Consider the following 70,209-nt stretch of genomic DNA (forward strand, 5'->3'; position numbering starts at 1 on the left):
AAAAGATTTGAAGTGGGGAGTGAGAAGACTCATGGGCCATGCATGTCATTAAAGATAAACAATAGTTACAACTTCATCGATTAGTTTGGCAAGGGAAAGTAATATTACGGATTCCAGGTGCTTGCTGTGAAAAGTGAATATACACGTAGAGTAATGCTAGAAATATTAATATTTAGATAAAATTTGTAAATTAAATGATGTGTCGCTAATAAGAATGAGTGCGTTTATTAATGCTTAAGTAATATTCAATCATCAATTTAAATGTTATCTAATTTATAAAATTTTATTTACAATATATATCATCACATGCCGCTAAAAACTGAAATATCACCGACTTCGAGTAATGTTTTCATTCGATAACATCAGTCAAACACGTGTATATATAGTAGTTAAGCTTTCAATCCTTTAAATGTTCAAACGTTTACATTTTACATCAAACACAGTTGGTTGATATACATGCATTATTAGTATCGCTAAAGATCGATCGTATTCGAAAAGTCTTCGTCTACACGTACACACACTGCATACATAATCTAGCCTCTTAATCGATTTGCATTTATGTTGAAAGGGAAATTAAGTATACATACATACATACATACATACATACATACAATATATATATATATATATGAGGAAAGTTAATATATTTTTTTGCCTTTCAAATCTGTTGTGCTGTTTTGAGATAATATAGATACAAAACAGCTCGAAAACTCACCGACTCGACATGCATACTTTTTATGAAAAATATTTTTCTTTTGGTCAAACCTTTTATGCAAAATATAAACCTCCTAATGACATGCATGTAAACCGATTTACATATGTGTGTATATACATGATATGGTGTTAAATAGTACGCAAATGCCTTGTTTGGTAGAGAGTATTAGCTTGGCTATGACTATTATATATTGAAAGCAATTTGAAGGAATAAATCGATGACAATTTTGATATGTTGTCTAAGTTGAAGGCCATTTATGAAGAAACAATATTCGTACTAATCTTCACAAAAAGGTATTGCACTAAAACATTTAACTCTTATTCATAAACCTTTAATTTGGACAAAATAAGAAAAGTTGTCATTGATTTCTTTCTTCAACATGCCTTTAATATAGTAAATAATTCTACCAAACCGGCCAATTCTATCTAACAAATCAGGCCAAACAGTACAGACAAACACAAATTCATACATAGTTTGGCATGCAAGTAAACAAACTTGTCAGTTTCTAATGGATGAGGATGAAGTCTAGTTAACAACCACACACAGTTTATTCATCAGGGTTGACAATTTTTCATTTTAATTAAATTATAATTTTTTTTATAAGATGAATACAGCAAATGTTAGGGCACACACCAATGCACATTGCTTTTGAAATAAGACACCAAACCTATCAGCCATACACATGTCGCAACCAGCTAGCTAGAGTTTTCAGTTCTATATATACCATCAAAATCTATAAAGGAGGAGGATTGTCTGCCCTCCAAGTTACCGTGCCCTCCCATGCCCTCCTGATTGTGTGGTCACGGTTAAACCACGTTAATATTTTATATTATTATTTATTTTTGTTTTATTATCTTTATAAAAAAATAATATAAAATATTAACGTGACTTAACCGTGACCACACAAAACAGGAGGGCATGGAAGGGCACCGAAACTTGGAGGGCAGACAATCCTCCTCCATCTATAAAAACCCGAGAGTTATCTTCGAAGTCCAAATTTGTACATATACAACCTAACTCCACAAATTAAGGGCATCTTCAATGAAAAAAAAATGCAAATTTGAGATACAAAAATTATTACTACACCTCATCTTACATTTTCGACATATATAAATGAAAATTCTACTATAATGTGAGGGATTTAAATTTGAGGTTGCATTTAAGTTTAAGTCTTTTATATATCAATTAATTTTGCGTTGGCGAATTAAAAAACTTTAAAGTTACACAAAGTTATCTTTTGCTAATTAAATTAATTTCAAGCTGAAATCTCATCAAATTCCTTCGTCGATTATTCACGTGTTAGAGTTAAACAATATCTTACATGTGGGGTTCAGGGGACTCTAAACATTAAGAATTAAGGAACCTTATGATAGTTTATAAGAAAGTGATCCTCTTATGTAACGAAATAATTTTAGAATGAAACCTCAACTACTTATGAACATCCTCATTCATTTTTTACTCCACGTGCTTCTGGCTAGCTCTTTTGAGAAGTTTTCCGAATGCACCATGATATCGTGATTGCATCTTCATGTTCTATACTATATAGAGTTGTGGTAAAATCTTGTAAGTCTTTAACACATGTTTGGGACACTGAAAGTGTTTCCATAATCATGACAAGCATATGGGCACACACAAAGTGTGTGAGAAAATTTTTTATTTTTTTTTTGAAATAGAAGGAGAGAGGAAGAGATATATAGCGAAAGTGGGAGTAGGAAGTTTTTTTTTTTTTAATTAGAGATATGTTAGGATTACATATGGGTGAGGTTTTGAAAAAAAAAAACCAGCAAAATTTGGTTGTGTGAAATTACATTTTGCCTCATATTTCTTATTCATGTTATGTTTTAATTAGAATGTTAAACTGGTAATTTCATATGATTTTGGTTGACAATTATTGTTTTATTAATCAGTAGATATTAGAGTTATTATGTCAATCGGCCTGGCTTGCAACTCATGGTGAACCACAAACATCAAAACTCATTCGCGAAAAAGCGCACAAATTTGTTGCAAGTCCACGCAGCCATCATGATAACCTCTCGTCTTAAAAACCTAATAAGTAATTTCATTTAACTTAATTATAGTTTTGTATAAGGGTAATATTAGATAAACCATCTATTTAAACTATGTTAATAATTAAATTATGATCACTTAAGTGTTGATTAACGTAATTATTTTTTAATGACACTCACATAAATTGCAAGTTTGATTTAAAAAATTGATCTAACTAGCATTGCCCATCTCTATAATTGTGTGTTCTAAGTAATGTAAATTATTAAATAAATGATCATATAATTTCAGTTTAATTAATATCCAAGTTCCAACGTTTACGTATTATAGAAAATTACTAGAAGTTCGCCATCATTCTAAAAGATTTAGTCAAATACACGTTATCATAAAAGATGCTGTATGTAGTGAAGTGAGTTCATCAACTAACTGAAAATCATGAATTAATACTTTTTACTTGATAAACCTAGGACGGATAGTCATCAAAATATTATTTTTGTCACTGTGTCATATTACATGGTCCTAAACAAGAACAATTAAGGGGTGGTTTGGGAGTGAGGTGCTTAAAAAAAAAGCACCCATGAAAAAAAACTGTGAGGGTTTTAGGTGTTTGGTAAACTGAAAAAAAAGGGCTTACTTTGGAAGCTGCTGTGAGAATAAGCTGAAATCAAAGGAAAAAGCTGAAGCTGCTATTTGCAGCTTTGGAAAAATGGTTTTTTTTCAGAGCACACGGAGCTACAGTGCTTCTTTAATGAAAAGACCCACTATCAGACTGCTTTTTTTTCCAAAAGCACTTTTACAAAAAAGTTTACCAAACACTCTGCTGATTTATTTCACAGCCGCTTATTTTCACAGCAGTTTTTTTTCAAAGCACAGCAATACCAAACCAGCCCTAAATATAGCAGGCAGACTATTAGAACCTACTTAATTAACATTTTTGTAACGTGGCATGATCTGATTAATCTACGTCAATAAGTTTTGTACAAATAATCTCTGAAAATTGTGTCGTACAAGGACAAACACCATCTTTTGCAAATTTCAAAACTGCAGTTAGGGTGCTAAACAACTCAGCATGTTGGATTAACAATGAGCTTATGGAAAAGCATCATCTTTTTTCTGGGGATCCTAGGGATCCTGCAATTATGACTGTTTATTGTACATCATGCGGTAAAAAATAATTTAAAATTTTAAAATTTAAAATTAAATATAAATAGTACCTAACGATTTCTGATTACATGATGTACGATAAACGATCACGATCATGAAATTCCTATAATCTCTAAGAAAAGGATCCTTGAATACTGAGGAAACAAACAATATCTATTATATGAGTTCCACTTCAATGCTTGTAGTATTAAATGTTACGAGCAATGAATGATTTGAATTTACGAAACTATACTATACAGGGTTTAAATAGAAGCATTACACGCATCGTCTTGTTGTATACTACTATACTCAGTTGTGGTAAAACCTTGTAAGTCTTTAACACATGTTTGGGACATAATCATGATTAGAGTTATTATGTGAATCGGCCTGGCTTGCAATTCACGGTGAACCACAAACATCAAAACTCATTCGCGAAAAAGCGCACAAATTTGTTGCAAGTCCACGCAGCCATCATGATAACCTCTCTTGTCTTAAAACCCTAATAAGTAATTCCATTTAACTTAATTATAGTTTTGTATAAGAGTAATATTAGATAAATCATCTATTTAAACTATGTTAATGATTGGATTATGATCACTTAAGTATTGATTAACGTAATATTTTCTATTAGTGACATTCGCATAAGTTGCAAATTTAGTCTAAACAATTGATCTAACTAGCATTACTCTTTTGAATAATCATGTATTTTAAGTAATGTAAAATATTAAATAAACGATGGATGCATTCATGTCATATAATTTCAGTTTAATTAATCTCCAAGTTCCAACATTTACGATATTATATACTAGAAGTTCGTCATCATTCTAAAAGATTTAGTCAAATACGCTATTGCACGTAGTGAAGTGAGTTGATCAACTAATTGAAAATCATGAATTAATACTTTTTACTTAATAAACCTAGGACGGATAGTCATCAAAATATTATTTTTGTAACTTGCGTCATATTACAAAGTCCTAAACCAGTAGGCAGAATATTAGAACCTACTTAATTAACATTTTTTTGTAACGTGGCATGATCTGATTGATTCACGTCAATAAGTTTCGTACAAATAATCTCTTAAAATTGTGTCGTACAAGGACAAACACTATCTTTTGCAAATTTCAAAACTGCAGTTAGGGTGCTAAACAACTCAGCATGTTGGATTAACAATGAGCTTATAATGAATACTGAGGAAACAAACAATATCTATTACATGAGTTCCACTTCAATGCTTGTGGTATTAAATGTTACGAGCATTGAATGATTTGAATTTACGAAACTACGAATCAATAATCCAAATTAATTTAGATCATCTAACGATGCTTGTAACATGAAAGAATTTTCTCTATTATATATATATGCTGTTCATAAAACATCTGTATAATTGCATAACATGCATGCGTGCGTACGTTGAGTAAATATTATAATATATTATAATATATACAGAATACCCTTTGTCGAAGGGTGTGGCGCTACCGAATTATCAACGAAAAATTTAAAAATAAATTGATTGGAGATATATATAGGAAATGGACAGTAGATCAGATCAGACACAAAGAAAAGTTTATTAGGTGCTGAAAAATACAAGACAAACTATATTATATTATTTAGTTTGATAATTAGGTGAGCCAATTCTTTGTATCTATGCATGGAAGATCATAATCGATAATAAGTTTTTATTGCTGAGCAATGTTTTCAATTTGGAATAAATTTTTTTTCCTACTTTTAGTTAGTTTTTTTTGGTCAAACTAATGTAGTTCGTTACTGTTGTGCATATGAGAGCATGTTTAGCAGGTGAGAGGAAGGAGATAATTTTAGCGTGGCTGGAAAGTACCTTTTGATACAACAAATATTTTAATACAAAGTTGTTGGATATGTTCACCAAAAAAAAAAAACGTTGTTGGATATTTGAAGAAAAAAATTTAACCACTTAAAACATGAATCGGTATAAATAAGTGGGCACTTTTTCACTTTTTCTCTTTTTTCTTGGATAAAATCCAAAACCTAAAGAGTGAGTCATGATTAAAGTAAGAGGTCTTTCATCTCTGGCTCTTTGTTGGTCAGGCACGTGTGGCTGACCTGGTTGCTTTTAGACTCACCAGTCACTTAAGCTGCAGGCTAAAGTAAACAGATTGTGGTTGACTTTGGCCCACTTCTCAAGACCCTCCCATCTCCAACACCAGTACCACCGTCCTCTCACCCACACCACTGATCGTCAGGAGTATTGGACGGCTAGATCAGAAGCATTACAGGCTGATGCAGCTGGCAACACGTATCTTTCCCTATCTATTTGAATCTTGTCGTAAACTCCGACTGAATAGTCGAGCTATATATGCTTATTTACATTACACGATATCACATGATAGAGCGGAATATGATCATTTTATATGTCCGTTTCATGTAACTTGTTCTTATGGTTTGTTTTTGGTTGAATCTAATAATTCAAAGATGTACAAGGAGATACGAAATGTTGAAAAATGACTTCTTTCACCTGTTCTGTTGTTTTCACCCCCAACTCACATGTCTACGTGCCAAGCCTTCCAGTTTTGACCAAAGCTAGGAAAGTTCACAAAACGACGGGGTCGTACCTTTCAGGTTATCGCCGACGGATAGGTCCAACGGAACCCATCCCATCAAAAAGAGCCAATTGGATTTGTGCCCACTGCCCACAGTCAAATCAGCTCCCCACGCTAATTCCAATTTCTCAGTTTCTACCATGAGTTTCTATCGCCAAACGGTGTCCTTATCCTCAACCCTAAATGTGTGGTCCATGACCATTTCGCACAGGATGCTTTGCTTGTGACTCCACCTTCCTTCAAACGCAAAACACCATCCATACACACAAAGAAAAGTTTTGAGTTATTGTCACAAACTTAATGTTGTTCCTTATTCACGCGTTATATCAACCACTTAAAAATGCTTACCATTTACAACAGCAATTGAAAGTGCTTTATTCAATGATTTCTTTCTTAAGGAAACACTTAGAGTCTGTTTGATACTCTACTTGAATCTAATTTTTTTAACTCAAAAATAATTTTCAAGTTTTAGGCCTTAAAAACTTGTTTGGTAGGACTATTTTCAAAAACTGAACTTAAGACTAATTAAAAAATATAGTCTATTATCTAAAAACATAAAAAGTGAGTTTTTAGAGTTTTTAAACTTAAACTCACTCATTTCATTTCTTTCTATTCTCTACTCTCACTCCAAATCTATCTCTTTTCTTCTTTCGCTCCTATCTTTTTTTTACCTTTTTCGTCTCTCCTCCAATCTGCTCTCTTCATTCTTTCGGTTATTTCTTTCACTCATCTTCTTCTCAATCTCGTCCGATCCTCTCTCTTATTTATCTTTCCTTCAATCATTTCTTACTTTCTTTCCTCCTCTCTCTTTTTTCTCTCTCTCATGTGACCCCCTCTTTTTAGATTTTTTTGTCTAATTTAAATTGCAAACCAATCAAGTTTTTGAATCTTAAAGAAAATTGTTTAAGGAAATCTTCTTAAAAAATATTTTGAAAAATGATAAATTTTTTTAAGTAGAATACCAAACAAACATGTTTAGTTTTCATCAAATTTTTACGTGCTTATAACAAACAGGCTAATAATAAAATTCTTAAAAGCATGAAAAGTCATGGCCGACTTATAGAGTGTGGGAGATGTGGGACCGCATATGGCTCAATGAACCTAAGGGCCCCTGATTACAGAAAATTACAGGGGGAGTGGGAGGCTATGCTGGTGCGAGGAAGAAGAAAATGCGTACCTTTGGCCACTTTGTGTTTATTTTTATGCAATTATTTATTTTTTTACAGAAAATTATATGAAGTAAAAATAATAATATGAGGTAAAAAAAATTATATGAAAAAAAAAAAAAAGGTTCCCTGCACACACTACAGACGGTCATATGCAGATGACATATGACAGAGACCCTTGAAAATAAATAAATCCCACCGCCCCTCTTCCATCTTCATCTTCCATCTTCTCTCTCCTCCAGTCTCTCCCAGACTCCCTCCCTCCCAATTCCACTCTCCCACACCATGAATTCATTTACCACTCCACACTTGTCCTAATTCAAAACCCCAAATTCAAAATCCCAACAAAGTTCAAATCACTCTGAAAATTTCTGAAATTTGCTGTAAAGCTCCGAGCTTTGAGAATGGTTTCTCTACAAGATTCCCATTCCGGCTCCAGCCACCACTTCCCGCCTCACACCCGCAACTTCTACTCTCCCTCCTCCACCAAAATCCACCGTCAAACCGGCCGCTCCATGCGCACCATCCGCTCCAACATCTACCAAGACGATCACTCCCGCACCTCCTTCGCCGCCGAAAGATCGACTTTTGTCTCCGAGAACCTGACCGATTCGGTCGTCGACATGCGCCTCGGCGAGCTCGCCCTCCGCACCCACAGCTCCGCCAGCAAGTCCGCGTCTTCCGACGAGGAGTACCTCCAGCTCTCCCAAGCCTTCAGTGATTTCTCCGCCTGCAGCAGCGACATATCGGGAGAATTGCAACGCCTCGCAAGCTTGCCGTCGCCGGAAAACGCGCCGACCTCCGAATTATCCGAGGCTGCGCCGGAACCGGAGCCATGCCAGGGGTTTTTGCAGAGGGAGAAATTCTCGACCGAGATCATCGAGAGCATTTCGCCGGAGGATCTTCAGCCGACGGTCAAGATCTGTGTCGACGGCCTCCAATCGACGTCGCTTGCCGTGAAGCAATCTGCAGCGGCCAAGCTCAGGCTTTTAGCGAAGAATCGGGCTGATAATCGCGCCTTGATTGGGGAGTCCGGCGCCGTTCCCGCTCTAATTCCTCTACTGCGGTGCAGCGATCCATGGACGCAAGAGCACGCCGTCACGGCGCTGTTAAACCTCTCGCTGCACGAATCAAACAAGGCCATAATCACCAATGCCGGAGCTATAAAGTCGTTAGTGTACGTCCTCAAGTCGGGGACGGAAACCTCGAAGCAAAACGCCGCCTGTGCGCTGCTGAGCTTGGCGCTAATAGAAGAGAACAAGAGCTCAATCGGAGCCTGCGGTGCAATTCCCCCGCTGGTTTCGCTGCTAATAAGTGGATCCACGAGGGGCAAAAAGGACGCTTTGACGACTCTGTACAAGCTCTGCTCGATAAAGCCCAACAAAGAGAGGGCGGTGAGCGCGGGAGCTGTGAAGCCGCTGGTGGCACTGGTGGCGGAGCAGGGGACGGGCTTGGCGGAGAAGGCGATGGTGGTGCTGAGTAGCTTGGCGGGAGTCGAGGAAGGGAAGGGGGCTATTGTGGAGGAAGGAGGGCTGGCGGCGCTTGTGGAAGCGATTGAAGATGGGTCGGGGAAAGGAAAGGAGTTTGCGGTGTTGACACTGTTGCAGCTGTGCAGTGAGACTGTGAGGAACAGAGGATTGCTTGTGAGGGAAGGAGGGATTCCGCCATTGGTTGCGCTTTCGCAGACTGGGACTGTTAAAGCTAAGCACAAGGTATCTTGATCATTTCATTAGTTGGGTATTTGGTACTACAATCTTTCTAAGTGTTAAATTGTGTATAATTGTGTAGACAAAATGGTGCTAATATTGTTTAAATTGTAGACCGAAAGCTAGATTAGATTAGAATATCGCTCGGATAAAAAAAGATCGTTCATACTAAATTGGCAGCTGAATCTGTTAGTTGAAGGAAGTATACAATGAAATGCGAATTGTCATGCATTTTGTAATTCCAAGTCTGCATGTGGATGTTGCATGTATGATCATGTTCTTAATGGAGCTCGCTTGGTTGGTTTATAATGGGGGTTTGGTTGTTTTTGCAGGCTGAAACGCTTCTTGGGTACTTGAGAGAACCGAGACAAGAAGCGTCCTCTTCGGCTCTTTAGAGAAGCCAAGGGAGGTACTTTCACAACTTAGAGAGGGAACTATACTATGTGTCTGTGTATGTAGTTTGAGTAGTGTTTGATTGCACTTGTATATAGGAAGTGTTGGAGTTTCATGGTTTGTAACTTTGTACAGTTTGGTTGAGAAGCTAGGAAGAAGAATATGATATGATTGTAAGAAGGGAGAGAGATTATAGGAAGCTAGTGAGCAAGAGACCACTGACTTCTTAGCAGTTTAGATGTATGAATTCAACTAGGTTTTTTGGTTGGGTATTTTCTTTCTTTCTTGCCCTCTTTTTCTATCATTGACTTGGTTTTTTGTAGGGGTGGAAAACTATTACTTGTTTGCCTTGTGGTTGTTTTGGGTCAATTGGATCCTTGTGTTTTGTATGCGTAAACCCGAATTTTGCTGTAAGGGTTTTACCGATTATCTGGTTTTAGTTATCTGCTTGCAAAAGTATCGTCTCTGTTCCTTCGTTATTGATTGTGTTCTAATTTCCTGTATGATGGAAAATTGGAAATTCATATGTTGTTGGAGATACTGTGGGAGGGAGGCTGAACAAAATGTTCTCTCCTCCTTCAAAGCTCTGTGTTTAGTTTCTGTTGGTGGTACCCAAATTGGGATCTTGAACTCCGACGCCAAGGTGACAGTTTTTCAAACCAATCGTGAGGCGCCATATGGGAAACTTAAAGAACGTAGTGACTCGAGATAGGTTAGGCGTTTCTATTTCATACAACTCTCCCTCCAACTTGTGGTGGTGTGTTCTGGACCCTTTATTCGTTGTCCGGTTATTCATTGCTTATTAGAGAATGCAAACTTTAAAGCTTTATTCTCCACGTCTTTTGTCAATTTTCTCGGCTACCAAACAGCAAGTGATACTACACCGTTTGGGAGCATTATAAAGTAGAGCAGGTGAGCTGCCGTGGGCTACCCCATCACCTCTCTCTCTCTCCCACCCCCGTACCACGCAATTCATCCAAGGCAAAGCCAGAGGCCACCGGAGATGGATCATCTCCGGATCCAATTGTCCTAATCCTAGATCAATGAATTTGGACCATTGAAATTTGATCCAATAGTTACAAATAAGAACTTAATATAAAAATTATAATAATTTTAATTGTTGAATCAAATTTCAATGGTCCGGATTCATTGATCTCTAGGATTAGGATAATAGGATCCGAAGAGGATCCATGTCCAAGGCCACCAACCAAAAAGATTTTTCAAAAAATTGTCCCGCTGCTGCTGGTGCAGTGCACTGCACAGTGTGTACATATATTATCTTTAATTCTTTATTCAAATTGATGATATTATGTGGTTTGTCGGTACGTAGTAAAAGAAATGATGCATTAGCTGGCGGAGGAGGGAGGAGGAGCAGGTATTGTTTTGTCCCCCTGTTCGTTTGGATTGGATGGTTGCAATTTGCATTTCTTACTCAATTGCAATGTCTGTCGGTGCGCCCTTTTCTGACAACTTTTTTTTGAGCCTCACAAGTGCACACGCGTCCAAAATGTGTATGTTATTATTTTGCATGGCTCACCAATTGCAATATCGAATCGTACATTGTTATGTATTCTAATTTTCTCGTACAACTATGCTTGATTTGTCTGGAATATTGCCACCTTATGGGGTAAGATGAAAGGAGGGGGTGGGAATGCTTCTATAGAAAGCCCTTTGTGCTCATAACGTACTCGTTTTAAAAAGCAGTTTCAAATGCTTCGTTAATTCAGAAATACGCAACTTTTTATGTCAAAACATTGTTAAAACTTTAAGTTATTCTTGAAACACTTTAAACATGCTCAATAAATAGAACCTAATAGAAAACTGATATATAATAGACCATATTATGATGACATGACATGTATATATTAATTGTTTCGTGATATTAAAGCACAAGCTGTGATAGTATGGTCATCAAAATATGGTAATTCCTCACAAAACATTGGTCCCTATTCGACTGTACTATTCCTCAACTTTGGCTTTACCTTTGGTGTCCTTGGGAGCAAATAGCTTAGGTCTGAAGCCTTTGTGCAGCAACTTCTCAACCTCTTCAAATTGCATTCCTTTGGTTTCAGGAACTAGCAAGTAAATGAATATGAGTCCAATAAGAGAAAACCCAGCAAAGAGGAGAAACGTTCCCGCCGAACCCAGCGCTTTCGTCAGAGTCAAGTATGTCTCGCTCACTATGAGATTGGCCGTCCAGTTTGAAACTGCAGCGATTCCTCCACCCGTCCCTCTGTATCTCAGCGGGTATATTTCCGAGTTCACGATCCATGGCACTGTTCCCATTCCGGGTGCATACATTATAATGTACAATCCCAATAGTATCACTGCAAATATTCCGATTTTACTAGGGCAGCCTTTACTGTACCATGTCCTGTGTTCTCCACGACATAAGTCCCTGATATTATCACTGGCGGCCAAGCAAGCTCCCGGAGCGAGCTGACAACAATCAAGGGGAAAAACAGATTACTTAAGGTTACATGTTTAATTTCTAATGATTAAAGACTCATTAGTGAGTTATTTTGTACACTTACATCCTTGATTTCACTAGCACAGAAGCCACATTCTTGTTTCAAACACGTCATGCAGTTCCATGCTGTAGGATTGACAGCCGATACATAAGTCGGACATGTTGAAGAGTTGCCGAATTTAGTAGATTCCAAATTACTAATCTTCGGAGAATGTTCCGCGGCATAGAAAAAAACCCCGGCTAACACCACAAGGCAAGCGATAATACCAAACATAGAAATGATCATCAGCCTTCTCCTTCCGTATCTATCTACAAAGCACATGCTGATTAGGGTTCCAACAACGTTGAGACCGGATGTGATGAGTGAGAGTGCCATAGCGGTCTGGTTGGATGCAAAACCAGCGAATTGAACAATGGTCGGGCTGTAATACATCACGGTATTAATACCGACAAATTGCTGAGCTACTTGGACAGTGATGCCTGCGTAGAGTCCTCTTCGAACCACGGTGTTGCTCAAGGCACCTTTTAGTTTTTGGATCATGCCATTCCCAGCTGCTGAGTCCTCGGCCTTTTCAAATTCGACAGATTCATGCAAGGCCTTCAATTCATCTTCCACCTCTTCTTCAGGATAGATTTTCTGCAAAATTGCCCTAGCTTCATCCACCTTGTTCTGTTTAATATAAACGACATCAATACCAAGTTATATGTGACATGTTCCCTCATAAAATCTTATGTTAGACTGTGAATTTGAATGGTTGATTGGTCGTGTCTATGACATGCGCCCTCAAATACACAGTCTGACAACATAAGCATTTACGTCACGTATAGAAATTACGTGACAGATATCTAGCTACTATGATAATCTCACCGCTCTGTAGAGCCATCTTGGAGACTCTGGAAGCGACAACATCAATATGAACTGAACAAGGGCTGGAAGTCCCGCGACTCCAAGCATCCAACGCCAGGTTCCCGGAGCTTTGGTGAAGGCGAGATTGATGAGGTATGACAAGAATTGTCCTCCTGTAATTAACATACCGTTGCAGCTAACCAGAGCTCCTCTGATTCTATGAGGAGAAGCTTCTGAGATGTAGAGGGGTGCGGTCATAGAAGCCATTCCAACTCCCAAACCAACTACAATTCTCCCAATTATGATCACCCATGGAGCTGGAGCCGCGCCCATAACTATTGCACCAACGAAGAACACCACGTCCGCGATTAGAATTGATTTTTTCCGGCCAAGTGCGTCATTCATCCATCCACCAACAGCAGCCCCAATGATGGCGCCAGCAACTGCCATGCTCACTATGGTCTCCTGCAGCCATGTTTTTTTGTCAACTTCACGAAAGTCCTCCCGAATGTATAGCAATGCCCCGGAGATCACACCTGCAGCACCACACCACCAACAACAACACATACAACTAATTAGCACAAAGAAAAATTGTCATATGAAGTAATTAATTGTTCGTGTTAAGATATTGTTTGGAACTCAATTTGCAGATGTTTTTTTAGAACAATGTGCAGCTATTGGTTACCTGTATCATATCCAAAAAGGAGGCCTCCGATGCCAGCTGAGAGCGCAAGGCGCATAATGTACGGTGTCCTCCATGTTGTCCTCCAACACTCCGTGAACTCAGTTTTGCTAGAAGGTGGGGCTCCCCCCTCCACCATTTTCTTCTTCTTCGTCTTCGTCCAAGCAACTCTACTTTCGCTGAGAACGAAATCAATGTATGCATGCACTCATTTACTTGCCAACGCACTCTTAGTTACATAACGGTTCAAAATGAATGGCCTCAGACATGCATGTTCTTATTTGTCTTCAGTTTTTTACCTCACAAAAATAACTATTCAATCTCCGTAACCCTAATTTCTATTTGCTTCGAAAATGAAAGTAATACATAACATTAGCTTTCGAATGTTCCACCATATAACAAAGTATATATATGCATGAATATATAAACCAGAAATTTTCTATGCAATACGTTCATTAAGAACACGCGTAAATCCATAGTGTAACAACAAAACGTGCCTTCCTAGCTAAGTGGCTAAGTTTTTGGTGTCATTATGTGCTATCCTACGGTCTCCAACAGCTTTGTGTAGAAGTAACACATAGTAAGTTGTTTCTTCGACAATTACTGAAGTTCAATTTTGCCAACGAGATTGCTGATGTTGAAAGGTTTATAACAACGTCAGTAACGGTTGGACACGGAAGAAAAGGGGTTTGAAGGATGTTGCTAATCTTTATATACTCTTGACCTAGTTTTCTAAAAATGTGGAATTCTCTAGGCTCTACACTTTTGTCTCCATCGCCTCGCTCTTTGTTTTCTTACACGTCCTAAAACGTAGCTGATTACTGACCACTATATATACTGCTTTGACCGGTTTATACGTTTTTTATTCTCTATATGCATGCCAGATGTTATATAAAATGGCAATGTAGTTTTGATAAATATACAGACGCATGCATGCGCAGCAAACCCTATATCATACAGACAGATATAAATTAGTTCTTTATAAACTCACCACTCCCTATCGTCAAATTTTAAGGATGAATTGCATTCCACCAGACTATAACATGTATTTTTGTTTATGCAGTAAGCATGCTCGTTTTGTAAATGTTTAAGCTCATCACAATTAGAAATACTGATTTCTCATTCTGGTTAAATAGGTAGACGCTAAAGAACGAACCTTCGGAATTTGCAAAAACAAGCCCAAAGAATAGCAGCTAAAATAAAAAAAACAGAAAACATATGTCAAGAATGGGATTCGAACCCATGCCCTTTCGGACCAGTACCTGAAACTGGCGCCTTAGACCAACTCGGCCATCTTGACTTTATGTGATTCTTAAACCAATGCAATTTTCAAGGCTTAAATCTCAAACCAATACGTTATAGTATACTTTCTGGCAAGTAAATTCGCGGAAGTTAGTTTCCGATTGTTTCATGTTTTAGTAAAAATTATAGACGTATGACATACATTATTCAATTTAACGGATAGAAAAATTGGTTAGAATTAAGCTTAAATAAAAAATTTGATTAAAAACATAACTTTGAGTTTTATTGGTAAAAAAAAAAAACAGGAAATATAAATAAGCTCCCCTCTAACATGGTGGGATAATTAAAAAAAAAAAAAAAGCAGCAATTGTGCAATCATGAATTATATGGATTACTTGGAGCTGATCAGTTAAAAAATAAATAAATAAAACAACAATTATTTACCAAAGACTCTGTATAGACTGACCTTATTAAGAAAGAGAACTAAAAATGTCTCTTCAGAACACCCACGAGTTTCAAAATTTATACAAGGAACTCAGGAAAGTTCAACATTTTTGCCGACTTGCTTGCTCTTTGAAGCAAATGGCTTGGGCCTAAACCCTTTCTGAAGCAACTTCTCAACCTCCTCAAACTGCATTCCTTTCGTTTCAGGAACTAGCATGTATATCGCTATGAGTCCAATGACAGAAAACCCGGCAAAGAGGAGGAACGTGCCGGCGGAACCTAGAGCATGAGTCAAGGTCAAAAATGTCTCACTCACAATGAGATTGGCACTCCAATTTGCAACTGCAGCCATTCCTCCACATGTTCCTCTATACCTGAGAGGGTATATCTCCGAGTTCACGATCCACGGCACAGTTCCCATTCCAGGTGCATAGATAATGATGTACAATCCCAACAGGATCACTGCGAAGAATCCGACTTTGCTTGGACAACCTTTGGTGTACCACACACGATGTTCTCCCCGACATGAACTCCTGATATTGTCATTGTAAGCCAAACAAGCGCCCGGGGCAAACTGGCAGTTGCAACAATAGAAAAACAAGTAAATTTGTAACGTCACTCTTACAATTATATGTCAAGCAAATCGGGAAGAGACGGGGAAGTGATTTCTGCACATCTCTTGTCTTCCCCTGCAATTCTGACATACATAAATAAACATGTGTGAAACGGAAAAGGTGTGTGTGGATATCATTTCCCCAAAGTAAATGAGGTGAGCTTACATTGACTTTATTAGCACAGAATCCACACTCTGCCTTCAAACACGTCATGCAGTTCCACGATCCTGGATTAGGAGCAGAAACATAAGCAGAACATGTAGAATTGCCACCGAAATGTGTGGATTCCAAGTTACTGATGCGTGGAGCATGAGATGCTGCCTGGAAAAACACCCCGGATAACACCACCAAGCAAGTGATGATTCCAATCATGGAGATAATCATCAGCCTTCTCCTTCCGTATCTATCTATGAAGCACATGCTGATGACAGTGCCAACCACGTTGAGTCCAGAAGTGACCAGAGAGAGTGCCAACGCCGTCTGGTTGGATGCAAACCCGGCAAACTGAACAATAGTTGGGCTGTAGTACATGACAGTGTTGATACCGACAAATTGCTGAGCCACTTGGACAGTAATGCCTGCATAGAGTCCTCTTCGGACAACGGGGTTGCTGAAGGCACCCTTTAATCTTGCTAGCACACCTTCTCCAGCAGCTCCTCCCTCGGCCTTTTCAGCTTGGACGGATTCATGCAAGGCTTGTATTTCACGCTCAACTTCTTCGGCAGGATAAATTTTCTCTAAGATGGCTCTAGCCTCATCTGCCTTATTCTGTTTAGCAGCAAATTATATGCTAAAGTGTGGTATTATATATGTCATGGAAATTGAATGATCATACAAAAATCTAATGGATGTAAAATTTCAACATGTTGGAATAACTACGACCATGATCATACAAAAAACAGGACACAAGACTTCGATTATAGAACACCTCTCTGTAGAGCCATCTGGGAGACTCTGGGAGCGACAACATCAATACAAATTGTACCAAAGCCGGAACTCCTGCTACGCCAAGCATCCAACGCCATGTTCCTGGAGCCTGAAGCAAAGTAATTTACAACAACTAATTACGTCGAAATTTGGAGATAAGGAAATTGAAACCATGAAAATGCTATTGGACTAAAGCCTCAAATCTATTAGTTGGTACCTTGGTGAAAGCAAGATTTATAAGGTATGACAAGAACTGTCCTCCAGTGATTAGAAAACCATTTGTACTGACCAGGGCACCTCGGATTCTTGCGGGAGAGGCTTCTGAGATGTAGAGCGGCGAGGTCATGGAAGCCATTCCAACTCCAAAACCGACCAGAATTCTCCCGATTATGATCACCCACGGAGCTGGTGCAACAGCCATTACTATTGCTCCAATGAAGAACACAAAGTCTGCTGCTAGGATTGATTTTTTCCGGCCTAGGGCATCGTTCATCCATCCGCCAATTGCAGCACCAATGATTGCTCCTGCAACTGCCATACTCACTATGGTTTCCTGCACATCAATGTCAATGAAAAATACCACAAATTTAGCTGACATAAACATAAATATGAGCTTAATTATCCAGACTAATTAGTAATTAACATGAGGAGAGCAATGTAGATTAACTCACTTGCAACCATGTTTTCTTGTCAACATCGCGAAAGTCCTCGCGAATGTAGAGTAATGCACCAGAAATCACACCTAAAGTACTCCAACAACAGACAGAAGAAAATTAACAAAATTAATCATGCATGGGAATTGTCCTTTGAATTAATCAAACTAACTTCTGGGTTTTAACCGTGATATGTATGATTTTATGTACCTGTATCGTATCCGAAAAGGAGGCCTCCAATGCCAGCAGAGAGAGCAAGGCGCATAATGTAAGGCGTCTTCCATGTTGTCCTCCAACACTCTGTGAACTCTGTCTTGCTAGCAGGCGGGTGTCCTCCCTCCATATCATTCACTATTTCTTCCTACTAACTCTAACCCTGAAACGCTCAGGTTCGAAACCCCATCTCAGCAAATTAGAGCAGTTTAAAATATATCACTTAATTACATTTTCAATCACTAGCCAATCCTCTATCTCTAAAATCCTCCAAATTTTCTTGCAACGAGTTAATACCGTAAAACAAATAAAACATGTTTAATCCTTTCAAATTCTTTGGTAGTTCTTCAACACACAAGCAAAACAACCACAGATTAAGAAGAATAGCAGTGTTGAAAAAGCCATTACCTTGTTAGTATGCCTAATGGTGGAGCTCTTCCTGCTGTACTTCAGCCGCCTACTTTTGGATTTTGGATGCTGCTTTTCTTATCTGTATTTTGAATTTTGGTGATGGAAATTAAATAAATTTGATTTTGTATTGAAATAAAACAATTTTGTAACAGATTCCTTTATTGTTTCAATTTTTGAGAGTTTCAATGCAAATAGAACACGGACATTTAAGGAAGACTGAGAGAAATCCAAATGGATAAAAGAAAAAAAAAAGCATTGACAAATCAGATTTTTCTGCAATTAATATATTTCCTGCACAAAGTCAGCAGAAAAAGGCTGACTCAAAATTTAGAATAATATTTGACTACTCAAAATGAGTAGTAATTCCTACTCAAAATTTCTTAAAATTATTTGTTGTCAATGTATAGAACTTCGTTTGTATGATCAAAACCGTTTATATTATAAATCACCCTATAAAGATCACCTCTGCAAAAAATCAATTAAAATTAAAGTCGTTTAGTCATCAAACTGTTTAAAAACAATTGAACGGTATTGATAAAAGCATTACGAACCGGCTATGTATTTGTTACAATACATTGACTAAACGACCTTAGTTTTAATTTATTTTTTGCATAAATGATCTTTACAGTGTGATTCATAGTACGAACGATTATAATCATAAGTACAAAGCTCTGCGATTAAAATACTATGAATTTTGAGTAAGAATTCCTATTCATCTTTAAGTAGCCAAGTATTATTCCAAAATTGAAAGCCATTTTCTCGCTAGTTTTTTTGGTTTTCTCGTTTCTTTTTTCAGTACAATCAATGACTCAGTACGACCTCAAAATTTCAAAGCTGCAATCTTTGGTACCCCATTGAGAATGCGACATAGGTATATGATATTTGATTCGATTTGGAAGATGATCTGACTTTTTTCAGTTTGTTTCCTTGTGTCACTATTTCCACAAGTAGTAAAGACGCTTCAAAGTTGTGACGAGTCTTTAGTTTTCGCACAACTATGTATTTTTATGTTTAATGTTTTTTGGACGGTTCCCAACTATTTTGTTCCAGGTGACTTTGCAGTGACAAGGCACAAGGATAAGGATGCTTGTACATGGAATGATGGAAATAAGATTTGTTTGTACCATACTTGACCAATCCCGAAACTACCGAGCACCGGCCAACGCTATACTGTCAAGGACCCAGAAGAGTTCCCCTCCGACCAGGAGGCCAATCACTACTCGACACGTGTCAAGATTAGAAGCCAATTAGAGCGCAGCACGTGTCAACATCAAGAACCAATCATAACATGACACATGTCAATGTGACAAAGCTACAAGTTTTTCTATAAATAGGGGTCATTCCCCCACAATATTGCCTAATGCCATTTTGTGTTAAATCATTCACAAGAACTCACTAAATTGAGAGCTTGATCCTTTGTACTTGTGTAAGCCCTTCACTACTAATAAGAACTCCTCTACTCCGTGGACGTAGCCAATCTGGGTGAACCACGTACATCCTGTGTTTGCTTCTCTGTCTCTATTCATTTACGTACTTATCCTCACTAGTGACTGAAGCAACCAAGCAACCAAGCGAAGGTCACAAAACCTGACACTTTCTGTTGTACCAAAGTCTTCGCTGATTTTGTGCATCAACATTTGGCGCCGTCTGTGGGAAACGACACTTATTCCTACTCTCTTCAGCTGTGTCAAGCTGGTTTCTATCATTCGTACACTTTCTTTTGATCAGGCATCCCTCTCCAGCATGGGAAGCGAAGGAAGCCACAGCACACAGAATGACACCCCCCTTGCACATAGTGCGAAACAACGAAAGAAGGAAGGAAAACGAGTTCTTCTTCAAGCTAAAGTCGATGAGTTGGAAGCTCAGAACAACAAGATAGCAATAAGGAATTAGGTCCTCCAGGAGCAATATGAGAAGCTCTTCGAGACACTCCACGAAGCTAGGCAAGCTCAGACACGCGAGCTTGTTGCCCCCGTGGAAGTCAACCATCAACTGGGTGCCCTCCAACATGGAGGGTCACATGCATTCGACATAGATATCCCTGATAGGGAACAGATTACCCCTCGACTTGATAATCAACATGAGGCTTCTCTTAACCCAGTTGCTTCGACCCGAACCATGAGAAGTGGAGGGAGACACCTCTTTGCTGAAGGGGCAGAAGGATTGAAAGCCGTCTTTCGCGATTGTCGGGATTTCCTGAAGCAACGTCGAGAGAATTTCATCCATATAAGCTCAAAGATTAATGACCCAAGGATTTCTGAGAGACTCGGTCCCCTGCCACGGCCCAAGCCGGCCACCAATTTGGGGAAGGGGCAACAAGTCCCAGAGAGACATGAGGGTACAGGGGACTCAGAGGTGTTCCGACAGACATACCCTGGAAGCCAGTACAGCGAGTCCAGGGAAAAATCACATGCCCTTGATCAAACCTTCCTAATTCCAATAGGAGATGGAGATTTACGAAAGAAAGCTCCAGTGACACATAACTCCGCTCAGGACCCCCTTGTCCTACAACTTCTTGAGGAAGTAAACAAGTTGAAGGCTGAACGTCAGGCTGAAATACCTGACTGGAACCAACCCAGGCCTGGCCCTCTTACAAGGAGGATCCTCAACACCCCCCTTCAAGCAAAGACAAAGCAAAAGCTTGGCTTGCAACTTTATACTGGAAAAGAGGACCCGATTGAGCACCTTAACCTCTTTGAATCCACCATGGCATACCGGATGCACACCGACGAAGAGCGATGTCTTCTCTTCCCCTCCACCCTCTCTAGTGGAGCTCTAAATTGGTATTGTCGTCTTACACCTGAGACGGTAGACTCATTTGAGGAATTGAGGAAACTATTTGTTTCCCAACACATTTTCCAAACCGATCGCTTGCACTCTGCAGATGACTTGTACACTATCCGCCAGAAGCCAGACGAGTCATTACGTATGTATGTTGGCCGCTTCAGCCATGAATACTCCCGGTGTGCCGAGGCAGACGACAAGACTGCCCTCAAAGCCTTCACGGCAGGCCTACGTGATTGTTTCTTTAAATACATGATCAATGCCAATACTTGGAAGACTTACTCTGAGGTGATGGCGCAGGCTTATAACCATGCCTCCGCCGAGGCAAAGACATATCAGGAGAAACCCCCTACAACCATCCTTTATCAACAAGTGGGAGGTGGAAGCCAGACTCACCTAAATGAGAAGACCTCGACTTTCCAAACAGCAGTGGCACCTCCCCATGCCTTGCATAATGCTTCACCGAATCAACAGACATATCAATTTCAAGGCAAGAGGAAGGATTTCCATCCTCACCACTCTCCTTTCAGTAAAAAGAGTAAGGGACACTATCCCGATAACCAAGGGTATCGCCACAATAGCGCTCGCCCCCAGGCAGTCAATGCAGTGGGTCAAACCCGCGTCAAGGGTATCGCCACAATAGCGAGGTTTTAGCCTGCCATACTTAAGGTGTCTTACGCCTGCCGAGGCGGAAATCGTCCTTCGGGAAATACATGAGGGAGTCTGTGGAGATCATGCTGGATCTCGGTCCCTAGCACACAAGACTTTTCGCCAAGGATATTACTGGCCAACACTCCACCAGGATGCCATCAAAGTATCCCGCTCATGTGACAAATGTCAACGATATGCAACTATTCCTCATTCCCCTCCAGAGCCTCTTACTCCTATGATCAGCCCTTGGCCCTTCGCCCAGTGGGGACTTGATTTGATCGGCCCAATGCCGGCAGGGAAGGGCAAAGTCTGTTACGCAGTCGTTGCAGTGGACTACTTCACAAAGTGGGCCGAAGTAGAACCCTTGGCAACCATTACTGAGGCAAAGATAGAAGACTTCGTGTGGAAGAACATCCTTTGTAGATTCGGCATTCCCAATGCGATAGTCACTGACAATGGGCGACAGTTTGACAACAAGAAGTTCAGGTTGTTCTGCTCTAAGTTCAACATCAACTTATGCTTTGCCTCTCCAGCTCATCCCCAGTCTAATGCACAAGTTGAGGCCATCAACAAAATAATCAAGCGCACTTTGAAAACCAGCTTGGACAAAGCTAAAGGCTGTTGGCCAGAATTTGTACCCCAAGTTCTTTGGTCATATCGCACTTCATATCGGACTTCAACAGGAGAAACTCCATTCTCACTTGCCTTTGGCACAGAGGCGGTTGTCCCTGTTGAGCTCGAGCAAGCAACATTCCGAGTCCAGAACTACATTCAAAGTGAAAATGACAAACAACTCACCCTCAACTTGGATTTAGTCGAGGAACACAGAAACCAAGCTCACTTGAGGAATGTCGCCTACAAGCAGCGCATCTCCAACTATTATGACTCTAGGGTCAAGCCTCGTTCTTTCAAAATAGGAGACTGGGTCTTAAAGAAAAGATTACTCTGCGACAGAGTCCCGAGTGAAGGCACACTTAGTCCAAACTGGGATGGACCGTATGAAGTCATTGGCATCAGTCGCCCTGGCTCTTACACACTTAGAAGCTCTGATGGCAAGACCCTTGGCCATCCATGGAACGCTGATCACTTGAAGTACTACTACAAATAGACTCACGATGTACAAGTGTTGAGCTATAGCCGTTCGGCATCCTATGTAATGAAGGCCATTTGGCAATGAATTCAATAAAGAGGTAATTTAGCCCACTCAGCCCTCACTCTTTTACATTCATAGCAAGCGATGCCAGAACCCTTCTCAATCAGAAAGCAATCCGTCTTCCACAGTCACTACAAAACAAGCAAATGAAGACCGTGTCAAGCGCCAAAAAAAAAAAAAAAAAAAAAAAAAAAAAAACAGCTTCATCCAAAAAGCTTCACCCGAAAAGCTTCACCTCCAAAGCTTCACCCACAAAGCTTCACCTAAAAAGCTTCACCCAAAAAGCTTCATCCGAAAAGCTTCACCTCCAAAGCTTCACCCACAAAGCTTCACCTAAAAAGCTTCACCCACAAAGCTTCACCTAAAAAGCTTCACCCAACAAGCTTCACCCGAAAAGCTTCACCTCCAAAGCTTCACCCACAAAGCTTCACCTAAAAAGCTTCACCCACAAAGCTTCACCAAAAAAAAAAACTTCACCCGAAAAGCTTCACTTAAAAAAGCTTCACCTACAAAGCTTCACCTAAAAAATCTTCACCTAGAAAGCTCCCTCTACATACTTTCACCATCAAAGCTTCACCATCAAAGCTTCACCTAGAAAGCTTCATCTACAAAGCTTCATCTACAAAGCTTCACCATCAAAGCTTCACCTAGAAAGCTTCAACACCAAAGCTTCACCTACAAAGCTTCAACACAAAACCTTGCTCCAAATAAACAAATTTTGTTCACAAAACCCAAGATGCCCTTGAACTTGTACAAAAACACTTGGGTAAACATAAACATTTTTTGTTTTACACCCACAAGGGCCCAAAATTTTCCTTCTTATTTATTCACTTATATATGTTCCCAAACATATTATAATAGATCCAACAACAAGCCAAAGTCCCAAGTTTCATAATGGACAAAAGTACAAGCAATTCATCAATAATGAAGGTGCTACAAAAATTAGAATCTGCCCCAAAATAGAAATCCAACCCAAGAGACTTTTTCTCTCTCTCTCCCTCTTCCGCCTCCTTTCATCTATCAAATTTCTGCAACCTCTGCTCTTCTCCAATGGAGCTGAATTTTGGACACCCTATAGTTCTTGAGCATATGAACAACTTTCAAGAAGGAACCATTTCTGTTTGAGCGACGGAAATTAAAGTGTTGAAGCTCCAAACATGATAGTCGGCTTCTTGCAGATTTCGAAGCTGTTGTGATGTTTCGAAGATCTGGAAATATTTAACCGTTAGTTCATCCTGAATTTTTGATATGTTATGAAAGAGTCGATGAGGAACAACTTCAATGAAGAAAGCATACCGATCTGAACAAGAGAAAATGGAGTTTCGAAGCTCACAACAAATCTGACGGGTTGACAGAAAAATAATAACCAGTCATTCATCATACCTGGATTTCTGGAGTTATACTGCTCCGAGGGATCTCAAATTTGGATATGTTGTAGTTCACGAGCTGAGGAACAACTTCAATGAAGAAAGCATACCGATCTGAACAAGAGAAAATGGAGTTTCGAAGCTCACAACAAATCTGACGGGTTGACAGAAAAATAATAACCAGTCATTCATCATACCTGGATTTCTGGAGTCATACTGCTCCGAGGGATCTCAAATTTGGATATGTTGTAGTTCACAAGCTGAGGAACAACTTCAATGAAGAAAGCATGCTGATCTGAGCAAGAGAAAATAGAGTTTCAAAGCTCACAACAAATCTGACGGGTTGACAGACAAATGATAAACAGTCACTCATCATACCTGGATTTCTGGAGTTATACTGCTCCGAGGGACCTCAAATTTGGATATGTTGTAGTTCACAAGTTAGGGAACAACTTCGATGAAGAAAGTATGTTGATCTGAACAAGAGAAAATGGAGTTTCGAAGCTCACAACAAGTCTGACGGATTAACAGAACATTGATGAACAGTTACTCATCATACTTGAATTTCTGAAGTTGTACTACTCCGATGGATCTCAAATTTGGATATGTTGTAGTTCACAAGATAAGGAAAAACTTTCATGAAGACGACTTTGCAATCTGAGCTATAGAGAAAGGTGTTATCTTGCATCCACTCAGGCTGATTAGTGGAAACGAAAAGCAATTCCACCAAAGAAAAGATGAAAAAGAGAGAAAAGCTACTAATTGCACTTGATCTTGTCTAGTCAATAGCATGCAGCATCAAACACACAAAAGTTGGAAATATTTTTAGATAAAGCATATACGAATGTGTGACATCGAAACAAGAATTCGTTACTTTGACAAATTAGTAACACGCGAGACACCTCATTCGGCAACTCTCTTCGCCTGAAGACTTGGGGGACTCCCACCATATGCTACTGCACCTTGATACTCGGCAGTCTCACAACCACTCAGTGACTTGGATTTTTCAAGTCTCCAACCGAGAAGTTTTCCTCACTCGGGAAATTAAGGGAACACTACCTCAAACTACATGCTTCACTCACAAAGCTTCAACAATACAGGTTTCAACAAAAGCAAAAATTCAAAGAACTTTATGAAGAAGGCTTTGGTGTATTTAACACAATATGTTGAAATGAAGCAAAGCTTATTTATTAATATTTTCGATAAGCCACAAATATGTACATATACATGAGTCAAAATAAACAAACAAAAGGGAGCCTTCACAAAGGTTGCTTAGGGGAAGTCTCAGCAGTCGGTAGAGCCCCAGAAAGAGAAAGCACCGGAGGGTGGTTATCCGGAGCCTCAGTACTTGACAAAACCCCAGAAGGAGGAGGCATTGGAGGTTCATCATTTGAAGCTTCATTACCAGGTACAACCCTAGAGGACGAAGGCAATAAATGCCTTTGGAACAAACCCACAAACCGCTGATGATCAAGTAAAACCTTACCATCAGATTCCTTCATCTGGTCAAGCTTCCTCTTCATGTTTGTAGCATAGTCATGGGCGAGCCGGTGCAACTGCTTATTCTCATGCTTGAGCCCTCTAATCTCCTGTTTGAGACTCATCACTTCAGCAGCCAATGATTCAACTTGGCGGGTTTTAGCAAATAGGCGTTGGGCCATATTAGACACAGAACCTGCACACTGAACACTAAGAGCCAGAGAGTCCTTAACAGCCAACTCATTAGACCGTTTGGAAAGTAGTCTATTATCTTTGGGAGTGAGAAGGTTCCTGGCCACCACTGCAGCGGTCATATCATTCTTCATCACAGAATCCCCAACGGTAAGAGGACCAGTAGGGGATATGAAGGATGGGCGCCATATGTTGTCTGGAGAAGGCGTGGCTGTCTCTTCTCAAATGTGTTGAAGAAGGAAGAGGTCAGACAAATCAAGATCTTAGAAGTGCAAGAAATGAGCTTCTACTGGTAGAGATTCAAGTGTGCTGTGGAACTTAATGCCAGCCTCTATAAAAATCTGCACTCGACGGAGCTTCAGAAATCGAAGAGGCGTTTGCTTTCTCAAAAGCTGGGCTGCTCAGAGACCACGAGGGCCGATCTCAGAAATCGAAGAGGCGTTTGCTTTCTCAAAAGCTGGGCTGCTCAGAGACCACGAGGGCCGATCTCAGAAATCGAAGAAGCACCTGCTTTTTCAGCCTCGTCAGCACCTGTCACATGCACACTCAGCTTTGCGGAAATTACGGGCAATCTGTCGAAGATTTCTGGTGAAGTAGAAAGCACGTGAATCTTACTGTTCAATCACCGCTCTCCATATGCACCATCAACTCCTCGGGTACCACATATAACTTTGTCAAAGATCTCTGACAAAGTTTAGGCACGAGAATTTCGAAGTTCCAGCTACCCTACTATTACCCATAAGGGTAAAGGAACAGCACCACTGCTTGACAACTGGAAAGTCCCTATGTGTGTCGACCTCCGGGTTTTGCGGCAAGACAGGTTGGCAAGAACGTCCAACCTTTACTCACATTCGAGAAAAGACTCCCAACATAATTACTTTCTAAAAAACCGGAGTAGCACCGCTTTCCGAATCTCGAGAGTCAGATCCTCGACGGGATTGCTTGTTCGAAAACCGAAGAGGCACAACTCTCAGAACTTCGAGAGCCAGATTTCCTTAGATAAAGCTTGTCTGTAATCTTCACACGTAACATCAGCTTTCCAGATACCACATACCACTTTTTCAAAGTGCTCTGACAAAATTAAAACACGTGAAGCTGGCAGCTCCCACTACATTGCTGTGACCAAGAAGGGTAAAGGAATAGCATTACTACTTGTTATTGGGAAATCCCTATATACATTGACCTCCCTCCTCAACGGACAGGCAAACCTGCAAAAATGCTCAACCCTTTCTCGCATTCGAAAAGGCACCCTCAACATAACCTCTCGAAATACTCAGCTTTATTTCCCCCCGATAATATCTCAGCAAATAAGCCACACCAAGAACAAGAGTATCTCATATCATCAGGGTCGAAAGCAAGAGTATCCCATATCATGCTTTCTCCCTATCTTTGTCTTTGTCCTTGTCCACACCTGCAGGACAAGGAGAAAGAGAGCAGTCAGTTGGAACCTGAAATCAAACCTCCAATTTGGAACTGACTGCCTGGAGCCTTTGCCTGGTTGCTTACTTAGCATTGCTCTCGAGTACTCATCCTCAACTGCTGTCAAGGTCACGAATTCCACCGGCAAATACCTCATGACAGTTGATCAGATATTGGCTCTTTACACTGAAGCTGCCAAGCGTGGATGAGTCACTATGAAGGAATGTTCTGAAGGACCATTTAAATGCAAAGGTTGCACACCACTTCTGCCATGCAAAAGATTGAAGCAGAAGGTTCAACGGTGAGCTGATACAGATCACTACAGCACGACACCTTTCCATACCACATTCATTATTCCGTCAACAGCAAAAGTATCCCATATCATCAAGGTCGAACGTACTCTAGATTTGATGGACTTGTTTTGACCCTCAAATTTTTGAGTCGGCCTTATACTCTGAAGGGCACCAGAAAACCCTCCAGCACAGTTCAAGAATAAGCCTGTGGAAAGTTACTTCTTCAAAAGCAAAAGTATCTCATATCATCTCTTATCCATTTGCTTCTCCTTATCCTGGCAGTTGAATGAGAGACAAGGAGAATGAGAACAATCAACCGGAAGCCGAAGTCAAACCTCTGATCCTGGGTTGCTTACTTGGAAGTTTGACTGCTTACCTTGTCTGTCACCTCTTTCGGCAGATCTCCTAGCTCGGCGAGTTGGGGGACTCCTACTATAGGGTTTGTATCACACTTGACTAAGCCCGAAACTACAACTAAGCTTCAAGTGAAATTGATACATTACCTTGTGCGTCAACATCAGCTAAATACACCATTCCCGGATGGAGGAAAAGTACTTCCAGAGAAGGGCAGATGAAGATCAGACCACACTTCGGTACTTAGAAGTTTCGTGATTACTCAAGGGATTGGATCTTGCAAGTCCCCAACCGAGGAGTTTCCCTCACTCGGGAACTTAGGGGAGCACTGTTTGTACCATACTTGACCAATCCCGAAACTACCGAGCACCGGCCAACGCTATACTGTCAAGGACCCAGAAGAGTTCCCCTCCGACCAGGAGGCCAATCACTACTCGACACGTGTCAAGATTAGAAGCCAATCAGAGCGCAGCACGTGTCAACATCAAGAACCAATCATAACATGACACATGTCAATGTGACAAAGCTACAAGTTTTTCTATAAATAGGGGTCATTCCCCCACAATATTGCCTAATGCCATTTTGTGTTAAATCATTCACAAGAACTCACTAAATTGAGAGCTTGATCCTTTGTACTTGTGTAAGCCCTTCACTACTAATAAGAACTCCTCTACTCCGTGGACGTAGCCAATCTGGGTGAACCACGTACATCCTGTGTTTGCTTCTCTGTCTCTATTCATTTACGTACTTATCCTCACTAGTGACTGAAGCAACCAAGCAACCAAGCGAAGGTCACAAAACCTGACACTTTCTGTTGTACCAAAGTCTTCGCTGATTTTGTGCATCAACAAGATTAACATGGCAAGAAAAGAAAAAACCGAATGAAATTATTTCATCATATATGGTAGCGAGAGCTAATATCATAGGAATTCGATGTGAAGAATAAAGTGTCGGTTGTCGACTACCTTACCTATTCTCCCCTCATCTTTATTCGGACTTGAGACCGATAGTCTAAGATAAACATACACATGCGGAATTATTATAAATATTGTTATTATTTGTGAAAAAGGTACGTAATAGTATGAACATAAAAAAATGTCTATCTTACCATGCATCTAGTACGCACAAGAAATGAAAATAGGGCATGAGTAGACTATCAACTCGGTACATTCCATAAATTTGTAAAAACATCTGTAAATTTGATTGCTACATACGTTGAAATCACATCTATAAATTTAACAATCCGTAAATATAACAAATAAGTTTTCTTTCCTAGAGGTGACGAGCTAGCTAGCCTAAATTCAGCATGAATCCGTCCCGTTTAAAAAATTAAAAACTAAAAATAATTAAGTCAAAATAACACGTGTCACTCATATAAATAGGGCGTAGAAAGGCTGCATAGAGTTTTTGAGTTAGAAGATTTGAACTCCTCTAATTCAGTCTGCGGATTGGGCCTCTCTCAAAATTTAACTTTATGCGCAATGCCTTTTTTATCTTGGCCCAGCATTGAACCTTATAACTGTTTTACCGTTACTGTTTTCACGTTGAACTCAAACGCTTAGACGAAAAAGCCCTCATGTGTTTTATCATATTCCGAAATTACCTTAGATGTCGTCCTCCTCATCCCCCTCTCATTTGTCCGATGTGTGCTTCTGACGCTTTCTCTGTGCCCTTTCATCCTCTCACCTCTCTCTCTGCTGGCCCTCCCCCCTCCTATCACCGCCCTTCACCGCCGGTATCCACGGCTGATTGCCATCCGTCTCATCATCCACGGTCACTCCCTCTCTCTCTCTCTCTCTCTCTCTCTCTCTCTCTCTCTCAACCTTGTACATTTTAGAATTGTATTCCTTACGAGTTACGGCTCGTTTGGATCTCCAAATTCCGATTTCGTGTATTTGTGAAACTTTCGATTGATTGTATATCATTTGGTTTGTTTTGCGTATTGGGTTGATATTGAAAAGTGTTTTTATGGATCGGATTGTTGCAGGTTTGGACACGTCCAAGCTATTGATCCGTTGTTGACCCCGCAATCTGGTAATTTCTGGATTTTAATTTCATTATTTCTTTGTGTCGTACATATTATTGCCAATAAATGTACTAATTTACTGTACAAGTTATTATCTTTCAATAGGATTTCGGGCCTGGTGGATATGACCAGTGATTGTTACTGGGTTTGGTTTTTAGGCGTCCACAGTATGATATTCAATTGGGTATATTTTTAATAGAGATTCAATCAGTCAAAGCTATGAAATTTTTTTTTTCCCTCCTTTGACTTTTCAGCTATATTCGAGAATTGGGTCTGAGTTATACAGTGATCATGCTGTTTTCTTGAATAGTGCGAATTTATTTTTACTCCCAAAAGGAAAAACTTAAGTAAATTGCCCCTCTGATTTTAGGATTGTTTTGGAGCGAATGGGGATCATTCGGTTTAGCTCTTGCTCGGGAAGTAGTTGATCAATGTGGTTTGTGATTGGAGTCCCCCTTTTTTTTAATTGACTTTGAAGATTAGCATAATGGTACTAAGTGGTTTACTTCGTGAGTTTGGTCTTTCAGTGTTTAATGGCAATTATTACAGTATAAAGTTGATATTCTGAATAGTGCAGCTATGTGGACCTTTATGTTATATCATGCGATAATGTTTCGCATTGGGAACTTTCTTGAAATCTCAAATTTCATGTTGTTTCATCATCATTTCTTTGCCTCTGCCTCATAGTGCATTCTATTACAAGAATAACTGAATGAGGTAAATCGTTGTCATTATTTCTAGGTTTCAGAGGGAAAGATGGAGTGAGAGGAGGCCAAAATTAAGGCAAAGAAGGCATTGAGGTATTTCTTATAGCCTGTGTGACGGTAAACTTTTTGGAGAATACGTACTTATGTAGATTGCAATCACAAAGACATTTGCTTGCTGATTGGTTAAATTGTTTTTCTTTTACATCTTATGCTCTCGTTCGAGTCCCTTTATTAAAATAATAGTTGTAAAAATCTCTACGGTGGAATAACTTGCCTTTAACATTTCAAATCCAGTTAATTGTTAGAAGTCTGTAATTCCTGATGCTTTCTTGATGCTGCAGGATTTGGCACTTTTTCTGTACGGCTAGATTGTAATTTGAAAAGGAGAAAGCTTCCCAGATAGATTTACATATGTAGAAAGCATCTAAGAGAAGGCATAGGGGCCACAATCTGTAATCCTACCTTAGCTTTGTAAGGAAGTCTCGGATTCTGTAATTGCTGAAAAGCCTTTTTCCCATTATATACCTTTCCTGCCTTACACGGTTCATCTGACAACTGTTTTTTCTTTTTGTCCAGAGAATCATTTGAAGGGGGAAAAGTAGATATTTTGTAGGTTATTAGTTTCTTAAAGATCCACCCTGGCTACTCATTATTAATATGGTTCATTAGCTTAAAAAATCTGTGGAGTTTGGGCAATGGCTTTTTATTCCGAAGAGGAAAAGACCGAGGATTATCTGTTCAAGATTGTTTTAATTGGTGATTCAGCCGTTGGAAAATCCAATTTGCTTGCAAGATTTGCTAGAGATGAGTTCTACCCTAATTCGAAGTCAACTATAGGAGTAGAGTTCCAAACCCAAAAGGTGGATATCAATGGTAAAGAAGTCAAAGCACAGATCTGGGACACAGCTGGTCAAGAGCGGTTCAGGGCTGTCACATCTGCATATTACAGAGGTGCCGTTGGTGCTCTTTTGGTATATGATATCAGTAGACACCAGACGTTTGATAGCATTGGCAGATGGCTTAACGAACTCCACAGTAAGTTCTTAGACAGTATTCCTAGAGTTTTTACTTATAATTTTCTTTTCAAGTACGTTTTTCTTCTGGGGCTGTTTGTTTGGTCAAGTGGAGACTTTTGTCAACATTATACATTATTTGGCTTACTTTCTAAGTAATCTCAATGAAGAATTCTCAATATTTGGCTTGTTTAGTGGACTATCTTAAATGAAGTAATGGCTTTTAAATATTGATTCAATAGTCAATCTGTTCTTCCTATACCCCTGTGGATTCAAAAGATTTCTTGCATTTGTCCTTAATTAATGTGATGAACTGAGGATTGATCAGGTGGATATACTGTTTAACAGCTCATTCTGACATGAACGTAGTTACGATACTTGTTGGCAACAAGTCCGATCTCAAGGATGCCAGGGAGGTACCCACTTCTGAGGGCAAAGCCTTGGCAGAAGCACAGGGTTTGTTTTTTATGGAAACGTCTGCTCTTGATTCGTCCAATGTCTCTGCCGCTTTTCAGATGGTTGTGAAAGAGATCTATAACATACTAAGCCGCAAAGTTATGATATCTCAGGAGCTCAAGAAACAGGACCCCAGTTGGGTAGGGAGTGGAAAGACGGTGGTTTTGCAAGACGGGAGCCAAGAAGCAGCAGTTGCAGAGCCTAAAAAAGGTGGGTGCTGTTCATCTTAGGGATACACAACACAAGAGGTGTGGACGGATCATTTTGGCGGGTCCCAACAACCCTCTTCTTCTTTTTTTGTTTTGTTCCCACTAATGTTCCTTGCATTCCTTTTCCATGTGATCTAATTTCTTGAATTTGTTTAAATGTTCATTCAAGAAACATGTTTTCACTCAGTCGGTTGAAGATAAGAAATTGAGGTAGAAGATGTAAATGACCTGAAAGGTGGATTAGAAAAGCTTATACAATGTTCAAAATCCAGTTATCAAAATGCACTGTACTTCTTAGCCAGTTTGTGTTTTTTCATTTATTGGTTCCTTATTCTTAATGCAAGATATGATGGTGTTTCCCTCCATTTTGCTTTTGTTTTCTTGACCTTAATGACTCATTTGGTGCCTAGAATTGGATCAGGTTGGATAATTCACTATATTCAAGGTACGTTGTTGCCTTAAAATGCAAAATCATTCGCTACCTTAACATTCCTTTACTGTAATGATGACTAACGAGTTAATCAATCCAATCCTAGTCACCAATTGACCCCTAAACCTAAATGTTTGCTTTTTGTTGTGACTTAATGTTGATATAAGATCAACAATTGATCAAAGGGTGTATTGCTTTTTCATCTTTTGGTCTGAACAAGTACATATTGCAGTCAAATAAGGTCGTTGACGTTAGTATGTTTGAGTGTATTTTATACATGAAAATTTTAGCCGTCATATCTTGTCATTAAATTATCTTAACCAAGAATCTAAAGGCCGAAAACCCTGCATACTAGCAAATCCGGTGGTGGTACTTCAAATCGATGACATAATTGGTAAGGAATACTAGCACCATGGTCCGTCCGAATTGCAGGCAAAAATGTTACCAGTCGATGATATCAGTTGAAATGATGTTTTGGTGGACTAAAAATAATTTGGACTGGAGGAAACCATCCCATCCCGTGATCCCAGGCCCCACAGCCGCTACTCTTTACTCATCGCTCAGTTTTTGAAAACTAATAATTAAAAAATAATTTATGAGAAAAAAAGGTTCGATGACAGAAATGCCCCTATAGTACGACGTGGTGATATTTTATTGCCTCAGATCATACGTACCCTGTAGATCCAGTTTCCACTTCCGACCCCCACAAACACCATTTTACTCATTTTCTCAGACAGAAGCGGATCAAATATAATCCCTGTGGGTTTTGTTTGTTCAAATTTCTCGCCTCTCCTCTCTTGATAAAATATCTAAAAAAAATTTATAAAAAAAAAAAAAATGAATCTCCGGAATTGTTATTCTATGAAGAAAACGGCAACTCCATCCTCTCAACTCATGCGATGCAACAAGGTAAATACAGTCTCTTATTCTTCTTAAGTTGCTAAATGTTTATGTTTACCTGAGGCTGACTGTGACTGACTGGTATGGTGGTCTGATTTGTATGAAGATGCCGTCTTTCTTTTTTCCCAGATATCAAATTAGCATCAAAATTGCACCTTTTTCTCGTTTCCTTCATAAAAATCGCGGCTTTATGTTTTTCCCCGGATCTTTCTTTCTTGTACAAATTACAGTTGCCCCGTTTTCTATCCATGATGTAAAACTGCTTTGTTTTGGTTGATTTCCTTACTGTTAGCAGCCATTGTTCATATTTGTTGATAGTGCTTTTTGTAAACCAAGTGATTTTTTTTTTCTTTTGGATCAACTTAAATGACGCTAATTGTATAATCGTATCATGAAATTGAACAGAGATGAAGTTCGATTCTCACTTTTTGTGCTAAAGGGAGCAGCAGCCCTTACTAGGAGCCCTTATAGTTTATAGGCAAAGGAGACGCTTGCCAAAAAGAATGATGAATAGTAAGGGCGGCGAGTGCAACTTGGTGGACAGAATTAGCAAGTTGCCAGAAGAAATTCTCTTTACTATTGTGTCTCTCTTGCCACTAAAAGAAGCAGGAGCTACCAGTATTCTTTCCAAGCGATGGCAATATGTGTGGGCGTCTACCGTGACTCTCGATTTTGATCCTAAACATGAGCTGGGTGAACATTATTGCCGCCTGCTGCGTGTAGAACCAGAACAAAAAGACCTGCTAAGACAGAGATATGTCGATTGGGTAAACACTGTGGTGGAACAACATAGAGGCCCTGTTATCGAACAATTCCGGGCTTACTTTGATATAGATGGTCATTTTACAAGTTCCATTGATAAGTGGATTCAGTTTGCAATGAATAAGAGAGTTCAAATACTTGAGCTGGTGTTTTGCAATGAATTGAGATCTAACTATAAAGATGTCTATCCCTTTCCCGTCCAACTTTTAGGTCTCCAAAATGATTGTACCTTGAAGCTCAATCCCACCCATTCTGACATTTCAAGTCTACATTCTTCTGGATACAATGTTGGATTTAAGTTCCTCAGAGTTCTTTATTTCAATTATGTTGACGTGTCTGGAAAAGTTCTTGAATACTTACTGTCAAATTGTCCAGTTCTTGAAAGATTAAAAGTGGACAGTGCTAACAATAAGTTGGTTAATTTAAGAGTAGTTGGTTCGTCGATGGCATTGAAATATTTAGATATTCAATTTTGTTTTGCCCTCAGAAGCATTGAGATTCGTGATGCAAACCTTGTTTCATTCATGTATGTGGGACGTCAGGTAAACTTGCTTCTCAGTAACGTACCTTTACTTGTAGAGGTATGCGTTAATGAGCGTATTAAACCTTTCTTGTTTGAGGGTCGTATCTACTATCGATCCATACAGCTTCCCTTCACCCAACTGTCATGCTGTCTTTCTCAGCTAGAGGTCCTCATGCTGCCCATCGATGGAGCGGTTAGTATATGCAATTATAATTTGCTGGTTTTCTTTTCTTCTGTTTTCGTTATGTAGTTTACTTAATCCTTGTTCGGCTTGCAGATGTACGATCAGAACGATGTATTTCCTATATTATCAAATCTCAAGCATTTGGAATTAAGGGTTTGTGTAAATGATTGTTGGGTTCTTTGTCATTTAATTGAGTTCATCAAGGCATCTCCTTACCTGGAGAGACTTGTGTTAAAGGTATGTAGTCGTACTTGGGAGATTACATTATAAAAATTAGGTGCCGTTTAGTAAGCAATCCATTCTCACTTTTTTTTTAAATGAAAACTGAAAACTGAAACGAAACGGTTATCAAACAACCCCTTAGTAGATAACTGTGCACTTTTGTTGATTCCAGTACCAGTACTTAAGCAAGAAAAGTGTGAACAGATAATATTTCCATAGCATTTACAGAAGATGATATAATTAATAGACTTGATGGTCTTGGTGTGTACAATGATAGTTTTCATTTTGCAGTTGGATTTTCCATCCTCTGAATTAGGAGAAGATAAAGGGAGAGCTGCCAAATGCTCCCCCCATCCTAACCTCAAGGTGGTGGAAGTAGTAGGGTATCGTGCTCATCCACGTGTTGGTGAACATGTCATGCACCTTATAAAGAACGTTGCTGCACTGGAGAAAATAATTATCGATCCTGTCCGGCGTTGGGTGTATCCTATTGGATCACATTCTAACGAAAGGGTTAGGGGAGTTCAAGAGGTCAAAGAGGAAGTGCAAGGAAGAGCTCATGCTCTGCAGCACCTAAAAGAAATTGTGCCTTCAACTATTGAATTCGTATGCCTCTAGTATCAGCAAGTGCAGTGCTGAAATTATACAGACATTGTATTCGGTTGGAATTCTCAAAGACTAGCTAGGCTCGGATTAATGGTGGTTAAGTGTGGTGTGAGCAAACAAACTTGAACCAAGACTTGGTTTGCCATTCTTTGCTTATATTTATTAATCTTTTTCCATTCTATGTTTCTGATAAATAGAGTCAAAAGTCGCTCTGAATAAGCAGTAGCTTGTGTTATACCATAGATTGAGCCTCAATATTTGAGCCTCATTACTTAGCCCATAAATTACGTAAGAGGAGAGAAAAACCCCATAGATTGAGCCTCAATATTTGAGGCTCATTACTTAGCCCATAAAGTACGTAAGAGGGGAGAAAAACCCTTAGCAACAAGTAATATGGCAAACCCTAACCTCTCTAGCAACAAGTCTCTGTGTATAAATGTAACTCTCATATATTGTTGTATTCTTGTGTACGTGTGATTTACGATTAGATTTAAGTTTATATTCCAAAAACTAAAATTAATTGTAAACATTCAGAATAAAAAACAAATGTTGGTCTCATGGCCCGCCAAAACGGTGGAGGCAGTGATACCGCATCACCACAAGGCAACAGGATATGACACCACCGTCGACGGAGGAGCTCCCAAGCCGAAGCCGGAAGGACCATCAACGTCGACGATAATCTTTATGCGACGTTAACTTTTGGAATGTACAGGCACCGATTTTGCCTGCTCCTTTCAGTTGGAGACGGATCAATGTCCCCCGTCACAACACAACAAACAAAAAAGCATCAAAATTTTGAACAGAAAAGGGAAAATCTAAGTGGAAGATCGAAAAGCACTAAATAAATTGAAAGAAAGTCGACCCAGACTTCGCAGATAAACCCTAAAAACCCAGAACAGGGCCGCAGACTGGAACCCTAGCACTAGCATATGAAAATAAGAGAGTGATTAATTAAGCACATGGACAGGAGGCTTTATAATGTCAGCACATTACGTCAATACCGTCCGATGTGCATCGCGTGGCTAGGAATGAGTGATAGTTAATACGGCCGCCCCCAAACAAAATTAGGGTTTGACTCTATTCTGTTTTGGGCCCAAGGGTCTTTGGTACGTAGGCCCCGCAATTGAGCATATGTAAAACTTTGCATAAACAAGTGCAATAGCAATATGAATCAACAAAGACGAGTAATTTTTTTTTTCTTAAACAAACGATATTATATACACTCAAGTGTTAAGTAAAACAACATTAAACCTCATCCCACACATGCAGGAGACATCAAACAGACTACCATTCTGCCTGCAGTTTATAGTGGAGTCGATGATCGAGTCCTTGTAATTCAACAACTTCTTGTCATAATTTGTATATAAAACTGGAAAACTATCAATCAAGAGAAACATTAACAAATCTTATTAATATTTTGAGGTACAGCCATTACACGCACAGTTCCGAAACCTACCAGACTCAAACGACATACATTGCTGCAGATGCAGTAGTATCAGAAGAACACCAACTTAGTAGACACAATACATGAGCAGCCAGCCCTCCTATATTTTCCACTCTGATTCAGTGTACAAATTATATTATACTGGATCCACTCATCCCCTCTTTGAGTTCAATTCGCGGCTTTTCAACAGAATAACAAACAAAATATATGCAAATGTTCAACAACATCATCGTCAACCGGCTGTTAGATCAACCATTCACAATTACTATTCTAGGGGGATCCCTTTGTCAATGACGCTCAGCACTTTCCTTCCAAACCCAACCATGAGTTCACTTCGATCTTTGTTGAGCTTTTCTAGAAGCATTTGATGAAGGGGGCTATTTTCGCGCTTTGTGGCCTTCAATGCTGTTTGGATCACGTAGTTTCCATACTGATCTCGCGCAACTTGCCAGAGTTTGTCATACTTTAGAAAAACATTCACTACAACTTCCATTCCCAAAGAGTTTAAGCACATCTCTACAACGTGACTCCCGCCTTTTTGCAATGAGAGTTGTATGTAAAGATTTCGAAGCTCAAAGCATATCTTTGCAGAGAAGACTGGGTTATATAGCGTGAAGATGTGCTGGACAACAAAGTTCCTGAAAGATAACAAAGTTGCTGAACAGTTAACCCGAGAAAAGAAATGATGACATTATACAAAATGTAAACAATAAGATGAAAGAGGGATTTTCTGTACCCCGAAGGATCCTGAGAAAGGAATTTTGAGTTGCTCGAGACTTTGTCCATGAGTTTCTCTCTGTATGGAGTTTTACTGTTGGTGATGAACTCATTCAAGTGTATGCATCCCCTTTCGTGCTGAGCCAATCGGACGCAAAGCCTCACAACAGCTTCATATATTTTCTGTAATCAAATCAACCAAATGTTGAAGTTTTCAGAAAAGCGCTTAAAATATGTGTCCAAAACAGAAACATAAAGTAACCCTAGCTACCTTATTTTTCTCAATGTCAAGTTGGTTTAAGCACTTCAAGATGACATAGGATCCTGTACGATTGGTCATCAGTTCTTCGACAACACTAGATAGAGCTGATGTCAAAGTGTAAATCAGGGGCGATTTCTCGAGCACCTTGATCAGCATTTGAATTGATTTTGAGCTGCAGAAACAAGTTAAGCAACCAGTCCATCACAACTATGAAGCATAAAACGCAGATATATTTCTCCAAAGCAAACTGTTTTCTTGAGGGTTAAGGAATAAGGATTAGATGGATACCCATAATTGCAGACTGATATGTTGATGAGTGGTTTAGAATTCAAAGTTATCTTAGCCACAATGAGTCTCAACTGACTGTGATTGCATGATTCAACAAGCTTCCGAAAAACATAGTGTCCATGAAAGTCACACATCACCTCGAATAAGGAACCAAAAACCCCTTCGAGTAACATACTCTTTGCTAATGGGTCGCTGGGAGTTATCATTCTCTGTACCAAGGCCTGCGATCCGAGTTGAGTCATAGCGAGTCGAGCTATCTCACTAGGTATTCCTGAACTTTGTGCCCAATTATTACCATTGAAATAATATAATCCAGTCCTTTCAACATTGCCTCTGTAATTTTGTCCTCCATAATTTTGGTCACAATCGCTATTACCAAAAGGGCTGAGCTGGTGTGCCCAATTGCCCAAAGATGTAGATGTTGCTCCAACACTCCAATTTGCTCTTGTCCTTTCTTCTGTCGCCGGATTGCCAATAAGTTGATGGACATTCAGATTGTTTGAACCCATAAAGTTTCCTAGAAAATCAAGAACATAAATTACATAGACTATTAACCTATACACACATAAAATTAAGGTAACATTTATATACAGGACGAGAGATTCTCTGTATTTCTACTCGGCCTTCAACACTTGATATCAGTATTATTTAGGGTATAAAATAATCTGTCTTCGACTTTATGGTTTAAGCGTAGAAAATAATCTGTCTTCGACTTTATGGTTTAAGCGTAGAAAGGACCATAAAGTCGAAGGCTAAAAAGATGTACTGTAAGAAAGTATCAAATTTTGAAGACAATCGAGACTAAAACCCTCAAGTTTAATCCCTAAGCAAGGTTCTACCCTTGGAAGATCAAGGTCGAAAAAATAGAACAGTCAATAAATCCTATCATGTTAAAGAAAATTCTGCAGTTAAAAGTTTTCCAAACGCATCATGTCTTTAAGAAAGACGGTTAAAGTCTTGCATACGAAACTATATATACATTACACATGAATTGGGAGAGTGGATACGAAGATTACCTCCAGCGCTCACACTATTGCCTCCCCATATACTCTGTGAATACAATGCCATTGGAGCTCTCGGACAATTTCTGAACCCGCTTTCGTATCTCGGATAAAAATCAGATTGTGCTTGTTGGATTTTGGTGGGAGTAGCATATGAAGACGAACCCGGAGAACTAGTGCTGCTTTTGTCCACTGTTACCCGAACGTTGCCGAAATAATGGCAGAGGTCGGTTTCTTGTTGTCGTCGAAGAGAGTAAGAAGGAGGCACGCAAGGAGTCTCTGGATTGGGAGGGTCGGAAGCAGAGTAACATGAAGTCGCCATTGTTACAGAGAGAGCAAGAACTTCAAGAACTTCAAGAACTTCAAGAACCTCAAGAACCAGAAGACGAGAAAGAAATCAGAATTCAAAAACAATAAAAAGAAGCAGAAGGCTATTTAGCATAAAAACAGGTTCGAGTCTTGGTTAAATATAGAGTGCGGTGATCCCAGTTTATGTAGGATTCTAGTCCTTGGTTGATTAGGGTTTTTATTACACTTATGATTAGTTTTTTTTTTTTTTTAAGATAATATGATTAGGAATTACCGTTAATATTAATTAGAAAAGTGTTGGAGGTAAAATAACAAGAGGAATTATTGTTAATTCAAGTAGGATTTGTGTAAAGGATGGACGAAACCTGGGAGGTTTATAGGGAAGCTTGCAGATAAAGTTTTGCGAAAACAAATCGGTGACTTGGAAAACAAGTTCAAAAAGTACACAATATTTCTCATCCATCCGGTTTGGTCTAGTCCGGTTCAATACGGTATGGCCGATTGACATTTTTAGAAAATTATTGTAGTCAATGCGGTTTGAACTAATAACTGAAACAAAATAAAGGGCATGCAATTTTCATACATAGATATCTCACACATTGCAAAGTGTGTTTTCAAGACCACACCCCACAGGAGAAATTCTTGGGTATAAAAAATGGGTGTGAGAGGCAAGGTGGGGCAAAGTGGGGTAAAGTTAACATGACAAATCAAGGGGTGCCATATGTGGTTTTTATGTGTTGGGGCCGTATTGACACGTGGTCTGAGTGTTGGGTCTCACAATTTATTTATCATATATAGTTAAGTACTATTAACCAAATGAAAATGATAAACACATTAATTTTCTCCTCCTGTACATCGTGTTAATCTTGTCCAGTTTAATATGATGGCCAAAAATATTGAGGGATGTGTGAGGGTCTAAAAAAATGGGGTGTAAAACCTGCTCCGTTAACTGAATTGAGCACCAATTTTGAAGAAAAACTTCTAGTGCCTAGGAGGATATTGTGCAGTATACAAAGTCAATTATGCAGTGGAATATGGGGAACATAAAGCCGGTTGTAGTGTATGATTGACTTTAGATACCACCAAGAATGAAATATGCAGTGCAATATGAGAAATCCTTGTTTTATACTTGACCCAACGAGAAAATGTGACAAGTGGGCAATATATATGATGCAGAGAAAACAAATTGTGGAGTGTAACCTGAAACAGAAAAAACACAATGAACAGTAAAACATGACCAAAATTTCAACAAGAAGCTAGAATTCATTGACAATATAGACCTAGACTGCTAATTCAAGGCCTTCATGAATATTTTCTCTTTCCCTAATCAAAATCTGCCAGCAGCAGCGCAGCAAAACGTAACTCCAGCTCCTGGATTTTCCGACTGCGAGTAATTGTTTGAAGAAATAGGCGAGTCTTGCCAACAAGTTTTCTGAATCCAACAAGCTTTCGTCATCTGTTAGCTTCCTCTGTCATACAATCTTGAAATATAAACGAGAAGTTATAACAAACGATCAGCACTACATAAAGATTTCCTAACACTAATTTTTCTTGTTTTACTTCCAAAGCATGTTAGATGAAACAAGAGACAAAACTATAAGCTAGGAAGCCTACAAATAATGTAGCTTCGAAACTCTCATAAGTTCGTTGCAGTGGACATGGTGCTTCCTAAAGAACTCTAAATAGCTATACCGTGGGTGGCGAAGGCGTTACAATGGGATGATAAGGTGAAAACTCGAATTAAGTTGCTTGGAAACGACAATCAGCCATTACTATAAACCATCAATCAACTACAATAAAGGCTCAATTTCTATCGACTTCATTATTTAATGTGTTGATCATCAATGGCTCGCTCCCGGCAAGTCCACTGCCTAGTTATCTCATGTTGACTGAGACAAATGTGTGTGTGGTCTATATGCCTTAAATTTTACATCTTCGACTAAAAAAGTGGTAATCAATCTTAATGCCACACTTCAACTGACCCTTTGTTTTTAAGTAACAAGAGGAGATAATAACAACTTGACGATGAAGTAACATATCCTGCAGATGTGCACCAATAATAACAGACACAGAATACATACACCCGTGTTCTTGTTGTGTGATAATTAATGTCAATTTCATCTTCTAAAGTTAAAAGTTAATCTTTTATCAATGACAAATAGACGTGAATCCAAGAAAAAACAGATGAACAGTTCCCAACTTACTGGTCTTCAGTGAAGAACCTGTAGAGAAGAGCTGCATAAAGTCCATTTCTTGTGCATGATTAAAGTTCACGTCCTGACATTAGTACACGAGGGAGTGTTTATCCTGAAACGGGACACCAACATCTCATGGGGCACATCAATGAGGAATTCTCTGGTACACAATAAATAATAATAAAAAAAAAAGCATACGAAAACACCAACCATTGCTTTACGCACATGGAAAATGCAGCTGAGAATTACCATCGACGTCAGCTCCTTCTACTTCTCCTCTAACATCAATAGTTTGTCCAAATTTAGGCTTATCATCACTGATCACTCGAATCTCTTCCACAGACAGATTCTGCTCGACTGGACCAGAGGTGCAATCCTCAGTAACAAGTACATGGACAAAGCAAACGTTGCGTGTTCCTAACATGCATTAGGCTACTAAAAATGAATGACTAATAGACTTTCATCTACTTGTTCTTTAGTACCTTTCGGGCCATTAACAGAAGCCTCATTTGTAGAAGTATTTATTGTTGGAAGTTTGAGTAGAAATTTCTTTGTCCCACATTGACCATTCCCAAAAGAGTTTATCACTTTATAAGGCTTTATCCTTTAAAGAAAGTAATTGGAGTAATAGGCCTGGAGACTAAAATTGGGCTCATCCATGGGGTTGGGTTTTGGGGTGTATTAATTATTTGGTAATTAATATATAATTAATATATATTTAAGGATATGTCCTTACACAATCCCATTATGCAGAAAAAAATATTACGAAAAAAATATTACGAAGGTTTGGTCAATTTGACTGCAAACCTGCTGCGACTCCTTTTGATGCTGGATGCAAGTTGGAGAAAAATAAAGGCGATGCCAAATCTCAACTTGAATATTCTCAAGTAATTGGAAGTCTAATGTACTTGATGAATTCAACTAGGCCCGACTTAGCTTATGCAGTAAGTAGGCTTAGTAGATATACAAGTAATCCGGCACAAGAGCATTGGGATGCTTTAGTAAGAGTGTTAAGGTATTTGAAAAATACACTTGACTACGGATTACACTACACAAAATATCCACATGTTGTAGAAGGCTTCAGTGATGCCAATTGGATTTCTGACACTACAGAATCCAAGTCGACAAGTGGATATGTTTTTACCTTGGGAGGTGCAGCAATATCTTGGAAATCCTCTAAACAGAAATGTATAGCTCGGTCCACCATGGAGTCCGAGTTTATAGCTTTAGACTTGGCTGGCGAAGAAGCCGAGTGGCTCAAACATTTTCTGGAGGATATTCCAATGTGGCCAAAGCCGGTAACGGCTATATGTATACATTGTGATAGTATGGCCGCCCAATCAAGGGCCAAAAGTCATGTATACAATGGGAAGTCACGTCACATCAGACGTCGACACAATACTCTTAAGAAGATGCTCTCCAATGGAATAATATCCATTGATTATGTGAAGTCAAAGGAAAATATAGCTGATCCTTTGACAAAAGGCCTACCAAGAGAGCAAATATTATTTACATCGAGGGGAATGTGTCTTAAGCCAATTCAATGAATCGAACTGGGCGGAAACCTAACCTAGCTGATTGAAGATCCCATGGTCTAGGTTCAATAGGCAAACTGGTTGAGTTTGATTCAAAAGTTGAACACACAACTTACCCATTCTTATGATAAAATGTGTGTTGTCTGTTGACGTTTCAGGGGTTATGTTTTATACATTTAATGACATTAATATCTTGTTATCAAGAGGAATATGGCAGATTATTCTTAATTAATGTCACCTATATAGGAGTAAATGGGGCCACATTTATGAGAATTGACATGGCTAAATTCTCTAAAGCTCCTACGAAATCCGGAATCTGTTCAGGGCCAAAATGAACACAACCGTATGAATTGACGTGTGGCAGCCATGATATGTGTGTAGCATATTGTCTTGGTTTACTACTGCGGTGAACAGTTCAAGATCTTCCACATCCACTGCGTCACCAAGTAAACCCGATATGTTTTCACTAGGGTAAGTTCAAGTCCAAAAGACACTTCACCCGATGCATATTATGACTATTCTCTCTCAGTTTTAGGCAGCCTAGTCACACATTTGCATTCAAATGTGGGGTCATTATTGGAGTTTTGAATGAAATTTCAACTCAAATGTGGGGTATTGTTGGAAGTTTAAGTAGAAATTTCCTTGTCCCACATTGGCCATTCCCAAAAAAGTTTATTACTTTATAAGGCTTTGTTCTTTAAAGAAAGTAATTTGAGTAATAGGCCTGGAGACTAAAATTGGGCTCACCCTTGGGGTTGGGTTTTGGGGTGTATTAATTATTTGGTAATTAATATATAATTAATTATAATTAATATATAATTAATATATATTTAATTGTCAAAAGATGGGCCTTGGGCCTTGGGGCTCTAATAATTAAATTAATTAATTATTTTCGGAATTAATTAATTATTTTTAATTTCGAATTTAAATTAGTTAATTATTTATTTTTTCCAACAGACTCATCTTTTCAGATGAAGTCTGAAGTGTGAAAACGCAGAAACAAAAACACCCATTTCAGCAGATGTCTCCCAACAGTTGCATCCCTTCCTTATACCTGTTGCGAACAGGTACAATCACATTATATATACATCCATCTGCATGGCATTTACAATATAGAAAAATCGTAAATCTCCTCCTGCAATCTTAAACATCCTTACTGAGAGAACCACATTAATATTCGCCAGAAGTCTATTTTCCGGTGTTGGAATTTCTGACTTAGATCGTTGAATCCTGGTGGAACAGACGTCCGTAGAACTACAAGCACAGAGTAGGGACGAAATTTCTGTTGCAAGGACATTGCGGTACGCAAGCCTCGATCTTCAAGTTGTCTGTTTTATAATTCATATTCTAGTTTATATTCTGTTAGTTTCTATTGCATTTATTATTTATTAGCATATATAAATTATCACAGATTGTTGACTTAAATCCAACATTTATTGACCGCGCAAGACGTTTAACACAACTGAAACGCAGTCCATTTGGAAGTCTCCCAGATTTAAAATCTCCAATTCGGAAACCTATTTGATATAAAAATTAAAGATCATAAACAATTAAGTTCCTGCTTAACTAGATTCATAGATTATATTTAACACCATCAAACTTACAAGAAGCATTACTAGCACCACCCTTTGGAGCCACCTGTGCTACGATTTGGTGATTACCAATAACCTCGCCACCTAAATTATTCAACGAACGCGCAAGCCGCCTTATATGACTCAAACGCAACCACTTTGGGAAATTAGCCGATTTAGAAGCTACAGCCTCCAAACCTGTAACACATTTCACACAGCGTGACAAACTTTTCAGTCTCCAACAACTTTGGACATGCGAAATGACAATGCAGTTATACAAACACGCTTACATTCGGAGTGCTGCAGAGCAGACGTTCCGCGGTTGTTTTTTCGAGCTGAGTAACTTCCCAAACGTCACTGTTCCCTCCTGATGCTCCCGCTTCATGTTCATTGCTAATTTGCTGTGATGGGAAATCCCCTGCTTTAGCATTTTCAACTCTCAGTCGTCCCTTACGCGACGTCGTTGCCGCTCTTGTTCTGAAATCCACAAGAAAACCAAATCTTCACGATTCATTTTTACCCCTCAATTATTTTCCATAATTTTTCTCCGTTTAATATGAATGACAATTAAACTATAAACCTAAAGTTCTACCTTGAGTGAAACTGATATGTGTGCGAGAAAAGCGTTGTGAGGGAGTACCCGGAGTTTCATCGTGATCAGAATTCAGAAAGCAGCAATTCATGCATTTGATTTTATCAGGCATGGAGTTCGAATCACAGTGCGGGTGATTTTATCATATAGCTTTTGTGGTTACGGAATGGTTACTCATTTTCGGGAATTCAGTGTTCAAAATCCCTCTAGCCTAAAACAATTGACAATGCATGGAGTAGCTTAACTACATCACATAATCTCGATTCTCAGGTGTGACGACGAGACTCAAGTCAAACACATTGAGTGACGTCCAGCTCCTAATAAGCACGTGGATCAACTTTTCGATGTGCTATACAGACAAGCAGCTTCGTCCTTTCCAAGTTTTAAAAGCCTTGTAGGGAATTACCTAACATCTCACTTGAGGTCAGCACTGCTCCTGAGTTTAACTACTGAGATATTGAACTACAACTCAAGATAAAGGTACTTTTTGTTTGGTGAAAAGCCGAAGACAAAAAGGGTAAAACTGCAGTAAAAGTGAGAGCTATTCTCTTTCTTTGCAAGGCCGACATTTTTACATCACCGAATTTCGAGATTCAGGTTTGGGACTACAACTAGGAACTCTTCCTACCAAAATTTACACAATCAGTCTTTCATGCTCTAAGCGTCATAAAACAACACGAAATTAGAAATTTTACAGGTTTTGCAGTCACCCTCTGGTTCACCTCCATGCAGAAGACGTTGCCATAGCTCTTTGCATCCAACTAAGGTAGAGAGCCCCATTTGCCTCTTGAACTCTAAAATTCCCGTGATATTCCTTCAACAGAACCCTGATAGCCTCCGTCACTTTAGGACTCAGCGGGTATGGAGTAAATCCATCCATCGTTAGCCTTGACCTCCACTTCCCGAAAGGTTCATGGCGTTCCACCCTCTCGGCTCCTTCACAAGCAACCATGTTCACGATGTCTCTAGCCACACAGTGCATCTCTGCGCTGATCCGCTGTTTGTCATCTCTTGGGCAAGCTACGTCAATTGATTCAAACATTGCTGTATAATAATCTACCATTTCAACAAACCTTGAGAAGAATGGGGAAGTGTTGGTGTTGGATTCTTGTTCCACAAGTGTCATAACTTTGGGCGATAAACTCTTAACCAGCCTTAACAAACGATCTCTGTGATTTTCAGTGCTCACACTCTCATCTGGCATGTGGTGCAACACGTATGGAAAATTAACGGCTATGGCTTCACCAGGTAGAATCCTGAGATTATGAAGTTCAACCTCAGAACCACACATGGCGGCAGCATTAAACTCAAATGGCACGTTGCATGATGCAGCAAGCTCTGAAAGCCTATTACCCACGATATGAAGTCCCCCACCACGAGCATGCTCTGATTGGGTATCATCAACGCCTGTGATTCGGATACGTGGTGGGCCACCAGGCTGACGAGCTAGATCTTGGATGAGGGGAATCCACTGGCTGCCCTGTGCAATCTGAAAATCAATTATGTGGATTCTTGGCTCATTCTCCAACGCTTCCCGAATGACAACGTTTGCAGACATGTAAGCAAACCTCCAATATGGGCAGATCTTATAGAGGACAGACATGTATGACATAAGTTGCGAGCTCGTTGGAACTTCACATTTTAGGGTTTTGTAGATCGAACTCCCTGATCTTTCCAACCTTGCTCTGAGACCTTCCAACATGTAAGCCCCCAGTCTTTGCATTGGCTCCCCAGAGACTGACACCATTTGCCCCAAAACTTCCATCAAGCATATTGCATTGTCTAATTCGTTTTCGGATATCGCACGTGCACAGTCAATGAGAACATCTTTTAGGTTTAACTTAGGTATCGTTTCGGCTATTTGACTCTGGCTCCACCTTGCCATACCACTCCTGTGAGAACAAAAGTGGCTGTCAACAATATCCGAATCAGGTCCTAGCAATGAAACTTCCATTTCCCTGAGCTTGTACTTGAAGTCATCATCCACAATTATGGAGCACCCACTTATTGGTGATCCATAATTGTTGCCAGAGGAATGGTGCTGATCAGAAAAGCACGAGTGAGAACCTTGCGGTGAAAATGGACTCCTGTTAGACAAGCCACTAATAGCAGATGGGGAATCGCAGGGTAGAAAGTCAGTGGATGGAGATGATTCCAGGGTAAAGAACTGCTCCTTGTCATCCTTGTCGGTTTGAAAGGAAAGATTGTTTCCTTGGCTACCAGTATCCGGATACATGCTGTTTTCCAAAATTTGGAAACCACAGCGATCAATCTGCTGCACAGGCTGGTGATACAACGCTATACCTCGGTGTTGCTGAGATGTTTTCATATAAAGAAATGAAATGTTGGACCAATCCAGAGAAGGATTCTCACCTAATATATGTTCCTAAAACTTTACTCGATCGCCCGTCTAATAGATCTTAAACTGAATCTCAATAAAAGTGACAAACTGCTTCAACTGTGGAAGAAAAATCACAAGAGAACCACCAAATCTGCACATAGGAAACAAGTTTATGTTAACCAAACAACCAATAAAAGCGACCTTTACATCAGAAGCTTGATCACAATAAATTTTTATTCTTAGATGAAAGATTAACTTCACGAGAAGCGAGATTGATCACCAATCAGAACCTCACAACAACATAATTGAGTACGCTACAAGCAAAATATGATCCCTTCAAACCACTAAAACAATAAAATTCGCCCCTCTATTTAGAAACTCGGAAAGTCAGAACCTGAAAAGTGAAAACTCACCTACCAAACACGTAACTCCGCCATAGGTAACTTGGGATTCTATATCTTTTATCTACCCAAAGAAGAAAAAGCACTCAGCAGGTGAAACCTAACCAGCACAGCCCCCACTACTCTAATTACCTACTAATTTCTCCTCCAACATCCCCAGACAATAACAGCAAAACGTGTACTTTTTTTAGGAACACGATTGTTGAAACGCGTTTTTCTGTCTAATTATTATTTAATTCCACCTCTCCATCTTTTCTTATGAATTGTAATAAAAGTAACTAATTAATTACCCTAAAAAAAAGGTACTTTAACATAAAAAAAAGTGGCTAAATTCCGGAATTGTTTGATTTCTTCAAATAAGTTGGTCTCAGATCAACAAAAAAATGGCATTAAAACAACATAATTTCACAAATTATTGAACATAAAACAATTCAGACAGACAATAGCGATAAAAACATGGCAAAAAAATATTAATTCCCATATGCAGACGCCAAATTAGAATTCAAATCAGTGAAAACAATCAACCTTTAAAAAAATCCTACAGAAACTCATGTTCCCAGTTCACGAAATCATCCAAAAAAAACAAGGTTAAATCTTTACCTTAAAATCCTCAAAACAACAAGCACCCAAGTCATAACAAACCTTCTTAATCCGAACCCAGGATTAAAAACAAGATATTAATCGAAATTAACGAAAGCTTACCTTAATCGCAGAGCAGACAAGTCAGCTGAATTAGTGAGCTCAGGTCAGCTGGGAATGGTGGGTCGGCAAAACCTTAACTTTCAGATTCCTCTTCTTCAGGAGTCAGGAGTCAGGAGCCAGAGAGCAATCCTTCTGTCATGTCTAGAACTAGAACTATGTGTTGCGACGTAGTAGGTTTTTATAGTTGCACCTGATAAAATGCCACCGCTGTTAGGAGAGAATTACAATGTCGCCCCCTTTGTAATCCCTTTTTGGAAGACAGTAGACACGCATAGGGTTGTGGTCCGAAATGACGAAATTAACCTTATTCCAATGAACGACGTCACGACGTGTGATCAGCAGTCATGACTACTGTCCTTTGTAGACTTTTGGTTAAGAGTCAAAGCGTATTTTAGAGAGGATTTGGGAGAACAACTCCGCGCTTCATTTATTCAATGTGTTGTTGTTGTTCTTCTTCTTTGGTTGGTCTCCATATATAATCCTTGTATACGCGCTTCACCAATTTCATATCGTCATGGGTCAATTATTATGAATGGATTACTCTAGTCCCATCTTATTCTTTCTTTATTTGATAAACTTAAATCATTGATCGAACAAGCGATTGAATCATCTTAAAAATGAGCTTAAGGAAATGATTGTATATAATTTGGTCTCCTTCGTTTGGTCTTGTTGTTAATTATGAATCAACTATATCAACAATTGGAAATTAAACATCTCAAAGACTTAACTTGATTTCAACTATATATGTCAAAAATATAAATGTAAATTAATATGAAGCAAGAAAAATAATTAAGCAAGGGTTTTAGTCCGTCATGCAAGTTGAAGGAAGACAAGAGAGAGAGTATTTTGGATTTTTTTGCTATGTACCAAAGCATAATATGCATTAAAATTTTAAACAGTTAAATTCTTCGTAGCATGGAATGAATAAATTTAGTTATTGCCTTTTTGGCAAACTAAAAACATACATATAACCAAAGGTTAATTAAGAAATAGTTTGTTGTAGTCAAGCATCGGTTAAATCAAAATTCAACCAGCTTAAGTGTTTGACCCTCTCATATAAGGAGGTAGATTGTCTGCCTTCCTATTTGGGTGTCCTTCCCATCCCCTTCTATTTGTGCGGTCACAGTTAAGCCACGTCAACATTTTATATTCTTATTACTTTTTGTCTTATTATCTCTATAAAAAAATAATATAAAATATTGACGTGACTTGACCGTGACCGTACAAAATATGAAGGGATAAGAAGGGCACCCAAATAGGAGGGTAGAAAATCTGCTTCCCTCATATAAAGGGTCACTACTCGGTTCTTTTGTCTATATTAATTGAGACAAGTGGGCTTTATTATTCAAAGAAATAACATATAGGCTGTTTGAGTCCGATATTTGTCTAATATTTGTTTATGTGTGTAAGACGTTTGTGCAAGCTAAGCTTAATTAAAATAACATATATCGCTTAAGGGGAGGGATCCCCATTTTTTGTGAAAAAAATGGAGATTAGGTGTGGGGCCCACTTCACATCAAATTTCAACGATCCGAACCGTCTATTTTGTTAGTCTCGATTCATAGATCATCCTTGCAAAAATTCAATTCAATCGGAAACCATTTGCCTATTTAATTATCAATATCAAATTTCATATTTTCTTATATAACAAAGTATTCGTTCATTTCCTTGAACCCAATTAGATGTCTTAAACATTTCCAATTTAGCTAATATTTTGCAAGGATGATCTATGAATCGAGACTAACAAAATAGACGGTTCGGATCGTTGAAATTAGATGTGAAGTGGGCCCCACACCTAATCCCCATTTTTTTCAAAAAATGGGGATCCCTCCCCTTAAGCCCTCTGTGTGTATATATATATATATATAGTTGGAAAATAAATTCACTGTTGGCACAGTTTAGTAAAGATAGATTAACAATGACCACATTAGTAGCTAAATCTAACAAAATTCATCATTTGATAAAAAAATAAAAAAAAATAAACAATTAACACTTAAATAAATCAGATTGAGCAACAAATATACTCATCATTTAAATGTTTGATAATAACATGCACACAGCTCATTTTCATGCTACATAAAATATCAAAATAAATTATTGTGCGGTACTCAAAAAGTATTAGTGTGATATTTTATAGAAGCTTGTGCGAGTAATGAAGCAAAAACAATGTGTATTTAGTTGCGAGTAATGTTAAGAAGACTAAAATTTTAAATTAAATTTTGTAAATCAAATGGTTTGATAGTTGATGATTAAATTATTACTCGGTACCTATTAACATACTTATTTTATATTGATGATACATTATTTAATTTGCAAATTTAATTTACTTAGTATTACTCTTCGATCACCGAGCTACTGATCACTCGCTCTCAAACTACAAACGGTCAGTCGTTTTGCCGTTGAGTGATACAAAAACCATGTGCGTTTCCAGTTGATTCGCTTAGAGCAACTCCACCCATGGAGCCTTCCCCCCTGACAATGCACTATTGAATCCACCCTTTTGAACAGTAACTGCCTTAAATGAATAGTAACTGACATTAATGAACAGTAATTGCCATTTGCATCTCCACCCTTGGAGCCCTCTCCCCAGGCAATAGGCAATAAAATATTAGTTTTTTTGTTTGTTTAAATAATACAAAATAAAATTATTTGTAAATTCGAATAAGATTTTTTAAATTGTTCTCGTTGCGCCACGTGTCATTTTATAAAAACAAACAATTATTTAGCGATGGATTTCGATAAGATTTTTATCCAATGTCATCGTGTCACGTGTCGTTATTTTTTGAAAATCTTTGACGATAGATTTTAATCAGATTTTAACTCGTTCAAAATTGCGTCACGTGTCATTATCCGAAAAGATAATTATTGGAGATCGATTTCGATAAGATTTTTATCCAATGTCATCGTGCCACGTGTCGTTATCTTTTGAGAATCTTTGATGATAGATTTTGATCAGATTTTAACTTGTTCAAAATTGCGCCACGTGTCATTATCCGAAAATATAATTATTGGAGATCGATTTCGATAAGATTTTTATCCAATACGATCGTGCCACGTGTCATTATCTTTTAAGAATCTATGAGGATAGATTTCGATTAGAGTTTTAACGAATGACGGCATGCCACGTGGCCTCATCTACAATCCGATCCTTTTCTGAATCGTCCATATAATCCACCATCCATTCTCACAAATCTCACACCAATTTTCTCAACATCTCTATCTCATTATTCATAATTTCTGCTTCTTCTTCACCATCGATCCTTACAATGTCTTCTTCTTCTTCATCAAGGATGATGTGGGAAATCGATCAGCAAGAGGAGGAATTGTTTAACCAATCTGAAGGAATGTTCAACCTTCAGATAGCCGAAAATGAGATGGAAGAGGATAAGGAGCGTAGAATGAGAGATGATGAAACAAGAATGGCCCGAGCCTCACATTCCCATCGAGTCATCCAGACTGTTGCTCAGATATGCAGGCCTAACCGTTCAAGAAACATTGATAGAAGCAGGCAACGACGGGGTGAAGAGCTGTTGGACGATTACTTTATCCATAACAGTGCATTTCCTGATACGTACTTCAGACGCCGTTTTAGAATGGAACGACATTTGTTCAACAGAATCATGACTGATGTTTGCAACCATGATTCTTACTTTGTGCAAAAGAAGGATGCTTGTGGTGTTATGGGTCTCCTGCCTGAGCAAAAAATCACTGCTGCGTTGCGGATGCTTGCGTATGGAGCATCTGCAGACCAAGTGGATGAGATAACGAGGATGGGGAAATTAACCATTCTTGAGGCCCTGATGAGGTTTTGCGGAGCAGTCGAATCTTTGTACACCGCAGAGTACCTCCGAAAACCTACTCGCTGGGACTTGCAAAGGCTTCTGAAGAAGGGCGAGATGTGAGGTTTTCCTGGGATGATAGGAAGCATCGATTGTATGCACTGGACGTGGAAAAACTGTCCAAGTGCATGGCAAGGCGCATATGGGGACAGAAAAGGATCAAAATCTATCATTTTGTCAGCCTCATATTTCGCCAATTCCCGCGCCAACGTCAATTCACCTTGACGAGCAAGTTCTTGCATGTACTTTCCATAATCATTCTTGGAAGCACTCCCTTTCCTATTTGAAGCCTTCTTACCTAGAGGCCTAATTGGATAATGGGTCGACCCCGACGCTTGTTCAGGAATGGGCGTTTCAGGCACTTCTTCTCCATCTTCTTCATCAACATGGGAGCCATGATCGGGTGTAGAGTGTGGAGGGGTGCTGTGTACAAAGGTGCTGTGTAGAGGGATGTTGTTCATGCATACTTCTGGACCAACATGTACAACTTTGAATTTAGGACAATCTTTAACAATATTCCAACATTCCCACCGGGTGAATGATTTGTTTCTTGATTTGATTTTGGCACCATACCATGCTTGTGCTTGAAGTTGCTACAAATGAATAATAATGAAATTATTAGGTAACAAATAAATAATACAAACAAATGAATAATAATGAAATTATTAGGTAACAAATAAATAATACAAACAAATAATAATAATGAAATTATTAGGTAACAAATAAATAATACAAATAAATAATAATAATGAAATTATTAGGTCACAAATAAATAATACAAACAAATAATAAAAATGAAATTATTAGGTCACAAATAAATAATACAAACAAATGAATAATAATGAAATTATTAGGTAACAAATAAATAATACAAACAAATAATAATAATGAAATTATTAGGTTACAAATAAATAATACAAACAAATAATAAAAATGAAATTATTAGGTCACAAATAAATAATACAAACAAATGAATAATAATGAAATTATTAGGTAACAAATAAATAATACAAACAAATAATAATAATGAAATTATTAGGTAACAAATAAATAATACAAACAAATAATAATAATGAAATTATTAGGTCACAAATAAATAATACAAACAAATAATAAAAATGAAATTATTAGGTCACAAATAAATAATACAAACAAATGAATAATAATGAAATTATTAGGTAACAAATAAATAATACAAACAAATAATAATAATGAAATTATTAGGTAACAAATAAATAATACAAACAAATAATAATAATGAAATTATTAGGTAACAAATAAATAATACAAACAAATAATAATAATGAAATTATTAGGTCACAAATAAATAATACAAACAAATAATAAAAATGAAATTATTAGGTCACAAATAAATAATACAAACAAATGAATAATAATGAAATTATTAGGTAACAAATAAATAATACAAACAAATAATAATAATGAAATTATTAGGTTACAAATAAATAATACAAACAAATAATAATAATGAAATTATTAGGTCACAAACAAATAATAAAAATGAAACAAAAAAATTAGGTAACAAATAAATGAAACAAAAAAATAATTATAATCAAATTAGGTAACAAAATAATAATACAAACAAATAATTATAATATATTCTTACCTCATCCGCATAATTTGCCCCACTTCGAACATTATTACTAGCTTGTGTCAAGGCATCTCTCCACGTAGTAAAGGAATGACTAAGTATTTTCCAACGACTGGATATCGATTCTTTGGTTCTTTTCCCACCCATTTGCTCAAGAAATTTACCATGAATTAAACTCCACATTTCTCGCAATTGCATCTCATTACCCGTAAGGGAATTATGAGTAACTTCAACCCAGCTAGTGCACAACGCAACATCTTCAAGAAGCGACCAATTCGAACCTGCATCAGTAGTCATTTTGTGGAAAAAAATTGGATTGAAACTTTGAGAGAAAGATAGGAATTTGATTGAAAGTAGTTGAGAAAATATGAAATTGTGGTGTAAGGTAGATGGAGAAGAAGTGGTATTTATAGAAAAGTGAAAACAATTTTTTACAAATTTTTTTTCAGATTTTTTACAATTTTTTTCGGATTTTTTTAAAATTTTTATTTAAATAATTAATCTCTGCCGTTGGATTTAAAAAAATTTGAATTCCAACACACCAGATTGTGCCACGTGTCACAACGGTAATTTTTCTAAATTTTAAAACCATTTTTTTTATTTTATAAAGCATATTAATATCAATCGTTGATCTCAGATCGAACGGTTGATATAAAATCAACTTTTTTTTTTTATTACCGTTGCAAATCGGACGGCTCTTATGAAATAGCCGTTGGGATCGAACGGACCGTGGGAAGCCACGTGGCTTCCCAACGGTCACTGACGCCTCCCACTTACGCCTGTTAACCTGTCGGGCGACGCGCCCCCACTCGCGAGTGAGGGGCACGCGCCTGACACAAAAAAAATAAATAAAAGGGCCGGACCCAGCCCTTGCGTCACGCTGATGTCACTGGGCTCGGGCCACAGGCCTGTCGATTTTCCACGGACCTTGAGCTCGGGCTCCCACCCTCACTCGGACCCTTCAACGCTGGACTTGGATCGACCGGCCCTCGGGCTCCCACATGGGGCCTGTTCCCCGTGCAACTCCAATGGCTGGACTTGCTCTTAAACTTGCATGGTACGGATTGGAAAAATTTTGGACTCGAGAACCTCGGGACAGAAGTGGAAAATGGTATTCTCGTAATATAGTGGGCGGAGAAGGGTCTTCTTGTAAGCACGGTTTTGCCTGGAGGCTGCCACGCGGCCACGCCTCACGTTCGTGGAACTTCCCCCATACGGTACCTTCACTCATTATTATATTTCTGTTTAAAGCCTTCAACCAACGTTTTTCAAACTCCAAAATTTGAAATTATAAAAATGCGATGACATGGAAATCAGCGCCTTCTTCGTTCCAACGAACGAAAGATGTGGTTCTAAATGTGGGAAAAGATGCTCGCCGGATCATATTTCTAGAGATTCTAAATATTTTGTGACATACATTTTAGGATCAGTTTTCTTTAAATATTATTTATATTTAATTTTTAAATTTTAATTTTAAAATGATTTCTGATAGCACGATGTACGATGAATGGTTCGGATCACGGAATCTCTAAGATCTTCAGGTAAAAGATTCGGTGGGAATCCTTTTCCCTAAATGTGAAGCCTCCAAAACCCTAATTATAATTTTTCAAGAAAAACAAATTAAATACACAATTAGGCTTGGATTTTCTTAATGCTTGCAAGTCTTGACTCTTGTATATATAAATAATTCAAATTTAATTAATTTGGAACACAAAAATAACCCTAGACAGGGCTGAAACTAGCCAATTAGACATATGCAGCAGCAAAAAAAAAAAAAGTGATTAAATCAAACTAATTAAGAAAAAACAAAAGCAAGTATACTCGTCAAGATAATGGTTTAATTTTTATCGAACCCAGTTGATGAACCTATATGATTAGGAATATTTATATAAGAATACCTAATTATGGGAGTTGCATAAAATATTCACAACTTGCATTCTTCATGAAATAATATGAGAATATATATAGGTACATGGTATTGGTAGTTTAAAAAATCCATTATGCATGGCTTTTAAGCGCATTTTTATTTTTAATTATTTAAAGTTTGGAATGCACACTATTTTTTTTTTTAATTCTCAATAACATATATATCCCTATGTAAATGTCGTCTATACATAACTTTTCAAACTTCTCAATGAATAATCATTTCAAGCTTAATCAACTACCTTTATGTGAGAATATGTGAATGCTAAAAATACGTCAATGTTACAAATCCACTTATGTTATCACACTTAATATTTTTGCAGAATATAATTCTATTATATCCTCATATATACTAGGATAATACGTAGATCCTGAACGTTCAAAGTCCAGTATATTGATTGTTCTATGCGGCCCAACTAGATAATTAATTAACGACACTTATTCATCATTTAACTCTCTAACCAAATGTCTTATTCTCTCCCCCATCAACCACTTGCACCACCGTCCACTCCCACCAGCCAAACGTCCTTCATTGGAGTTCTTCTCAAACCTTGAATCGGACCATTCATACCTAATTAATTACAAATTATCCGTTGACAACATCCACGTCTCTTCCTCTTGTCTCTCTCTTCCGTCGACCCCGTCCTCAATCTACCCTCTTTTTGGTGACGCAACCATGGCAACAAGGAGAGGAAGGTGGCGCGAGTTGTGGCCAGTGACAGTGAGTGGGTAGGTGCAAAGGTCCTTCCATGGCGGAGGAATTTTGTTCTACATAAATAATAACATGTGCTTCGATAACTTTTCCAAACTAGTACATAATTCGCATGGTAATGAACATCATATACTCCAATGAAATCTTAGACAAAATTTTTGTGGCGCTCCAAATAGGGTAATGCTAGGCAGACCAAAAGTTTAAACTAAATTTATAAAATAAATGATGTGTCCACAATATAAAATAAATACGTGAATCAACACTTAAGTAATGATTAAATTATTTAGTGTCCATAATATAAACTAAACACGTGAATTAATACTTAAGTAATGATTCAATTATCAACAATCACATTATTTGATTTGCAAATTTAATTTAAATTTTTTGATCTCCTTAACGTTATCCCTCCAAATATCATATAGAAGAGTTGACAGTTTTACTCCATTTGTGTAAATGATTATAATCAGGGGGGACCAATCATTACATCACGTCAAGATTCAAAATTTGGATTTTGAGTCGTAAGAATTAGGATGTGCCAATGACTATGGCCTTCTTTACCCTACCATGTGAATGTGATGATATGCATGCGTACGTACCTACGTGTAACGCGTTTTAAGACAATTGACATAACTGTTTTTTTTTTAATTTTTTTTTTAAAACTATTCTGTTTGTCTAAAAATGTTCATGGTCATTGACAGTACTAGTAGTAGCCAATGCCATATAGAAAAATATCGGCAAATATTCTTTCCTCGTTTGCAAGCTGCTGTTTATATCTGTTCATTATTATTATTTTTTGGTTTATTTAAATTTAATTTAAGATTAAAAAATAAACAACGTTGTGTAAGTTACATACGGAGATAACATAATTGACGAGATTCATTTTAGCTGATAGAAATCATATGCAAGGATTAACATACTAGAATTAATGTGCCATTTAAGATAATCCCACTCAGCTAGCTAACTCTTGCCTTCACTAATAATATAAGAACTGTGTTACCATTCATCGCATAACTCTTCCGGATAAATACTTAAATACAACACATAATTATTCAATCCACAAAAAAAGCACCCAAACTCTAACTTGTTTTGGTCACTCAACGCTCATACAGTCCCGCCCCTAATATTAGTGCTTTATATGAACGTCGGAAGTCGGAACACACAAGACTTCCTCCCTCGCCCCTTATATCTAGTGCTTTATATGAACGTCGGAATACACACAAGACTTTCTCCTTATATAATAATTAAGACCCACACAATTGATAATATTAATATGATAAATGATAAGAATATTCTCTAAAAAAAAAAACTCTTCGTGAACTTTTTATCATCTCAAAATTTAGCATCTATTTCCGTGCCAAAATTATGAGACGTTTATAGAGAGTCTTGCTTTTCAAAGAATTCTCCTTAGCACTTTGATATTCTAATAGTAGAGCTGATGTTGCAAATAAGATGACATAAAGAGCATCAAGGATCTAATTAGCGCTTTAATGTTGTTCACACGAGGTGGTACATCTAGGAGTGGTTCGGTATGGGATACCGATTCCCAAACCGAAATTTTCGGTATTCCTAATTTCAATACCGATCCCAAACCAAAATTTCGGGAATCCCAAAATAGTTTCGGTATTTTGGGACAATCGAGAATTCTGAAATATTTTTGGGCTTTTGGTGATTCTGTATTACCAATTCCCATAGCTGTTATATTTTCACTGAAATAATCAGGTACATACTTCAAACATTATTGTGCTTCTTGTTTTCCTTCGTTTCGTGATTGTTCTTCCATTACTAGTTTCAACTTCATACTCCCGATGAGTTACCTAGCATGAAGTTGAGGGGGTAGAAGGAATAATGCATGAATTGATCAAACGATATCGGTAGGCAACATTAAACTCTTAAACAACCACCAGTGCAACCGCGGATAAGCTTTATATGATATTTGTTTATGCACAAAATCGGTGAGGACTTTGGTACAACAGAAAGTGTTAAGTTTGTGACCTTCGCTAGCTTGCTCCGGTCACTAGTGTGGATAAATATGTAAATGGATAACAGGGAAGCAAACACAAGATGTACGTAGTTCACCCAGATTGGCTACGTCCACGGAGTAGAGGAGTTCTCATTAATTGTGAAGGGTTTACATAAGTACATAGGTTCAAGCTCTCCTTAGTGAGTACAAGTGAATGATTTAGTACAAATGATATATAGAAAATATTGTAGGAGAATGATCTCATTTTATAGAAGAGTTTCTAGCTTTGTTATGACATTGACACGTGTCATATTGTGATTGACTTCTGATGTTGACACGTGTCGCGCTGTGATTGGTTTCTGATGTTGACACGTGTCGCATTATGATTGGCATCTTGGTTGAAGGGAAACTCTTATGGGTCATTGACGGTATAACGTTGACCGGTGCTCAGTAGTTTCGGGATTGGTCAAGTATGGTACAAACAGTGCTCCCCTAAGTTCCCGAGTGAGGGAAGCTCATCGGTTGGGGACTTGCAAGATCCAAGCGGCTGAGTAATAACGAAACTTCTAAGTACTGAAGTGTGGTATCGTCTTCACTTACCTTATCTGTCTCATAGGTAGATGTGGCATCTTTTCTGAAAGTACTCTTCCTCCATCCAGGGGTGGTATCTTTAACCGGTGTAGATACACAAGGTAATGTATCAATTTCATTTGAAGCTTACTTGTAGTTTCAGGCTTGGTCAAGCATGATACAAACCATGTAGTAGGAGTCCCCCAAGTTGCCGAGCTAGGAGATATGCTGAAAAAGGTGACAGACAAGGTAAGCAATCAGAGCTCCAAGCAATCAGTCCCGGATCAGAAGTTTGATTTTGAGTTCCGGCGGATTGTTCTCATTCTCCCTATCTTGCAGGCAGCATAAAGGATAAAGAGAAGAAAAATGAGAATAGATGATATGAGATATTTTTGCTTTTGAAGAAGTAACTTTCCACAGGCTTATTCTTAAACTGGGCTGGAGGGTTTTCTGGTTTCCTCCAGAGTATAAGGCCTACTCAATAATTTGATGGTCAAAACAAGTCCATCAAATCTAGAGTACATTCGACCCTGATGATATGAGATACTTTTGTTGTTGACAAAGTAGTGGATGTATTGACACGTGTTCTGTTACGATTGTCTCCACATGCTTTCTTGTATCATTCTCACTTGCCCTATCTGTTTCCTCAGGCAGATGTGGTATCTTCTCTGGAAGCATAAGATGTTGAAGATGAGTACTTGAGAGCAATGTCAGGTAAATAATCAGGGAAGAGGTTCCAGGCAGTCAGTTCCTGACTGGAAGCTTGATTCCAAGTGCTGACTGATTGCTCTCTTTCTCCTTATCTTGCAGGTAAGAACAAGGCCAAATGAAAAGACAGGGAAAAAGCATGATATGGGATACTCTTGCTTTTAACCCTGATGATATAAGATACTCTTGCTCTGGTGTGGCTGGTTTGCATAGGTATTATTGGGGGAAGAAGAAAGCTGAGTATTTCGAGAGGCTTCGTTGGGAGTGCCCTCTCATATATGAGGAAGGGTTGAGAATTTTTACAAGTCTGCCTGTCCGTTAAGGATGGAGGTCGACATATATAGGAGTCTCCCTAACAACAAGTAGTAATGATATTCCTTTACCCTTCTTGGTCATAGCAATGTAGTGGGAGCTGTAAGCTTCATGTGTTTTAACTTTGTCAGAACACTTTGAAAAAATGGTATGTGGTATCTGAAAAGCCGATGTTGCGTGTGAAGATTGCAGACAAGCTTTATCCAAGGAAATCTGGCTCTCGAAGTTCGGAGAGCAGTGCTTCTTTGATTTTTGAACAAGCAATCCTGTCAGGGATATGGCTCTTGAGATTCGGAGAACGGTGCCTCTTCGATTTTTGAGATAGCGATCCTGTTGGGAGTCTGACTCTTAAGATTTGGAAAGCGGTGTCTCTTCGATCTTTGAGAAAGTAATCCTATTGGGAGTCTGGCTCTCGAGATTCGGAAGGCGATGCCTCTTCGATTTTTGAGCAAGTAATCCTGTTGGGAGTCTGGCTCTCGAGATTCGGAGAGCGGTGTCTGTTCGATTTTTGAGAAAGTAATCCTGTTGGGAGTCTGGCTCTCGAGATTCGGAGAGCAGCGTCTCTTCAATTTTTGAGAAAGTAATCATGTTGGGAGTCTGGCTCTCGAGATTCGGAGGGCGATGCCTCTTCGATTTTTGAGCACGTAATCCTGTTAAGAGTCCGGCTCTCGAGATTCGGAGAGCGGTGCCTCTTCGATTTTTGAGCAAGTAATCTTGTTGGGAGTGTTTTCTCAAATGTGAGTAAAGGTTGGGCATTTTTGCCAGTCTACCTTGCCACGGAGCACAGAGGTTGACACACATTAGGACTTTCTAGTTATCAAGCGGTGGTGCTGTTCCTTTACCCTTGTGGGTAATAGTAGGGTAGCTGGACCTTCAAAATTTATGTGCCTAAACTTGTCAGAGATCTTTGGCAAAATTATATGTGGTACCCGTTGAGCTGATGTTGCGTGTGTAAAATGGTGCCTCTTCGGAATTCGAAGAGTGGTGCCTCTTCGATTTTTGAACCAACGGCCCTGTTGCCCTTTATTTTATAAGGGCACCAATCATGTGCAAGAAGTACATTCAGAGAATTATTGCTTGTAGGAATTTTTCCCTTACTTCAGAGATTTATTGCACCTCATTTCTCCTTCATTATTTATGAGAATGTCTGGCCCATCTGACCGTCGTTTTGACTTGAACTTTGGTGAAGAGGTAGCCATACATTCTCAAGACAATATATGGCGCTCATCCTTCTTATCTCCTACTGGTCCTCTTATCGTTGGGGACTCTGTGATGAAGAATGATATAACCGCTACGGTGGTGGCCAGGAACCTTCTCACTCCCAAAGATAACAGATTACTTTCCAAACGGTCTGATGAGTTTGTTGTTAAGGATTTTCTGGCTCTCAATGTTCAGTGTGCAAGTTCTGTATCTAATATGGCTCAACACCTATTTGCTCGAACCCGCCAAGTTGAATCATTGGCAGCTGAAGTGATAAGTCTCAAACAGGATATCAGAGGGCTCAAGCATGAAAATAAACAGTTGCACAGACTCGCACATGACTATGCTACAAACATGAAGAGGAAGCTCGACCAGCTGCAGGAATCTGATGGTCAGATTTTACTTGATCATCAGAGGTTTGTGGGTTTGTTCCAAATGCATTTATTGCCTTCGTCTTCTGGGGCTGTATTGCGTAATGAAGCTCCAAATGATCAACCTTCGGTGTCTCCTCCTTCTGGGGTTCTGCCTAGTTCTGAGGCTCCGAATAATCACCCTCTGGTGCCTCATCTTTCTGGGGCTCTGCCAACTGCTGAGACTTCTCCTGAGCAACCTTTGTGAATGCTCCCTCTTGTTTGTTTATTTTGATTCATGTATATGTACATATTTGTAACTTATCAGAGATATCAATAAATAAGCTTTACTTCATTTCAACGTATTGTGTTAAATACACCAAAGCCTTCTTCACTAAGTTCTTTGAATTTTTTCTTTTGTTGAAACTTGTATGTTGAATCTTTGTGAGTTAAGCATGTAAGTTGAGGTAGTGCTCACTTAATTTCCCGAGTGAGGAAAACTTCTCATTTGGAGACTTGAAAAATCCAAGTCACTGAGTGGTCGTGAGACTTCCGAGTATCAAGGCGCAGTAGCATATGGTAAGAGTCCCCCAAGTCTCCGGTCGAGGGAGTTGACGAATAAAGCATTTTCTTTCTAAGTGGTAGCCCAAAACTCCTTCTTCATATATATTTGTTATGAAAGTTGTTAGGCCCAAAGAAGATGAGGCGTAGGAATTTTTTTTATTTTTTTGAATTTTTGAATTTTCAAATTTCCGAATTTTTGAATTTTCGAATTTCCGAAAAAAAAAATATATATTTATATTTTAAAGCTTTGTAGGTGAAACTTTGAGGTTGAAGCTTTGTTGGGCACCATGAATTGATTTTGCTTCACACTATCTTGATCAAGATAGTGTGAAGCTTTTGTAGGTGAAGCTTTTGTGTTGAACCTTTGTGGGTGAAGCTTTTGTGGGTCAAGCTTTTGTGTGTGAAGCTTTTGTAGGTCAAGCTTTTGTGTGTGAAGCTTTTGTAGGTCAAGCTTTTGTGGGTGAAGTTTTTGTGGGTGAAGCTTTTGTGTTGAAGCTTTTGTGGGTGAAGCTTTGTAGGTGAAGCTTTGGAGTTGAAGCTTTTGTTGGGTACCATGAATTGATTTTGCTTCACACTATCTTGATTTTGTAGTTGTCCTCCATTGATGAAACTTTTGTTGGTGAAGCTTTTGTGTTGAAGCTTTTATGGGTGAAGCTTTTGTAGGTGAAGCTTTGGAGTTGAGGCTTTGTAGGTGAAGCTTTGGAGTTGAAGTTTTTGTTGGGTACCATGAATTGATTTTGCTTCACACTATCTTGATCAAGATAGTGTGAAACTTCTGAGAATTTGTAATTGTCCTCCATTGATGAAACTTTGTTGGTGAAGCTTTTGTGTTGAAGCTTTTGTAGGTGAAGCTTTGGAGTTGAGGCTTTGTAGGTGAAGCTTTGGAGTTGAAGCTTTTGTTGGGTACCATGAATTGATTTTGCTTCACACTATCTTGATCAAGATAGTATGAAGCTTTTGAGAATTTGTAGTTGTCCTCCATTGATGAAGCTTTGTTGGTGAAGCTTTTGTGTTGAAGCTTTTATGGGTGAAGCTTTTGTGTTGAAGCTTTTGTAGGTGAAGCTTTGGAGTTGAGGCTTTGTAGATGAAGCTTTGAAGTTGAAGCTTTTGTTGGGTACCATGAATTGATTTTGCTTCACACTATCTTGATCAAGATAGTGTGAAGCTTTTGAGAATTTGTAGTTGTCCTCTATTGATGAAGCTTTTGTTGGTGAATCTTTTGTGTTGAAGCTTTTGTTGGGTACCATGAATTTATTTTGCTTCACACTATCTTAATCAGGATAGTGTGAAACTTTTGAGAATTTGTAGTTGTCCTCCATTGATGAAGCTTTGTTGGTGAAGCTTTTGTTTTGAAGCTTTTGTTGGGTACCATGAATTGATTTTGCTTCACACTATCTTGATCAAGATAGTGTGAAGCTTTTGAGAATTTGTAGTTGTCCTCCATTGATGAAGCTTTGTTGGTGAAGCTTTTGTGTTGAAGTTTTGGAGTTGAAGCTTTTGTTGGGTACCATGAATTGATTTTGCTTCACACTATCTTGATCAAGATAGTGTGAAGCTTTTGAGAATTTGTTGTTGTCCTCCATTGATGAAGCTTTGGTTTTGAAGCTTTGTAGGTGTTGTGGGAGAATGATCTCCTTTTATAAAAGAGTTTCTAGCTTTGTTCTGACATTGACACGTGTCATGTTGCGATTGGCTTCTGATGTTGACACGTGTCGTGCTGTGATTGGCTTCTGATGTTGACACGTGTCGCATTGTGATTGGCATCTTGGTTAAAGGGAAACTCTTATGGGTCATTGACGGTATAACGTTGACCGGTGTTCAGTAGTTTCAGGATTGGTCAAGTATGGTACAAACAATATTTTCTTTTTTAGTATTGAGATGCAATTATAAGTTTATAACCTATAGAACAGAGTTGTTTTACCATTTAAGAATACACTAGAAGGCAAATCTATTACATAAGTTATACCTTTTTGTGATTATGTGGAATACTCATTACACTTCTGGTGTTTATGTTCTCTACTTTCTTCAACAACTTTGACACTGGTGTTTGTGTTACTTCCAGTAAAGGTGACTCCTATCAATGAAATAGAATGACACATAACACATATCATAATCCTTCATATCTTTATGTTGCAGGGATGAAAAATAAAGTAACATGATTTTTTCATTATTGTGCCAACATGATATATATATATATATATTATTATATGTGTGTATATATATATAAAATAATTAAAAATATATATTTCGGTTCGGTATGGGAATACCGAAATATTGGAAAGACAATCTCGATTCCCATACCGAAATTTTGGTATTTTTTCGGGATAGCATACCCAAAATTTTGGGAAAATCGGTTTGGGACATTTTTGGTTTGGGATCGGTATTTTTTCGGTTTGGTTTGGGATTTTTGGGAAAATTTTCCACCCTTGGTATATCATATGTTTCTATATAAATGGTGAGTTATGTGTGTTAAAAGCTTAATAACTTAAAAATTAAAATTTTCTATCACTTACATAAAAACACGTGATGTACCATTTGTATTCATGTCACAACTAAAAATTTATTGTTTTAAAATGGAATTTTACCCCACCCCACCCCATCCCACGTAATTGATCTCATAGCTAGGTCATATCATAGGTGGTGTTAATTTGTGGGGAAGTGAGATGTGCTAAATGATGATGATAAGGATCGATCGATGTTGATTATAAAGCTTAAAGGAGAATCTTGGAGTTTGGTTTGCTTTCCTTTCCTTCCAAAGAAAAAGCTGGATCTGTTTTATAATTATTATGTGACATATATGGCTTACATTGCACCCACTTTCTTATCTTATTACATCACCATTTCATTACATTACAAGAAAGTAAGTGCCGGTCAAAGTTGATTTTCGATCAATGATATGATGATATCATCCCACGTGATTATCTCCACCGCTTCACCAAGAAAATAACTTGGAGAATCAGACGGACATGAACAACTTTAATAGCTTATACCCGATACAGTCGGTAATATATATATATATATATCTCATTCTAATCTTTATATACATAAATGCTAAGGAAATTCTAATGATTTTTTTTATAGAATCTTACCCTTCATAGTTTAACGTTTATTTTTATATTAATATTATTAAATATTGAACCAAAAATATTGAGTTCTAATTTGGAAAGGGTCTCTTAAAATTTCTCTCCTTCATATATATATATATATATATTGTTGCTGATACATTTCAGTCATTAATAGCTCTTATAGTGACATAAATTCTATAACTCGCTTTCCCATATCACAATCACTAAAACTAGACTTACAATAAAAAATTAATTATAATTTTTCTTGTTACGACATATTAACTTACAACAAGAAATATGAATTGAAATCATTTTAATTCTTGAGTTTCTTACATTGTTAAAATATGTGTACACAAATAATTTCACTTCTTACCTTTTTGATGTGTTTACAAACACACATGAAATTAGAAAAGTACAAATTTCTCCTTAAAATTCATAATCAAATACTTAAAGATCAACCAGGAGCTAATTGATCCTAGTTGATTCGCTAAACTTGTTTATATTACTTGTCATATTTCTAAGTTCTCCGAATCATTTCTTCTCCAATTTGTGTTGAATACAAATATTCTTAGAGTATACAAAAAAGAGACATATATTATGGTGCACAATGTTTATCTTCTCCGGTGTTGGATGGTTGGACGAACCTTCCATGTGTTCAAAGAATAGTTGCACCTAAAATTGAGAATCCTACCATTGATACCGGTGACCGTACAATACAACTCAGAGACGACCAAGAACAAAATCGAAAGTAAACGCACGAGACGACGAGATGAAATTAATGAGGTTGATGTCTTCTCTATTCTATTTCAGTATTTCTCTATCCTGTATAATATATGCGAATTAAATTTCCGATATTGCTGTTTGTGTGTCATTGTTACATATATAATGCCAAATACTTATCACGTTTACGACTTTACACCCACCACCAACAATAATATAATATACATATTAAATTTCAAATCAACAACGTCACATGAATGGGGCCACACATGTCATCATCGACGTCAGGTAATTGCCCTAGGGACCACCAGTTGGGGAAGAGATCCATTCGGATCTCTCTCACCAAGTGTTAGGGATCTGGAGAGGGAGATGTGGACCTTTAAAATTTGATTAAACGACTACAATTATTATAATTTTTAGATAGACCTTCTGTTTGTAGCCATTGGATCAAATTTTAATGGCCCGGATCTCCGAATCCCTAGAATTTGGTGGAAGAGATCCCCTCGGAGGGGATCTCTTCCCAACCAGTTCAACTTAACTATATGCATGTTTGAGAGATTAATTATTTGATTGATTAATATTTATTATGATTAAGAAAGAAAATGAAAAAAAAAAAAAAAACTCGTTGGCATTGGCTTATTGGGAAGAAAAAACAAGGTATGTCAAAGTTATAGATTGAGATCCTTCCGAATTTTTGTGTTAACAATGCGCCTAGGGATTAATTATTTATTATGATTAAGAAAGAAAATGAAAAGAAACTCTTTGGTATTGGCTTATTGGGAAGAAAAAAAAGGTATGTCTAATTTATGGATTGAGATATTTCCGAATTTTTGTGTTAATAGTGCGCCTTATACAAATTCAAAAATTTGAAAGGCCCGTACTCTCTCTCTCTCTTGAACTGTTCGAATCTCTTAGTCTACGAATTTCAGACACAGAGATTCAGAGTCAATCAAAATCCCAAAATTATAATGAACATATAAATAAAATGAGAATCAAAGTACAAACATAAAAAATAAAAATAAAATAAAAAAAAGTCGAGAAGAATAAAAAAGTGTGCGCATCACGATCAACATTCAACAAGGAGTGATTATGTCTCGTAGATTAAGAATTTGTCCAATCTCAAAGTGGTCGTGACTCGTGAGGCACTCAAGCAACCTTCGGAAAAGGGAATTGGGTCCTCGTCTGAAGCAAAATGCAAATATGTCATCTAATTTAAAGGCAGGAGATTACCCTTTTGTAATTTGCAATCTTGTGCGTTAGTCGGTGGAGCATATCTTTACTTTGCGCAAAAGGACGATACAGGAATTAAGCAAAGCAAGGCCGAAAGCCTTTTAAAAGGACCAACTCCGCCCTGCCTTGCCTGGTGCGGGTACTGCTGGGAGGTGGGATGAGATCAGCATTATCTTAAATCACAATTTATAATAATAATAATTAAGAAAATAAGACAGTGACATATCAAATAAAATAATGATTAATCAAATTAACTAAGTGGCAATTATAAACTCTTAATTTACATGATTATTCAATTCAACATGCAGCCATATGCTTTGAATTTGATGCCTTGAACGTGAAGGTTGAATCCTTCAAGGTTGGATTGGATGGATGGATGGATAAGTGCCGCCCACCGGATCCGAGGTGGGTCCAGACTCCCGCAGCGTTTCAAAACACAATTGAATTGAGATTTGAAATATCAAATTTTCTTGGGGAAGTCTCAAAACATCACAATTCCGTAATTTAATTTAAGATCGAGTCAAGGGAGAATAACGCGAAAATAAATCAAATTGCTAATTTTTCATTTGGCGGATTGCGTAAGGAGTTTGAACAATGATTCATCTCTAATTCTTAATTCGAATCATCAGCGGAGAAGACTGTCGACTTGACTCCTCCCGCTGGTGGTGAGAGTGGCGGAAAAAGGAAAATAAAAACTGGATATGGAGGCGGAGGAGCCATCGAGTGACTGACCTTACGTTGCAGGTGATGATAATGATTTGTTAAATGATGATGGAGGAGGAGGAGGAGGAGGAGGCGGAGCCCTAGGGTTACCATTGGTGGTGGGACGGCGGGTGAGAGCTCTGTTCACCACACTGCCACTCGTGTCCCTACTGAAAACTTCGGCTGTTACACTCAAAAACGTTAATTCTTTGAGGTTTGAACTCAAGGTTGCCAGAAAACCCAAAATCACTGCTTCTTCAGGTGACCAACTTGATGAATCTGAACCCCAAGGAGCTGCTACATACCCAACTGAATGCAACAAAGGTGCCTTAAAAACCTACCTATAATTGTGAGTGAGGTGCTTAAAAAAAAAGAACCCATGAAAAAAAGCTGTGAGGGTTTTAGGTGTTTGGTAAACTGAAAAAAAAAAGCTTATTTTGGAAGTTGCTGTGAGAATAAGCTAAAATCAAAGGAAAAAGCTGAAGCTGCTATTTGTAGCTTTGGATAACTGGTTTTTTTTCAAAGCACACAGAGCTATAGTGCTCCTTTAATGAAAAGACCCACTATCAGATTGCTTTTTTTTCCAAAAGCACTTTTACAAAAAAGTTTACCAAACACTCTGCTGATTTATTTCACAGCCGCTTATTCTCCCAGCACAACCACTTATTCTCACAGCAGTTTTTTTTCAAAGCACAGCAATACCAAACCAACCCTAACTTGCAAGCCTTATCTCTATTTTTCTTTCGTTTTGCATAAATTCGATGGTGTGTAAAAGTGTTTGTATTTTTGACTTTACAAAAAGCATAATCTCCACCATTGATATTAACTTCGTACAAAGTCAGCTAAACACACTTATTTTGTACACATTTTATCAACACAAATAATTACAGGTGACAAATCAAAGAAAAAAGACATATTGTGTGCTACAAGTTAACAATCGAATAGCAATATCTGCATTACAAACGACGGCCTAACTTGTTATCATTAATCTTCAACACTTCACATGCCTCTCAAACTAAAAGATATCCCGAAACAAACTTTACATGAATATATAGAATAATCCACAAGCTCCAAAGAGTAGATTTTTCAAGAAAGGGTAAACTAGCGAATGTTATTGCATAAAACAACCCCAAATGAGCTGGTCATTTCCCCCTCCCCCTCTTCCCCCATAAAAGCTCACTGCATATGTTATGACACAGCTCATTATCTATCCAAATCAGAAAATCAGGCAGCAATCTTGTGGAGTCCTAACTTTACTCTATAACCCTTAGCAGTTTTGCAAAACCATCCTCACCCTGTTTTCTGCCTCCTCTCGAAGACTAGACATAGGCTCACAAGTTTCATAAACTAAAATCTATATCCATAAGTAAAATCACATAACTAGCACTGTCAGAGTTTGAATGATCTCCACTGAATATGATGTTTTCATTATTGGAAGTTATATCCTT

The 70,209-nt window shown here is 38.3% G+C and overlaps 7 protein-coding genes, 1 long non-coding RNA gene, 1 other non-coding gene and 1 pseudogene across 13 annotated transcripts; 3 read left to right on the forward strand and 7 right to left on the reverse strand.

Moving 5' to 3' along the window:
- Positions 1–7,799: 7,799 nt before the first annotated feature.
- LOC126622991 (U-box domain-containing protein 4-like) lies at positions 7,800–10,182 on the forward strand. The gene is made up of 2 exons (XM_050291649.1): positions 7,800–9,316; positions 9,643–10,182. The coding sequence occupies exons 1-2, from the start codon at positions 8,009–8,011 to the stop codon at positions 9,703–9,705; spliced, it is 1,371 nt and encodes a 456-aa protein (XP_050147606.1). The 5' UTR covers positions 7,800–8,008; the 3' UTR covers positions 9,706–10,182.
- A 1,321-nt stretch (positions 10,183–11,503) lies between these two features.
- LOC126622990 (inositol transporter 4-like) lies at positions 11,504–14,367 on the reverse strand. Its single transcript, XM_050291648.1, has 4 exons — positions 13,706–14,367; positions 13,042–13,556; positions 12,238–12,843; positions 11,504–12,142 (listed from the first exon to the last, which is right to left on the reverse strand). Exons 1-4 carry the CDS (start codon positions 13,839–13,841, stop codon positions 11,663–11,665), a joined length of 1,737 nt encoding a protein of 578 aa, XP_050147605.1. The 5' UTR covers positions 13,842–14,367; the 3' UTR covers positions 11,504–11,662.
- Positions 14,368–14,921: 554 nt separating this feature from the next.
- On the reverse strand, positions 14,922–15,002 carry TRNAL-CAG (transfer RNA leucine (anticodon CAG)). The gene has a single exon. It is a non-coding gene; the product is annotated as a tRNA-Leu (tRNA).
- A 378-nt stretch (positions 15,003–15,380) lies between these two features.
- On the reverse strand, positions 15,381–18,420 carry LOC126620719 (inositol transporter 4-like). Its single transcript, XM_050288984.1, has 7 exons — positions 18,204–18,420; positions 17,793–17,958; positions 17,601–17,671; positions 17,147–17,482; positions 16,931–17,038; positions 16,168–16,770; positions 15,381–15,962 (listed from the first exon to the last, which is right to left on the reverse strand). The coding sequence occupies exons 2-7, from the start codon at positions 17,923–17,925 to the stop codon at positions 15,480–15,482; spliced, it is 1,734 nt and encodes a 577-aa protein (XP_050144941.1). The 5' UTR covers positions 17,926–17,958; positions 18,204–18,420; the 3' UTR covers positions 15,381–15,479.
- A 5,175-nt stretch (positions 18,421–23,595) lies between these two features.
- Positions 23,596–25,104, reverse strand: LOC126621612 (uncharacterized). The gene is made up of 4 exons (XR_007623106.1): positions 24,540–25,104; positions 24,359–24,456; positions 24,178–24,275; positions 23,596–24,002 (listed from the first exon to the last, which is right to left on the reverse strand). It is a non-coding gene; the product is annotated as an uncharacterized LOC126621612 (long non-coding RNA).
- A 4,398-nt stretch (positions 25,105–29,502) lies between these two features.
- On the forward strand, positions 29,503–32,610 carry LOC126624652 (ras-related protein RABA5a-like). Of its 2 annotated transcripts, none has more exons than XM_050293736.1 (6): positions 29,503–29,671; positions 29,886–29,932; positions 30,666–30,724; positions 30,973–31,102; positions 31,208–31,666; positions 32,014–32,610. In XM_050293736.1, the coding sequence occupies exons 5-6, from the start codon at positions 31,327–31,329 to the stop codon at positions 32,328–32,330; spliced, it is 657 nt and encodes a 218-aa protein (XP_050149693.1). In that variant the 5' UTR covers positions 29,503–29,671; positions 29,886–29,932; positions 30,666–30,724; positions 30,973–31,102; positions 31,208–31,326; the 3' UTR covers positions 32,331–32,610. The 2 variants fall into 2 exon arrangements, with proteins under 2 accessions (XP_050149693.1, XP_050149692.1); XM_050293735.1 differs by having other exon boundaries at positions 29,507–29,671; positions 31,993–32,610.
- Positions 32,611–33,414: 804 nt separating this feature from the next.
- LOC126624792 (F-box/LRR-repeat protein At3g58900-like) lies at positions 33,415–36,171 on the forward strand. The gene is made up of 4 exons (XM_050293900.1): positions 33,415–33,648; positions 34,045–35,117; positions 35,202–35,345; positions 35,622–36,171. The coding sequence occupies exons 2-4, from the start codon at positions 34,143–34,145 to the stop codon at positions 35,946–35,948; spliced, it is 1,446 nt and encodes a 481-aa protein (XP_050149857.1). The 5' UTR covers positions 33,415–33,648; positions 34,045–34,142; the 3' UTR covers positions 35,949–36,171.
- A 1,149-nt stretch (positions 36,172–37,320) lies between these two features.
- LOC126623553 (pumilio homolog 12-like) lies at positions 37,321–42,679 on the reverse strand. 4 transcript variants are annotated; one of them, XM_050292464.1, is made up of 8 exons: positions 42,635–42,679; positions 42,363–42,509; positions 42,162–42,264; positions 39,664–41,438; positions 38,648–39,164; positions 38,369–38,531; positions 38,117–38,280; positions 37,321–38,018 (listed from the first exon to the last, which is right to left on the reverse strand). In XM_050292464.1, the coding sequence occupies exons 4-8, from the start codon at positions 39,968–39,970 to the stop codon at positions 37,646–37,648; spliced, it is 1,524 nt and encodes a 507-aa protein (XP_050148421.1). In that variant the 5' UTR covers positions 39,971–41,438; positions 42,162–42,264; positions 42,363–42,509; positions 42,635–42,679; the 3' UTR covers positions 37,321–37,645. The 4 variants fall into 4 exon arrangements, with proteins under 4 accessions (XP_050148421.1, XP_050148423.1, XP_050148420.1 ...); XM_050292466.1 differs by lacking the exon at positions 42,363–42,509 and having other exon boundaries at positions 38,648–39,104; XM_050292463.1 differs by lacking the exon at positions 42,363–42,509.
- LOC126622979 (uncharacterized) lies at positions 41,918–45,996 on the reverse strand (annotated as a pseudogene).
- A 378-nt stretch (positions 45,997–46,374) lies between these two features.
- On the reverse strand, positions 46,375–49,461 carry LOC126623552 (scarecrow-like protein 13). The gene is made up of 2 exons (XM_050292462.1): positions 49,295–49,461; positions 46,375–48,342 (listed from the first exon to the last, which is right to left on the reverse strand). Exon 2 carries the CDS (start codon positions 48,177–48,179, stop codon positions 46,569–46,571), a length of 1,611 nt encoding a protein of 536 aa, XP_050148419.1. The 5' UTR covers positions 48,180–48,342; positions 49,295–49,461; the 3' UTR covers positions 46,375–46,568.
- Positions 49,462–70,209: the final 20,748 nt, after the last annotated feature.

Source organism: Malus sylvestris, chromosome 5, assembly GCF_916048215.2.
Source record: "Malus sylvestris chromosome 5, drMalSylv7.2, whole genome shotgun sequence".
In the NCBI taxonomy this organism is placed as follows: Eukaryota; Viridiplantae; Streptophyta; class Magnoliopsida; order Rosales; family Rosaceae; genus Malus; species Malus sylvestris.

Coding starts and splice junctions, on each gene's coding strand:
- LOC126622991 (XM_050291649.1), top strand. CDS start 8,009: ATGGTTTCTCTACAAGATTCCCATTCCGGCTCCAGCCACCACTTCCCG. Junction 9,317..9,642: donor CTGTTAAAGCTAAGCACAAG/GTATCTTGATCA, acceptor TTGTTTTTGCAG/GCTGAAACGCTTCTTGGGTA.
- LOC126622990 (XM_050291648.1), bottom strand. CDS start 13,841: ATGGTGGAGGGGGGAGCCCCACCTTCTAGCAAAACTGAGTTCACGGAG. Junction 12,844..13,041: donor CAAGATGGCTCTACAGAGCG/GTGAGATTATCA, acceptor TATATTAAACAG/AACAAGGTGGATGAAGCTAG. Junction 12,143..12,237: donor GTGCTAGTGAAATCAAGGAT/GTAAGTGTACAA, acceptor GATTGTTGTCAG/CTCGCTCCGGGAGCTTGCTT.
- LOC126620719 (XM_050288984.1), bottom strand. CDS start 17,925: ATGGAGGGAGGACACCCGCCTGCTAGCAAGACAGAGTTCACAGAGTGT. Junction 16,771..16,930: donor CCAGATGGCTCTACAGAGAG/GTGTTCTATAAT, acceptor GCTGCTAAACAG/AATAAGGCAGATGAGGCTAG. Junction 15,963..16,167: donor TCTGTGCTAATAAAGTCAAT/GTAAGCTCACCT, acceptor TGCAACTGCCAG/TTTGCCCCGGGCGCTTGTTT.
- LOC126624652 (XM_050293735.1), top strand. CDS start 31,327: ATGGCTTTTTATTCCGAAGAGGAAAAGACCGAGGATTATCTGTTCAAG. Junction 31,667..31,992: donor ATGGCTTAACGAACTCCACA/GTAAGTTCTTAG, acceptor ACTGTTTAACAG/CTCATTCTGACATGAACGTA.
- LOC126624792 (XM_050293900.1), top strand. CDS start 34,143: ATGATGAATAGTAAGGGCGGCGAGTGCAACTTGGTGGACAGAATTAGC. Junction 35,118..35,201: donor TGCTGCCCATCGATGGAGCG/GTTAGTATATGC, acceptor TTCGGCTTGCAG/ATGTACGATCAGAACGATGT. Junction 35,346..35,621: donor TGGAGAGACTTGTGTTAAAG/GTATGTAGTCGT, acceptor TTCATTTTGCAG/TTGGATTTTCCATCCTCTGA.
- LOC126623553 (XM_050292463.1), bottom strand. CDS start 39,970: ATGGCGACTTCATGTTACTCTGCTTCCGACCCTCCCAATCCAGAGACT. Junction 38,532..38,647: donor ATATCAGTCTGCAATTATGG/GTATCCATCTAA, acceptor TTGTTTCTGCAG/CTCAAAATCAATTCAAATGC. Junction 38,281..38,368: donor TTGACATTGAGAAAAATAAG/GTAGCTAGGGTT, acceptor ATTTGATTACAG/AAAATATATGAAGCTGTTGT.
- LOC126623552 (XM_050292462.1), bottom strand. CDS start 48,179: ATGAAAACATCTCAGCAACACCGAGGTATAGCGTTGTATCACCAGCCT.